Here is a 55,523-nt window from a genome sequence, read left to right as displayed (position 1 = left end):
TAGAAATTGAGGGAAAAGTGTTTAGAGAAATTTGGAGAATTTTGCAAGAGAATTGGACTTAGGTTTTTGGGAGAAATGAAGGTTATTTATAGGGGTGTGGCCGGTCCGTATTTGGAGAAAAGGGGCTTGGCCACTTATGGTGATTTTTGGCTCTTCAAAATAATATCTTGCAATTAGAGCCAAAAATTAGAAAATTAACCAATTAATTAGAAAATTAATCAATTAATTTTGGTAATTAATCCTAATTTGAAAAGAATAATTTGGGGTTACCTTGTGGGGAAGATTTGATGAGGATTGATGAAATATGTTTTGAATGAATACCTATTTTGTTCACCTTTGACCTTGATTGAGCCGTTATTGTCCACTGCTTGCACGTGGGAGTTTCGGTGCGTCTTGAAGGTAACCCAAAAATCCACGTGTCACCTTCATATTTTTGGCTCCACAAATGCCCCCACACCAGTTAGGCTGCTCGCAGGAAAGGGCAGTAGGTGTAGAGATCTTCTTACTTTAGGAAACATAGGATTGTTTCCTGTTTTGATGTAGATTCCCTCTTTAATTGGAAATTAGATCCTTCTAGGAAAGGGAAATAAATTACTTCTAAAGCCTATTTAAGTCTACCGTAAGTAGATTATTAAATCAACTTCAGAGAGCAATTTATTCTACCCTACTAGAGAGAGAAAGTTAGAGGATATTTGCTCCCCATCCCCTAACAATCTTCTACACTTGCCTATGCAAATGATCGTTTTTCGTTGCTTTCTTCATTTTCTTCGCGGCGCACCGAGGTAAGAAAAAAAAATTAATTTTCCTTATCTTCTTCTTGGATAGTGTTGCAACAGGGCAGCCGTCAGGGTGGTGCAATACGTTGACTAACAGGAGCCAGGAGTCAACTCGGCATAGACCGAGGAGGTGTTGTGGTATGAACCACTGTTTAGGCTGCTCGGTTTGGCTAAAGCCAATGGCAGCTGTGCGGCTGAGACCACGAATTGAGGCGTTGGGGCGCATTGCTAGGCGAGCCGTATAGCTCATGTCCTTTGGGCTTAACGCGGGCCAGGTTGGCGATTGAGAGAAATGAGGAGGTCACATGCCTCATAAGCTACTGGAATGCTGGGCATGCATGCCTTTCTTGCTTGCTAGTCCGAGAGAAAAAATAAGGAAAAAGTCAATATGGGTTGAGCTTCTCTGCTGAGTACCGTGAATGGCGTTGGCTACTCAGTCATCTTTGCCGGGAGAAAGATGGGCTGCTCCCGAGAGAGGAGATAAAGAGAATCAAGACGGATGCATTGGCTCGTCTGATTGTGTCATGGAGCCTACTATGAATGAAGGTGGAAAGAAGAGATATTCCTCCCCTACTCAAGAGATGCTGGTTGAGAAAAAACTAAAGACTTCATTCGCTACTCGTCAAAGTCTGCCTGCTGCTGAGAGGCCTATGATTGACTTGACTTCTTCCAATGAGAAGAAAAATGAGGCTGCTAAATCTGAGCCTATGACGCCTGCCATGTCGAAGATGGCTAATATGATTGCTGATAGGATTGCTCAGCGTAGAGGTTTTGTCATGCCCCTAGTGCCAAAGTCTGTACTAAGACGTCCGTTGAGAGCTAAGTCCAATTCATATTTGGAGAGGCTTGTTACTATAAAGAGCGATATGATGGACTTTGCTGCTAAAGTGGTGCCAAGACCCACTCATTTTGCTGCTGGGACTGATTCGCCAGCTGAGAAAGAGGAGACTGCTCGTATGGGCAATTGTGAGAAAACCTGTTTCTGGAGAGTCTGCTGAGATCTATGCCCTTTTAAAGCTAGATTTGCTAGCGCTAGATTTGCTTGAAGATATAGACAGATGTGCCAAATTTGTTGATGGCGTCAGAGACGTTGTTTGCCCAATGGGACACCATGATGTACAAAACAGCGATTTTAGACCAAGAGGACACCAAGGCTGCCAAAGGGGTGGCAACGACTATAACAACTAAGGCTTATTCTTCCACCAAAAGGATAAAAAATTGGAGTCTGAGCTTGTCGCTTTGAAGGGGCCTAATATCTCTGTCCCTAGTTCTCTGTAGCTTGAGACTGCTCGCCAAGAGATCGTTAACTTGAAGACTAGGCTTAACGTGATCCAAGTTAAGTATAAAAGTGCAGAGAAGGAGATTGGATGTTACATACCTCAGATTCAAGATCTTGAGTTTGCTGTTTCTGAGCTTCGTTCTGCTACTTATGCAAAGGATAAATAGTTGATTGCTACTTATAATCAAGTGATCCACTTCAAGGGGATCGTTAATGGGCTTGAACCCCAAGTGTTGGAATTCCAAGGTGCACTGAAGATCAATGAAAGTCTGAAGAAGGAAATGGACGATCTGCAACGCGTCCGTGTCAGTCTGCTCGAGGAGAACGAGCAGCTGAAGGGTAAGAAAACTAGGCTCAAGGCTTTGAGACCTTCTCTATTTCTCCGAAAGACTTGTTTGCCTTTACTTTTGAGGCTTCCATTGGTGAAGTAATCGAATAAGTTAGTGCCCAGGCTCGGGCAGCCGAGGGTGAAGCGCTAGATGATGTCGTTGCTAAGAGCGTCACGGCTATTGAAGGTGTGGCGACTGAGTAGTCGTTGGATGTCCAAGCTGTTGAAGTGTAGTCTTCTAGGTAGCCTTTAGGATTTTCTTTATTTTCCTTGTTGCTTTTTGCTTTACTTGAACACCTTTGGCCTTTGTTACTTATTTATCAATTTCGCTAGAAAATTTAATAAACTTACTTCCTTCGTTTTTCTTCATCTTCGCTTTTTTTGTTTACGTCCAACGTTTGACCTTTAGACCAACGGCAAGCGTGCTGCTTTTCTATAAGTAGACAGGCCCACATAGCCTATGCAACCGTATGTGTTGGTGTAGAACTTTTGCAAAGTTGTTAGCCATATGGTCGGCAGCTAGACGCCTTACTTACAGAAGCAGACGAGTCCGTGTGACCACTTGGCCGTTAACCTTGGCTTTCTTCAATTCTTTGAGCTGTGTGGTCTGCATCACAACATACTAAAGATTTTTGGGTCATGAAATTTGCAACATCTTTTGCTGCCAATCCATGTCATTGCCACATAGGATTTGGCATTTCGGTTGGAGAATATTAGTGTGGTCTTTTTTTACTATTATAGCTGATGTGTACATTTTGGCATCTCATTTGAAGATGCTCTTAGCCTTATCCCCACACATGCAAATTAATTTAAATTCTCACCAAACCTCTCTAAACTACCCTATTAGTTTTTCTTATCATTTATCTGTCCCCAAATTTTCATTGTTTTGGTAATTTTTCAACATCGGTAAGTTCATGAATTCACAAAATTTCCTGTGCAGATCATGGTGACCTTACACAACCCAAATTATATACTATAGTCAAATCTTCTCTTCTGCAGAAAAACCTTTTTTTTTCCATTATTTTTTATTAAATATTTTCTGGCTTCTTGATTTTCTTCATCAACCGAAAAAATTTTCACTTAAAATTTGATATTTATTAAAAAAAAAAAAAATAGGCCACAAAGATGAGTATAGAAAGAGACGAAAGTGCTGTCTTCCAGAGATAGAGTGTTGATGGCCAATATGTTTACTGGTAAGGAAGAGAGGCAGATCCTCGAAAGTGCTGCCTTTGCATGTGGTAAGTTGCAATTGCTGGGATTTTTGTTTTTTTAATTCGAGCGGTATTTTAATTTAAGCTGAAATAAATCACTGAGAGGAAATTCGAACTTTGGGTTAGGGGTGGGCATAAAAACCGCCAAACCGCAAAACCGCATCGAACCGTAAGAAAAAAAACCGAAAAAAACCGTGTTGACCGGAAAAGTCAACTTTGAGTGAAAAACCGAACCGAACCGTTCAAACCGGTTCCGGTTCCGGTTTCGAATGACCAAGAACCGGCCGAACCGAACCGAACCGTTTTATTAATAATAAATAAATAAATTATATACACACACACATGTCATGGTATAATAGGTTGAAAAATTGTGTACAGCAGCTGCTGCTTCTTGCTTGCTCTCTGAAGTCTGAAAACTTGCAATTTGTTTCATCATTTTTTTGTTTGTTAACTGATTGACCAGTGCATATGTATTTTAGTTGTCTCTTTTTGTTGACTTGGTGCCACTACCAAAGACATTTGCATTAAAAAAGATGTGTTGTATGCAACTTTATGTAATCAGTTTTAGAAGATGTATTTGAATGCATAATGATTTGGTGTTCAAATAATTTATTATTAGGAACCGTAAACCGGCAAGAACCGAATCGGAACCGGTGTAGACCGAACCGTAATGTTCTAGTCATAAATTTAAGTGGAACCGCACCGAATCGAACCGTTAATATATTTCGGTTCCGGTTCCAATTTAGGGGTGGAACCGCACCGAACCGCACCGTGCCCACCCCTACTTTGGGTTCTTAATTACCATACAATGAAGTTGAAGATGGGGATCTAGATAAAGTGCTTAATAATTTAGGGATTGTTTGGTATTTTTCTAAGAATAATGGTAGTGAGATAAATTTTTAAACAAAATTTACAAATAAAATGATATGTCACTAATATGTAATAAGCACGTTAAATAATTAACACTTAAGTAATAATTCAATCATCAACATTACCCACATCATTTGTTTACGAAATTTGGTCTCCCTAACATACCCTTTTTCTAATCCTTTTTTTTTTTTTTTTTGAAATTAATGAATATTAAGTAATTTAACTGTATTCATAATTTTTTTTTACACTAAAAATAAGATCCAAGTAGGATACTAAACATGTCCTTTGCGTCTAGCAAAAGTTTGATTTGCAAGAGGGTAAATGTTGTATGATATTGGAGTAATTTTGGGATGAATTTTCGTGTGCAGTTGTGGAGGTGTTGACAAACATGGTGTTCTTAGCCAATGCCAGTAACTTCGTTAGATACTTCTTGTTGTCAATGCATTACCCAGATGCTACAACAGCAAATATGGTGACCAATTGCATTGGAACCTCATTTTTCCTCTCCATACTGGGAGGATTTATCAGTGACTCTCTCTTTCACAAGATTCACAACCTTCATCCTCTTTTCTACCATGGAGTTGCTGGTATGATTTGTCCCCTTTTTCTTGGGAGTAGAAAATTTTATTTTTCCCATTGCCACCACGGACTTTTAATTTAGTTATGAGCCTCTAATTTTCTTAAACGTATTATTTTGGCTTTGCTGTCAAATCTATCAAAAAGAATTTTTAAATTGTGAGTAATTTTCGTCTATTTAATGTGGTAAGCTAATAGAAAATATAATGAACTTAAAGATTCGAGAAAAGTTGACACGTTTTAAAAGATTAGAAGACGCTCGTATCGAAATTGAAAGTGAGACATATATATTGTATGCGACGTTAAATGGAACAAAGAAACTTGTACCATGTAGGGATAAATTTTGCTGAGGATCCAAGCTCAGTACCCACAATTTCGACCAGCATCGTGTGCTAGGCCTTCTCGGTATCAAGCAGCCATTCTATACACTGGCCTTTATGTCATTGCTGCCGGTGTAGGTGGAATCAATGCCTCCTTACATGCACACGGAGTCTTCCTACTTCAACTGGTTTTTCTTTTCCCTATGTTTTGGAGGCCTCCTAAGCTGTACTATGATTTGGGTGGAAGAAAACAGAGGCTGGAATTGGAACTTCACTATAACAATTATAGCCTTGAGTTAGGCACTTTCAATTTTCATCTGTGGGAGTCTATTGCGGAAGCACATTGACAAGAATCTTTAAGGTCAATGTAAATTTAGAAAAATATCCATTATTTATCACCACTTCAAAATAATCATTATGCACCATTTCCTAAGATTGCAGAGTAGCTCTTCACAGCGTGCACTAATAACAACTCTCAAAAAATACTATTGAATAGACGGTTGTATTCGGAATTAATTCAATTTTTTTCTTTGTGGTGTCAAAGGTTCTTGCTTCTGCAGTTTAGAACTGGAAGGCCTCACCAGAAGAGAGAGTTCTAGAGAACCAGTATGCAGTATCTGCAATCAATTCGGACGGAGTTGATGTACGATCCCATAACAAGTATAAGTAAGTTGTTTCCCCTCTTCTCAATTTTTTCTAAATTAGGTGATGGTAACATGGACATAAATACTATCATTCTTTAAACTTAGAGCGGGATTAAATTATAGTGTCACACTTTAGCACAAATATGTGACCCCTCAAATTTTGAGTGGGAAGAAATGGAGCCAGTATTTAAACTCTGCATACAATTTTTTTTCAGGTACTTTTGGTCGAAGATACTCTAATTTCTCAGGTTTTTAGACAAAGCATTAACTGATAGCACAATTAGCGCCGCTCAAGTTAAGGAAACAAGAACTTTTATAGGCCTTCTACCCATCTTTGCGAGCACAATCCTGATGAATTGTTGCATAGCCCTAATTCAGACACACTCAGTGGTACAGGGGACCGCAATGAACCGAAAAATAAACAATTTCAAAATCCCAGTTCAGTCATTGGGCATACTCCCCCTCTCCGTTATGCTTGCTTCTATTCCTTTATACGACCTATTCCAAAGGAGTAGGATTCTCTCTCCTCCTATTCCCATCCTCTTCCCTCCCTTCTTCTCACAAATTGTTTTTTATCTTATTGTCTTTATAAAAAAATCAATATAAGATGTTGATGTGGTTTAACCGTGACCGTTCAAATAAGAGAGGAGGGAAGGGGAGAAAGGAGGGGAGAGAATCCTCACCCTCCAAAGAATCTTAGGAGCCCAAAGCTCAGCAAAAAGTCACATCTTCCAACCACTTTGGAGGATTGGGCTAGGGCTGGCGCTAGCATCTGGCCGTAGCTGCCATGGTGGAAGTTAAGAGACGCGAGGCAGCTCATAAAAATGCCACATTGTCTTTCTTCTGGCTTGGCTGGCAATACCTCTTCCTTGGAGTCTCAGATATGCTCACCCTTGGAGGAATGCTTGAGTTTTTTCACTCGGAAGCGCCCGATAGCATGAGAAGCATATCCACTTCATTGTCATGGTGCTCAACATCAATGGGGTACTTTTTAAGCTCAGTTCTGGTGTCCATAGCAAATTCAGTGAGTGGAAGATTTGGTAAAGAGTGGCTTGGAGGAGCTGATGCGAACCATTCACGTTTGGATCTGTTTTATACACTTCTCTGCATTCTCAACACTCTCAATGTTCTCAATTACATAGACTGGGCTAGGAAGTACTAGAGGAATGCCGTTCTTCCTTACCTGCAGCTGGAAATTATATTCTAGCACAAATGTATAAGTAACTTACTGTAAGCACTTAAAAGAGAGAACTTTTTTGCATGTGTCAAACTATGACGCTATGCAATGAGGAATGAGTACGTGCATATAAAGAGACAAGTATTTCTCGCACTGTAGTATTTTGTTGTAACAAATTATAATTAACCGATAATACTGTAATGTACCATACATGATAAACTTTACTAATTTTATGAAACCACAGTTCAATGGGCCTCCACCATTTTTCTTCATGATGAAATTCTCAATTCTGGCTCACGATGTTTCAATTGGATAGCATGCTTGTGTCGATATTCGAAATGTGTTTAGGGTGAGTGTGTCAACATCATTAGTTCTAATCAAAGTGTTAAACACCGTAATCCCGGAAAATGTCTCCTGGAATATATGCATGAATTAAGTTTGTTAGCTGGACTTTCATATGTTGTCTTCTTGGGAAAGGGATGATCTTCGGATCCCTTTCCACCAAGTCTGATATTTGAGTTATTCAAATTTGATCTAACTGTTACAATTATTATAACTTTCAAAGAGACTTCCTGTTTATAGCGGTTAGATCAAATTTGAACGGTCCAGATCTCAAACTTTATGAATTTGGTGGAAATGAATCCGGCTTCGTACTCTTCTGTTTCTTCATAAATTTTGGTCATGTTTCAGTGTCGTCACTTTAGCTAGGATCCTAGCATTAATGTATTGTTTCACGAGTAAAATAATTTCAAATAATGCATTTAATTATAAGAAAACTAATGAAAAGAGTTTGAAAACTTTAAATTTTAATGATAAGGAAAAAATAAAATATAAAGTGAATAGTACCAGGATTGACTTTTAGTGTAAAAATGTGATTTTTCGTTAAAATGAATAGTACTGTGGGCTTTTCTTTAAAACTCCATTTAATTATTAGGTCTAGTAGCACTCTAATAAAGAAGTATTTTAAGTTTAAGCCTCATTAAATACATAATATTTACATTTTTTTTAACAAATTATTAAAATACATACTTGAATACGAATATGACTTAAATTTGTATGTGTAAAATAACAAGTTAGATTATCTCGCACTGTTAGTGGAGCATTTAACGGCTAAACATATGATCGTAATATAATCGGCTTTGACTCAGCCTTTCCTTAAAAACGGGTAAGGTCATACCAATAATTAAAAGAGAAGCTGCTTAGCCTGCCATGCAGGTGAGGGTTAATAACTTAATATTGTTGTTTTGACTATAACATACTAAATTACTCGAATTTGTAAAAATAAATTGAAGAAATTAATGAAGACTGGTTTTTTTTTTTTTTTTTTTTTGGGAAACAAAAGATGGTTTTTTTGGACAAAAAGAAAAGTTTTATTTGAACTAATCAAAAAGAAAAGTCGGAACAAAAACAATTGAAAATGGAGTTCGACTTTATCGACGTCAATACAAGCGACGGTGGGAGTTGGTGAAAATAAAATACACGACTTGAGAAACACGTGGGGTAAGACTAGTCTTGGAATACGTGTACCCAACCATCAGAAATTAAAATAATTGTGAGATCCGCATAAAATCAGGAATTCAATTCCTGAAATGATCGGAGTCCAATTCTTGAGTGGGAGGAGGTAGTTGAATTCTTGGAAATGGTGTCCATCAAGTATCCAAATTTTATACTAGTATACCCTCAAACTCCAAAGATGAGAACGGTGTCAATGTTTGCAGCCCTTGTGATTGTGATAGCTAGCCATGGGTTCTGCCTTCAAGCCTTTGCTTGACAAGGCTCGCGTTCCCGATGAAGACCAAAGAAAAGGGAAGATGGTGATCTCACGATTAGGGGTGGGTGAGAGATGCCTGAGGAATTTTAGAAATGGGTGGGTCAGTAGAGAAAGATGGGAAAGATAGGGAAAGAGAGAGGTGCCTGGGAAATTTAGAAATGGATGGGTTGCACGACAACAGAAAGATGGGGGAGATAGAGGACATGAAGTGATAATTTTTTTTTTCTTTGGGTTTATTTTATGTTGGTAACTGGTAAGGACCAATGAAAGAATAAAAGTTACTAGAAAATAAAAAAAATAGTTATTCACTCTACTAAAAAAATGAAAGAATATCAGTTTTACTAAAAATAATTAGATATAAAATAAATTAGTTACAATAGGAATATTTTAGTAATCACATTAATTTTCATTCCGATTCATGTGAATTAATCAATAGTTTATATAAATTAATATCATTCATACTCCGATTCCAGCCAATTTTAGTAAACGTCTTTAACAGGAATTTGTTCTGATTCCACCTCATTCTATTTCCTCTTCAATTCAATTCCTCTCGATCTGATTACGGATTAATAAACGAGCCCTTAGAGTAATGCAATGGAGGTTAAATTTATAGATAAAATTTACAAACTAAACAAGGTATCACCAACTTGGATAAGTAATTGGAATACATGGACTCAATTTTCATGTTATTTAGTTTGCAAAATATTATCTATAAATTTAGTCTCCTTAGCATTACCTATTTAGTATTGAGTGCATTTTGCTCACCAGCCTCAAGTGGTGGTAATGCTCACTACCCTATTTATCACCGTTATATGAGCTTTAATTTTGAGATTTCTGCATATCCACTACATCAATCTCGAAATTCAAACTCATCTAATTGTGGTAAATAGGATGATGAGTAACACCATGATCTATGTTGGTGAGCAAAAATACTCTCATTTGGTATTAGTCAATTCAACACCAATAGATTGGAATATATGTAACGTAAAAAAGACTGAACCTGCTTTTGAAAAAAAAAATTGTAGGTTTTAAAAGCACATGAAGTGTTTTTTACAAGAAACACCAGTTATGTGCTGACTCCATGATACACTTTAAGTATTTTTTTCAGGATTTATTTACAATTTTACTAAGAATTAGTTTCAAATATATTTTCACATACCCTTTTAAAACACTTCCACACGAGCTTTAAAACTATTCGCTTGGATAAATGATTATTGTCATTTCCAAAAAAATTGAAAAGATAAAACATGATATGTACACATTGTTTTGAGATTGGTGATGTTTTATTATAATACTTTTAGATTTAGTTTGCAATGACTCTTTTAAAGTCAAATTATTCATGATAATACTTTTAATTAATGAACCGAATATCACACTTTTCTTTTCTTTTCTTTTTTAAATGAAAGCTCAGCACATAAATGACATTCATCGGAATAATCCGGACAACATTTTCAACAAATTAAAGAATAAAAAGGCAAGAGCATATATCACATAAGTAAGAAGCGCTTGAGAAAAGCTTGCTTTCTATAATAAATTTTAAACTTAGGATATATCATAATTATTTGCCCCACAACATTTGTTCATTCCATTCCATTCTTTCGGAGTTGGGACTGTGATATAAGGGTGGTCACTTGGAAATGAAAATCAAAACTAAAACACAGATTAAATTGACCGCATCGAATGATTTTGTTTTTTGCAATTTTGAAACAGTTTTAGTTTGAAAATGAACCGTAAGCTAAAAAGCGGTTTTATTTTGGTTTTGAACATCTTGAATTGAACCGAAATTAAATCGCACTGCATAAAATAAAAATATATTTAATTTAATACTCAAACTGCAAACGGTGAATCCTTCCCTTTCACACTGCGAATTCAATTCAACCATAACATCTATTATTATTAATCCACAACCGCAACAATAAACTCTAAAGCAATCTCAAACTTCTAGTTCATAAGGTCGAATGGCTTTTCATTCATCGGTTCAATTTCATAAGGTCCAAGGTCTTCCCAAGTATCGTCTTCTTAAGCCCATTCACAAGCTCGAAAGTCTCCTAAACCTTCGAAGAGAAAGTGTCCAAAAGGATGAAGAAATAGAAAGAATTGAACGATACAAAGTAGTGACTTGAAAGTTAAAATACCAAAACTTTTTTTGTTGAATCATATGAAGAATTTATTTTTTCGGGTTGTACTAATACAATAAAGCATTTTGACGCTGAACTTTAGTTTTAGTATGATAAACTTAACTTTTTCATTTAGGTTGTACTAATACAATAAAGCATTTTGACGCTAAACTTTAGTTTTAGTATGATAAACTTAACTTTTTCATTTAGGTTGTACCAAAGTAATATCATAAAGTATTTTGATGTTGAATTTTAGTATGGTGATCACGAATTTTTTTCAATTGGGTTATATTAATAGTATAAAGCATTTAATTTGCAAATGATTAGGTTATAAACTTTTGAGTGTTTTTTTAACGTTGAATACTCATATTAGTGCCACTTTTTTAACGGACCTGTAGGTGAGGCATAACTGGAACCAAAATGTTTAAAATCGAACTAAACTAAAATCAAATTGTTTAGTTCCGTTTTGGTTCAAGCTTCAAAACAGCACTGGTTCATTCAATTTCACCCCAAAACTATACCGAATCCAACCGTGCCACCACTTTTCTCTGAAAGCCTCCATTGATATGTGGCCGGTGAAAATTTCACAAAAGTAAGGAATTAAATTTTCCAAGTCTAATTTTTTATTTTCATGGATGTGAAGTCGTCTCCAACACGAAGTGGAAACAAAGCGAGAAGACTAAGAAAAGTCGTTCGTTTGACAAATTCTCCAATCCCCATTCACCAACCCAAAAGAAAAAGAGGAGCATATGTGCGGTTCACATTCACTCACAGCTCCGAAGTTAGTGGCCATCTAACGGCAGCCTTTGCATGGTCCAAGTTGCTCACGTGCTACTCACATTTTTTCATTTCATTTTTCAAATTTTAATATATTTATTTATTATATAAAATTCTTTTGTCGAAATTATTATATAAAATTCGATTACACAAGATTTTATTATCTCAAGGTCAATAATAATGGAATCAAAGTCAATATATATAAGCGAATTACCCAACCGAAGTACGCCACACCCCACCTCACTCCCCTAGTATCTTCCCCTCAAATACAAACATAAATAATCTTCTGTGCGCATTTTCAGCATGTCACGTCATGTATCGGTCTAACAATCTTTTTTCAATATAAATCCCCACAAGCTTTGTATTCGGCGTAGAACACTCTCTCTCTCTCTGTCCCCCTTTTTCTTTCTTTCCACAGAGTTCTTATCTCGCCGCACTCCTCCAATGGCTTCCTCTCTCCCTCTCTCTCTCCTCCTCCAAATCTCATGCATTTCCCTCCTATTGGCTCTGCTAATCTCACCCGCCGCACAAGCAGCCACCTGCACCTCACAGACATTCAAAAACAACAAGGTCTACTCCAACTGCAGCGACCTCCCCGCCCTCAACTCCTACCTCCACTGGACGTACAACCCCTCCAACTCCTCCCTCTCCATTGCCTTCGTCGCCGACCCCGCCAAGACCGGCGGCTGGGTCGCTTGGGCCATCAACCCCACAGCCGAAAAAATGGCCGGGTCTCAGGCCCTACTGGCCCACCTAACGACCGACGGCACCCCGGTTGTCAAAACCTACAACATCAGCTCCTACAGCTCCATCATTCCAGGAAATCTCTCGTTCGACGTCTGGGACATCAGCGCCGAGTTCTCCAACAGCACCTACATGATCTTCGCCACCGTCAAGGTCCCAGAAAACAAGGAGTCCGTCAACCAGGTCTGGCAGGTGGGCCCCGGAGTCAACACCGCCACTGGTTTCCCCGAAAAGCATGGCGTTGCCCCCGCCAATCTCGGGTCCTATGGCCCCTTGAACTTGGTAGCTAATGCCACCACTAACTCCACTACCAATACCACCAGTGGGGCTTTGAGGCCTAGGAGTGGAGGAAACATGGGTTTGTTTTCCGTTTTGCTTTTGGTTCTTGGAGCTCTCATTGCTTTCTAAATTTGGTAAACCTAGGTTTTTTTTTTTTTCCCCTTTTTTCGTGCTTAATATTAACGTGATTGAAATCATTGAGGTTGATTGTATCGATCGAAGAAGAGACGGAGGTTTCAGGCCTTTCGCACTTATTTAGGTGGAAGAATATTTGTTATTATATTCCATGATATTATGAATCCCACTTTGATTGAAATCTGCTTCTTATCTGTATTTTTTTCTGGATCAATGAGAGAACAGAACATTAATTAAAATCGGTAGTTTGTGAGTAGAGAGAGGCTGCTCGATTTAGTTTATACTGTTATATTAATACGTGGTGATCTTTAGGTTTAGATTTTTCCTATATTTTCAATTTTTGTGGCTCGTACTAGCTTTACTCTTTTGAAGAAATAAGATAACGACATTTAGCAAACGAAAAGGGTCAATTGAATCTGAAAGTGAACGGTAAATGTGTCACACATAAGTAATCAGAACGAGGCAATCGCTTGACGAGCGAGAAAGGAACAGGGCCAATTACCACACGTTCGACCCGAAAGTCTACATACCAGAGTCACAATGTGAGGATATGCTAAGGTATATGTTTTTTCAAACGAACTAATAATACTTATTTTCTTTAGTCAATCGGTTAAAGAAAATGATCGATAAATAAAGATAACTAGAAGTAGCTAGACATTCGCGTGAGAAGTGAAAAAAAGAACATAACCAATTATCACATGTTAGATGAAATGTTTACATATTACATGGTCGTAATGTGAGAATGCTAGGGTTTACATACATTTCTAATGACCTAATGGTCATAATGTGAGGTTGCTAGGGTTCAAACTCTTCCTCAGCTAGCTTTGTGTAAATTAGTACTAGCCTTCATGCGCGTGCAGGTGATATTTTTTGAATTACAGAGTGCTACGCACGACTTACACGTTTTAAATGTATTTATATACGTAAATTGACAAAAAGAAAGTCAAATATTTGAAGTAAATGAATAATCTTAGATCATGCTAGAAGAAGCTCCTTATAAACCAATTAAAGTAGCTGAATTAACATAATAATATCGATTTCTATAAAATTTACAATAAGAATAGAGAAAATAATATTTAATGAACAACTGATTTAAATCATATTAGTGCTAGTCCATTGTGAGAATAAGTTCACCCCTCCTCCTTAGTATAGATAATATCGTTTGTTAAAAAAAAAAAAATAATCATTTGACAACTAATTTAATCACATTATTATCAGCATGCAAAAGAGTTTTTTTTATAACCGGCATTACACGCCTCTTAAGATATTTTGAACGTGTTTAAAAATAAAAAAATTGAATCACATTATTACTAGCTTTATTTTGGAATGCCTTTAAAAATTTTTGTCTTGGGAATATTTTTATCCAAATCTCTTTATTAAAGTTTGATGACATCAAAAACACTATTCAGCTTTTATGTTGTTATATATAAGATAAAATAACCTCTGTACTAAAATTAGTAAAGTGTTTTGGGTCATTAATAAGGACTTGTCCGGGATCGTCCACTAGTGCCACTGCTTTTGCTTTTGTGTCCTTCACGTACCCCACGCTATTTACCATATCAAATAAACGAGGCGACCTCTGGTTGGAAGTCTGATAGCTAGTGGCCTAGTACCACTAGTTCTTGGCCCCCTTCGTATAAAACAACTGGAACGCACCAAAACAACATTTTATTTTCTCTCTGTTTGTTTTTTTTTTTTCAGAAAACAATGTCCACTTATAAAATGAATAATCCAGTCATTACATAAAATTAATTAATTACTAGAGCATGCAGCACCAGTAACAACACCGGCATCCCTGATGGATTCCCGCCACGCGTACTCTCTTACAGTGGTGGATTCATGAAAAAATAGCAAAAGGGTAAGTAAGAATAGCGTCTGCAGTGTGCCAACAAAAATAGTATTGTAGACATGTATATTTTGTTGCATACAAATAATGTATTACAAAGCTCCACGTAACATATAACTCATCACAAATTGACAAGTCATCCATGACATGTGGCACAAATCAAGCAAAGGAAGTATAAAACTTCTCCAAAATTCGGCAATAAGGGAGAATCCCCCTTAAATTCAGCTAGGGAATCCAAATTGATCCTAAAACTGGAAAGAAAGTTAAAGCATCTTCATAAAACAAATAAGAATTGAAGATTGCTCACAAAATAGGCAACAAGATCCTTAAATTCGGCCAAGGGAGTAAACTGGCTGAAATTAAGACACAAAACATGCCTAAAATCATCCCAAAGGCAAGCCTTGAGAAGTCTATGATGCGAAATATATAAGCACACAAATTAAAACCCTCTTTTGACAATTGTAGTATATTTATAAGTAGGGATCGTTCTAAACCGGGAATTAGGAGGGATTGCTAAATCACTTGAAAACTGACTCAAAAACTTAAAACAAAGGTTAAAACACTAAACTAGACTCAAAGAATGCAAGACTAAACACTAAAAACACTAAAACAAACCAAAAGACTCAAAACAGCACTAAAACACTCAAAACTGCCTTAAAAACACAATCTGGGCAGTTTTGAGCACTTACACTAGTTTGGACGAATTTGGGTGATAAATTGAATCAAAACACTTAGAAACACAAACTAAGACACTTTCTAACTAAATTGAACACTAAAGTAAAGGGGAATTTAGTTTTTGACGAAATTAAACAAATTGCACAGATTGTAATTAAAACAGAATGTAAAAACGAATTTGATGAAAATATGGATGGAATGCTAGCTAGAAGGTTCTTCTCCACACATGTCACACTTGCATACAAGATGATTTTCAGTTGGTCTTTCGATGAATCATGAAACTCAACACCCCGGGTTAATTAGGTTCGCTTAAATTAACCTTTAAGTTCTCTTTAAGTTAATGAATTGGATGGGACAACGCATACACAATTCAAAACATTCTCCAAAAGTCTTTTACGTGAAAAGCACAATAAAGATACAATCAAAGATCATTAAGCAACATGAAAACTATAAGTGTTGACGAGGCATTCGTTACTATGATGAGCATGAAACTAGTGCCAAGAATTCATTTAACGCGATTGTTTATAAGCAATCTCCACTACTTGTGAATATAAGTTTGTAACTATTAGGTGAAACTCACTTATATTCTAGCACCATATTCATGCATGAAAACTAAGCGTGCACTCTCAATAAACATACACAAATAAGTTATCAATCAAGCAGTTAAACGAATTGAATCCACTTATGAAATTTCAACCGAAGGTAATCAATTTATATTGCAAGCATAAACATGGTTTCGAATCACCCCCTAGCTAACTAGGGGGTTTAGCCTCTCATGTTCACAAAAAGAGAAACAAAATTGAAATTATACATAGAGAACAAAAGATTGATTACACCTAAAACGCCCAACGAATCCACTTTGAATTTCTGCACGTTTCAAGCTCCTCTTTCTCCTTTCTTCTTGCTGCGGCAGAGAAGGTTTTATGGATTTTTGGATGTTTTTCTGGTTTAGGGATGGGGTTATGGGGATATGGTGGTGCGGCAAAGAGGTCGAATGATGTATGGAGGTGTGGATCGATGGTTTGAAGTGGCTGCAATGGTGGGAAGGTGGCTGGAATGGATGGAGAAAGCTGCGGCAAAGGGGTTTTTGGGTGATGGTGGCTGCGGCAAAGGGAGAGAATGGGATGGTGGCTGCGGCTTAGAGGGCTTAGGGTGAATGATGAAAAGAATGAATCAATAGTAGTGCTCTAGGGTGAAAATAAAGGGTGCGGCTGAGATGTTTTTGGGGTGATTTGGATGGGAGTTGCGGCTGAGATGGGAGGTGAAGAATGAATGATTCAAAGAGGATGCTAGGGTGCGGCTAGGGTTGTAAATATATAGGGTTTCAGAAAAATAAAACCCTAGCTTATTTTGGTTAATTAAAATTAAATCAAAGGCTTCTAAAATTAGGGAATTAAATCAGAAATTAAAAGGAGAGTGGCTGCAAGGTGCGGCTAGGGTTTAGTTTAGGAGAGGAGCATGTGTTTAATTGCATAACCTAGGACAAAATTGCCCCCCCTTGCACGGCAAGGGAAGGGGAGAAGGGAAAAGCCACGGCAAAGGCTTTAAAGTGGGCTAGGGTCTTTATTTTGTGTCCTAAAGTGCATACAAGGCCTTCAAAGTGGCTAGAAAATACAGACGTTTCAAATTAGGAAAGGTTACCAAAACGGGAAACCTAGGGCTAACTTTCCTACTTCAAGTAGGAATCCTTGTTGAAGTAGGAATCCATCGTTGAAGTAAGAATCCATCGTTCTTCAAGTCTTCAACTCATTCCTTCCTCTTTTGCTCCAAAAGACTCCAATTTGCATCTTCTTGCATACTTTGGCCTTATAATCTGAAAATACACAAAAGTGACTTTAAACACTAAAATAACTAAGGAAACACAACATAAATGCACGAGAACAAGCTAATTAAGTCGCATGAATATGCTCCTATCAGTCTATAAATACAAGGTCCTCCCACAAGCATAAGGGTCGAAAAATCTCTACACAGAAGAACCTCTGCCAAACCTTCGAAGACTAATACACTGCCAAAGCTCTCTTCGAAGAACATTCAACCAAAGCCGAAGCAATTCCTTGAAGAATCAACAAGCGTTTGTGCCAATTCCTTCAAGACTTTGTTGCAAGCTTATAAACTTGTAGCAACGTTGGTTTCAATCAAATCACCAAGACCCTTGAAGCAACAAAATCCCACATCAAACACCACCTTTGCCGCACCCGTGAGGTGAAGACCATCCATACAACATTTCAAGCTCAAAATTTGAAGCAACCATTTAATCGTTTGTTCGAGATCAAGTCATCGCGATCATTGGATCAACAATCACGCATCCACATCAAATTTGAAGACTAAATCAGAAGAAAATTGTAAACAGAGATTATAACCTACAAATTCAAATCAATACAAATTTACTTTGTACATGTGCTCTCATTTCATTCGTTACAAGAATTTTCGTGTTTACACATGCATATTGTCATTTAATCGAGTCTTGGTAGGCCTAAAATCATTTGGAAAGGCGTACTGCACACCTGTTAATGCCTCATTTGCGTGGGTTACTAACATGTTGCAAGGCTGCTCCCATATGAATGCTTAACATAGAAACACACTTATCTTGAACACACTAACAATGTTTAATATCATTGCATCTAGGGCTAACCTTGAGAATTTGGGGGCCCTAGGCGAGCCTTCGAAGTGGGTCTCTAAAATTCTCTAATCTCCAGTTCTTTGTATATTGATTTGTATATATAAAAAAAAAAAAAAATCGTTAAATACATAAAAAGTTCTATTTTCACATCAAATGTCATTAAAAATTAATATCAAAAGAAGATAAATATACAAATATTATTTAAACATTACACGATTCACATTTTTAGACACAAATGTACTAAATGTTTGCGATCAATTGTTTAATATTGAGAGTGAAGAACAATAAAACTTGATGATCAAGAGAGTTTTAACAATAAAACTTGATTGACGAGTATAATAAATTCAAAGCCAATTGTTTCTCTTGTGTTTTTTTCTTCTTCTAAAATCAATATCACACTAACGAATTGAATATTAAAATAATCCATTTGAATAAAAAGTTATTGAAAAGAAAAATATATAATTCAAAGTTTTGATTACCTTAAAGTACAATCTTTAAGATCATATAATAGTTGGTTTAAACATTCAATAGAAATGAAGAAAATGAGAAGTTGGTTTAAACATTCGATAGAAATGAAGAGAATGAGAAGTTGAAAGAAAAAAGATTGCAAAGAGACTTGAGTTTTATAACTTTATATGCATTTGGATAGATGGATTGGGAGTTGGACAAATGAATTGGCAATAAATTTGAAAAACAACAAAAAAAATTAAGAAAAATCTAGTGACTGAAAGGCAGCTTCGTGTTTCGAACTCAACACCCCAAAGAAAAATAAAGTCAACATTTCCACTGCACTAACAAATGAATTATGATATTTCTTACTTTTTTTTATATATTTATATGTTAATTACAGGATATATTTTTTTTTTGGGGCCCTTCCGAAATGGGGGTAGCACTTCTCTAACGCATTTTAACAAGCAGTTGAAGGGCATATATGAAGGGTAACTCCAACCTTCAAGAGGGCAGCATCCAAATCATTCATGGAGATTCACTGGAGTTTGGAGGGTTAGCTGACCTCCCTTGCCCCTAAGTCGGTCCTCCCCTGCTCCCTCGCCCCATCCTTATCAACTATCTTGATGACAAAGTTTGGAGGAGCAACCACCAGCCGCGACCGGACCTTAACAATGCACTTGTCGATCGAGTCAATTGCTTCCTCCACAGACATGCCACTGTGGTAGTGCCTATCCATTAATGAGGGTGCAAAATATATATGACCCAACGCTCCCTTCTCAACCTTGTGACGTAAAGCAATGTAGTCGACGTAGTAAAGGGTTGCCCCCGCCTCCTTTTCGAAACCAGCCGTCAAAATGTTCACCATGCATGGGTTCTTTCGCTGGGCAATGGCGAGCTCGCCACGTGAAATTGGCAGCAGCACCGGTGGTCAATGGGATCCCATTAAGGAATTGATACAAAGCCACGTTATTCTGTATGTACTTGAACTGAACCCTGTCGCCAGGCACACCGTTGGCTTCAATGAGCTTGTGGGAGAGCACCATGATTCTGTATGCTATGCACGGGCAACGTGTCTGTTGCCATGACGGCAAAGCCATCGCCTACCAAACCGAAGATGAATTCCATACCCTTTTGATTAATCTCCTAGTTTTTTGAATTTCAATACAAAGGGCTTGGACCAAGAAATATTTGACCAAAAACCATTTCAAAATATTATTTAACCAAAAGGGTTCAAAGTTTAATAAAAAAATCATCCAAAACGAAAAGAAAGAAGTCAAGCGTCTGAACCAAAATCCTTCCAACGGCAGAAACTGAGAAGTTCAAGCGTGAATAACTTCCAACGGCAGAGCTTCTTCCATGGGTGATAAACTTTTTGCGTCGCAAAATCAAAATCCTAGAATCTTCATCGCCGCACATGCTTCCTCCCTCCATCTCTCTCTCTCTTTGAGTTTTTTTCCAGCCACAAAAGAAACCTTAATTTGACCACCAAGAACCTTTACGCAGAACAAACCATATAAAGGCATCTGTACTCAATCTATTCATTTGATTTGAATTGTATACCGAAACCCTAGAATTTTGTGGCCATATATAGCAAAGTCCTTTTAGAGAAGCTTGAAAGAGAATTCAAATTTTCCAATGACGGTGCGAAATCCGAATCATAATGTTTTAAGTTTATAAGTTAATCTACCATTAGATTAATTTGAAGGCCTTTATTTTGAGGACCTCACAGGTTCTCAAAATGTAGACTTTAAGTGAACAACAAATTTACATTATTTTATACATGTCAATTTAATTTAGAATTCAAGCCATTATACATTTGGGTCTTAGTGTCATCATTTTTCTTTCTATAAAATGTATCGAAAAAACCAAAACATAAAACTGTTTCTGGAAAACCTAAAACATAACATTGTTTCTGAAGAAAAAAAAATCAGATAGGGTGTTTGTTTTGTCTGTGCACAAACAAACACTGTATCTGGAAAAAAAAAAAAAAAAAAAAACCAGAAACAGTGATTTAAATTCCAGAAACAGTCTATGTTTTAACCTTTGACTGTTTCTTTTCTTTCATGCATCAGTTGATTATATTTAAGAAACATAGTGCTTATTTTCCTTTGAATCCAGATACAGTGAATTTCACTATTTCTTTTCTAGCTTACATTTAAGAAGCAGTGTGTCTATTTCATTTAAATCCAGAAACAGTGACTTAGATTCTAGAAACAGTTTATTTTTATAGTCCAGAAACAGTGACCCGTCATTATTATTGAATAGCATGCAGATCTCAAATTTATTTTCTGGAGAAACAAACGATGAACTCCACTGACAAAGAAAAATTGAAAAACAGTACATCGAATACACTATAAATAATAACGACGATCACATTTCAACGAAATAATACAAAATATAAATTAAATAGCATGATGATCTATATTTTTGTTTCAAAGAAAAAGAAGAAGGTCTGCAAAACAACGATGAACTCCATTAACGACGAAAATCTAGAACTCAGCCTAAAAAAGTTAGGGGTAAAATCGATAAATCATAATATATTATAGTTGGACCATTTTTAGTTGGACTGCTTTAATATGGGCCTTATACTAATCATTAAACAAAACTTATAACATGATTTTTTATTAAAACTAAAACTTTTCAAACATTTTTCATTAGTTTTCTTTTAAAAATAAAAATCGTGGAGTAAAATGAAGAATTCTTTACGTTCTCACAATTTATAATAACTTCAATTTAACTCAATCAATTTCAATGCTTTCTTCTTCTCGGTAGGCATTTATTGACAACAAAATGGCAACATAATGAAAAAAAGTAAACCTAATCTAATAAGTAAACTTAATCTTCCCTCTCTTAGTAGTGGGTCTTAGAAGCGAGAGGAAAATGTTTTGAATTTTGTTATTGCTCATTGGAATAATATATATCTATTTTAGTTCTGGATTCATGAGCCTAAAAATTACTGATGAATGAAAATTAGAAGAATATACAGAGAAGGGAGGGAAGATTGATGCCCAACATGTTTAAACAAAATTGTGGAAGTGACTAGTCTTTGAGTGATTTGGTTCATTCATATTACTTGGCTAAACTGAGAGTTCCATTTGGGATATCGAACTTCATGAGTCCAATAAATACTATAAGTAACAACAACTACAGGCCAAATCAAACAAGATTTTTTAAACAGAATAACGACGGGAGAAAGAAAGATGCACGGCACTCCGGAAGAGATTTTTCAATGTGATCGAAACACGAGATGATATATTACGTGTCATTCTATAAATTGTGGTATATATGTGTTAAAAAATTAAGAACTTAAAAAATAAAATTTCTCACCAATTACATAAAAACCCGTGATGTATCATCCGTGTTTCAATTACAATAAAAAATTTCTTCCATTTGGGACATCAAGACTGCAATTGTTAGAGGGTCGGTGATAATCATTGGAAGATCAAGTTACCAATTGGTACTCTCCATCTGGTTATATGTGAACCACTATAAATAAATTTCAGTGCGGGCCGTGCCCATCCTAGTCCTCAAGTGGCTCTCTTCTTTCCCTTTCCTAATGTGCTTTAATCGGTAGTTTTTAGTTTTTATTTAAGAAATTTTAACGAAAAGTATGCGGTACTGTTCATTTTAACGAAAAATCATATTTTTACACTACAAAGTCAAATATGGTATTATTTACTTTACCATTTATTTTATCTTTATCATTAAAAGTCAAATTTTTCAAACACTTTTCATTATTTTTTTATTTATTTAATTTTCGGGATTCCAACCTCTAATATATAATATCTTTGCATTTTGCACGAGGTTTAAAAACCCTACAAAGAATTAAAAATTATCTTTTAGATTATTATGAAGCCTAGATCATCGAATCACGGGAACAACCTTGCGGGCATCAAGGTTCTTCGTCTTTCTTCATTTCTTTGTCTACTGGTTTTTTTTGTAGCTATAGAGTTATCGTTTTTGTAGGTCGTTGGACTTGGACAATTTGGTGTCTAGTAAATTGAAACCGTTCAATTGCTTAATTTTTTGTTGTCAAGGGTTGGTGTGCACAGTAAGTAATCATAATTTTAAGGAGAGATTTTTCAGTATAACCGATACATAAGATAGTACACCACGTGTCATTATATAAATGATGAGATATTTGTGCTAAAAAGTTAATAACTTAAAAAATAAAATTTCCCACCACTCCTATTTAAACACGTGATGTACCACTTGTGTTCCCGTCACAACTAAAAATTTCTCATTTTTAAGAGGATGCAATATTTACTCCTAGATATCCTTTAGCATTCTCTCGGTTTAATGCGGATTTTATATCATAAAAAGACTCTCTCGACTAGCATTAATACACCTTTCTAGGGTTAACGCAATTATCGCATACTCTATTTTCTTGTGTACTGTTTGAGTCTCATAAATTACTTACTAACTTGACGGTTAGACAATCTTGGACAGATGCCCCAACAGTAAAGGTGGTCTCAGGATCGTTTATTCTTTTATAGTTATTTAAGTTTGTGCATCTCTTCCACACAATGGCGCCAAAGGCAATGAAATTGTGCTTGACCATTAGGGGTAAAGCTTTGCCAGAAATTGTGCAACTCTGAAAATCTATGCCCCCTGTGAGCTACGGCCCAAAATGTCTCTGAGAAGTCCACTTCGAAGCGAATTTTCTTACCTTCGAAAGAAAAAACATCTACGTTCCTGATGCCCTCGATCTACTAGCCAAATAATTTTAATTTGTTATTTACCACAACTCGTAGAACAATTTGTATGGGAAAAAGAAAAAGAAATATCACAATCTTATTTTCTTATATACAACTTGGATTTTCCTAAAAATATGTACGATATAGAGGAATATTGATATCACCATGACCTAAACCTTGCATCAGCTCACAGTCACATCTGGTAGGCTACAAATCGCTAAAGTAGTTGGCATATAATCCCAAAATTCCCAATTAAATCGACCAGATTATTTTCTAATAATAAAACAAAATGTTCAAAAATGCATTGAACGATGCAGTTGCTTGACGCTACAATCCATTCTCCTTTACTCCATAAAGTTGGTTATCTTCATTTTTGGGTTTATTCTAAAGAGGCTTTTTTAAAGTAGGATTTTATAAACTTTGCACTATCTTACCTTTTTGACATAATTTTCGTATCAACATTATAAAATATTGTGTCAAAAATATAAGGTGACAAAGAGTTCATAAAAGGTCTTACTTTTGAGAGAATATCATTAACATTTCTCTTACTGAATTTAAGCAACGTCTAAAACAGAATCCATTGATTTCAGCAATTTAAAACAAAAACAGACGGAAGAGAAGAAGAAAAGCAGGATTCTTGGATCTTTATTTAATTAATTAGGTTCATACAAGTTTACGTTAATTGTTATTTGGCTCTCTCATTCCCCTCTCCATTTTTTTAAGGACATTAGTTCTGTTTCAACTTTCAAGCATCGCACGCATGTTTCTTATTTATTTTTTGTTAAATTTCACTAATAATCCTGATAAATTTGTTTGAATTTCGATTTCGTCCATATAATTTCGTCATGTCTTTACTTGAGCTACTCTATTCTGCTAAGTTGATTTTCCTATTCATTACGCTCTCATTCGAAAAGCCAACGTGGCCAAAATTTTACCATATTAGACTGACGATGCTAAATGAAAATACATGAACTAAATCCAAGAAAAAAGGTGAAAATCCAAATAAATAATAAATAAATTTAGCTAAAACGATTCAAAATCAAATTATAAATTGTTGGACTAACCAAATTTAAATATCGACGGCATAGAGAATAAAGGGTGATGATATAATAATCATATATATACAACATATTGAAAAATTGATCATTTCAGCTAGGGTATTGAAATTTGAAATACCATTATTTTGGCCAATTTTCTAAATAACTATTTATTCAGTTTTGCCCACGTGTCGACTTTCAAGTGGTTGTTTTCATTTTTACGAAAGCCTCATAGAGGATTTCTCACTGTCTTAACTGTAACTATAAATTCCGCCAAAATTAGTAGTCAGCCTTTGTTCATCAACCACCATTAGCGGTTTACTCATCCATGGCTTCTTCTTCCTCCTCCTCTTCTCTCTCAATATTTCTACCGCTCACCCTCCTTTGTCTTATCTCACCCGCGCTTTCCCTCACCTGCACCTCCCAAACCTTCACCAACAACAAGCTCTACTCGAAATGCGCCGACCTCCCCGTCCTCGGCTCCTTCCTCCACTGGACCTACGACCCCGCCAACTCCACTCTCTCCATCGCCTTCATCTCGCCACCCTCCAAAACCGATGGCTGGATCGCCTGGGCCATCAACCCGACGTCCACCGGGATGGCTGGGTCCCAGACCCTCCTCGCCTACCAGAAGTCCGGCGGCTCCATGGCCGTTAAAACCTTCAACATCAGCTCGTACAAGGATATTGTCGAGTCGAAGCTGTCGTTCGAAGTGTGGGACACTGCGGCCGAGTCGTCCGGCGGCGTTTTTAGGCTGTTTGCGAAGTTGAAGGTGGAGAAGGAGACGGTGAACCAGGTTTGGCAGGTGGGGCCCTCTGTTTCCGATGGGTTTCCGGTTAAACACGACTTCCTGACGCCGAATCTTAACTCGAAAGGGACACTGAGCTTGACCGGCGGCACCACCACCACCACCGTTAGCGGGGGGTCCAAGATGAAGAAGAGAAATGTGAGTTGAGTCTCTCTAAATTTCCATTTTAATGTCTTGGGATTCTTTTGTTACTATTTTTATACAACCTATAATAAGAAGAGGATTTAGACTGGGGATTTTACTTGCAGGATAAACACTCTTAACCACTCCTATATATTCATAAACGTTGTTAATTGCTCACGCCTAGAGTAAACTCTTTTAACCATTTGAATCTCAAATGGTAAAAATAAGTAGTAAATTTTTAGAAGGAAAAGAAAGTTGCTTTATTTGGAGAGCATAAAGCTTGAAACTTTGAGTAAAGGGAAATTGTGCTCTAATGAAGATTTGGCTTTAATTTTGGCAAGTTGTAGAAATCTGAGCTAGATTTGAGATGGGTTTTGATCAAAGTTGATAAAGTTAAATCCTTTTTTGTGTTTTTGTGTGATTCAGATACATGGAATTTTGAATGCTGTGAGTTGGGGATTGATGTTCCCAATTGGAATCATCATAGCAAGATATTTGAGGGCTTTTCCGTCTGCGGATCCAGCTTGGTTTTATCTTCATATATTCTGCCAGGTATCTGGTTATGCCATTGGTGTCGCCGGCTGGGCTACCGGAATTAAGCTCGGAAGTGAGTCCAAAGGGGTGGTTTACACTAATCATCGCAACATTGGAATTGCCCTGTTTGCCTTAGCAACTCTGCAGGTAAACTCCATTCTTTGTTTTCTCCTGATACAAGCGATATGGTACTCTAAACTAATATAAACTGCGAGAAGGGGATCGGAACTCTGATATGTAGGGGAGTACATCCACTCTTGCCAATGAGGTTGCGCCTATGTCTGCAAATTCCATTCTAATTTTACCTACACGAACTTAATGTGGTTCATACAACTTAGTTTACAAATTTATAATGCCGTTTAAGTGCTAAGTGATAAGGGGTAACTGGCATTTTTCAATTTTATGCATTCCCCTACCTTCCATGAATCCATGTTATGTATGTAAACTACTATGAAGATTTGGATTTAGAACATCTCTGTTTTCTGATGCAATCTTAACTCAATTTCGCATAGATTAGTCCGTGTTCACAGCTGCTGAAGGCAGCATTTTGTTGAAACAAGGCTGATTAATTTGTTTGTGGTACTTAATTTTGGACTGTTTTCGTCTAATTGGAATTTCCTTCTCTGGACTTACAGATATTCGCATTGTTCTTGAGGCCGAAGAAGGAGCACAAGTTCAGGTTCTACTGGAACATCTACCACCACGCTCTTGGATACACGATTCTTGTCCTCGGCATTATAAATGTGTTTAAGGGCTTAGACATACTAAATCCTGCTAAGCATTGGAGATCTACTTACATAATTGTGATTATTGCGTTGGGTGCACTTGCATTGTTATTGGAAGCAATCACTTGGATTGTGGTCTTGAAGAGAAAGTCAAGTAAGTCCACCAAGCCGTATGATGGATTGAACAACGGACAAGGCTGATATGCCGCGCGCAGCGCCTTGACGTATAATCATACCAAAGTGCGGCAGGTTCTCCCATGCCAGATACTGATTTTGTAATATCAGAGCAGCCCTCACATCCTTTTCTTCTCTTCTTGCTTGTATAATGTATTGATTTATTTAGGTTTCTTGTATGGTTAGTATATACATACAGAGTGTTAAGAGTGTTGACCTCCCCAGTTTGTTGATTTATTGTCTCTATGTTAGTGCTCTTCAGACTCCTACTTTTCTCATTCATCTATAACCCCTAATTGCATTCACCTTCTACACATCTCGTCTAGAATCCTAACTGAGCTGGTAACGTTCAAAAATATGAACTTAACAAGTGCAGCTAATCATCTTGAAAAGTTTTTTTTGTATGACCGTCATTTTCACGTAGTGTTACTAATATAAAAAATTTTGATCGCCTAAGTTGCTCGACGTGTAAGCACAGTTTTGGACGCCTAATACCGTCCTTGATAAAGACTTCCATGATGTAATAGCTGATCATGCTTAGATGACTAATCACTCTAGTCTCTAGAGTGCATGCTAATAATTGTATTCTATCAGATCTGAGATGGGAAACAAACAACCGAAAGAACACTTACGTGATGTAAATTGACAATTTATTAGTAGGAAATTTCTCAATCTTGTCGGATAGCAATTAGATGTGGGACTAGCTGATTAGCTAGATTAATCTTTTTATTTAATAATTAATACTTGAGGATTAAAATCATCAAGTCAGTCTCAAAGCATTATTCACCAAAGCAAACGAAAGCTAATTTCAATTGGGAATCAATTATATACTTGACTTTATCTAGGCCGCCCCCCCCAATGCATTACAGCCACTAGTTCCTACTGATTCATCACCTCCATTATTAACCTTTGCTTTAATCTGTGGACTCTGTTATTCAAACACTTATTTATATTTTTCATACATTTATCTTAATTTTCAGTCGTTGAATCAAATATATTAAAAATGATTAAAAGACATAAATTAACAGAATGTATATGAAATGTAAAAATATGTGTGCAGATAGAACTAGGCTAATTTGTTCTCTAATGCATGTTTTTTACTTTGTGTATTTGATTAATTCCCATGTGATGCATGGGTTCTTTATCTCTCCCTCACTACTTGGAAGGAGATGAGATGCCAACCTTTTGCAGGGACGGTTGTCTCCTCACTAACTAGACATTATTATGAGAATTAAAAAGTGGATTAAAAATATGTTTTATTAAAGTGATTAGTGGAAAGGTATTTTTCGAGTTTCTACGGGTTTATACATATTTAAGCTGTGTCGGAGAAAGTTTTAAAATTAATCAATTGTATACTATCATAAGTTTAAGCAAGGTGAAAGATACGTGGAATTTATCTTAGGAAGGAGATGAGATAAATTCAAAAGAGTTGTAGGATTATTTGATTGAACTGTATTTAAGACTAAAGAAGGAGAGAGGACGGCGACAACAAGAGAGAGAAGAAGAGATTTAATTGTGATGTGTGTATTGTATCACTCTATTGTGCCTTTATTTATAGTAGTATGATATGTTAAATTCTTACTCTAATAGAATTACAACTATAATAGGATAATATCTACTAAGGAGAATATTCTAAGATATTCCTAGATACACTAGAATTTATACAATCACATTCCTATTCTAAATATGATCGCAACAAAAATGCATTATTAAGAGAATTGAAGAGGAGCTTAAAAAAGGGTTTATTAAAGGCTATTAGTGGAAGTTTCTTGGGGCTTTTGTTGTGTCTTTACAAATTAAGTTTTTTTTTTTCTTTTCTCTGAAAAGTTTTAGTAGTTGTGTACATTCATACGTTTATCTGGTTAATTTAATTACACAACACTTTTTTGGAATTTTTGAGTTTTCACAAAAATCTCTTAGTTTGCGAAAGTAACAAAAACATCCTTTGATGTTTCAAAATCATTTACCCCTCCCTCTCCCCTCCCCCTTCTAGGGTTTCGGTAATTTTATGTTGACATTAGAGATATATAATTTTAATGTGACAAAAGTAACCAGATAGCGATCCCTACTGGAAATAGGACATCCCACTTGTAACCAAAGACCCAGTCCACCCATCTTTTCTTTCAAATTCGATAGACTCCAGCATAGAAGATGGGTGAATTGAAAGGCATAGGGCTAACCAAAACTTGTAGCCAAACACTCTTTTTCCTACCATAAAGGTTTTTTTGGTATTTTCACCATTTCTTTCGCGCAGGTCTTTTTTTCTTTTTTATGGTCATAAGAGGGAGTTGCTGAATGATTTTGAAACGTCAAAAAGAATGTTTGTATTACTTTTAAAACATGAATAGACTTTCTGAAAACTCAAGAAACCTCAAAAAATGCATGTGTAGTGAACCCCATTTTCATTTTTATTGTCTCTTGAATATAAACGCCAAAGAACTACAAACTAAAAGGTTTAATATATTTTCACAATATTATATAATAAAAAGGACTATCATTGTGGTTTTAGACAGGCAGTTAACATTCAAGATTCACACGCAAGGTGAAAGGTAGGTACGAATAGGATTTATCTTTATGAAGCTAGGTGCGGCTTCTTGATAAAAAAAAAAAAAAAAATATGAGAGATCTTAAATTTAATTTTCAAAATTAATAAATTTGTTTGATCGTGACAATAAATAAAGTAAAATTTTTCATAAATTCTTCAAATCCAAAAAATATATATATTCATAACTTGCCAGTAATTATCTATCTAAAAATATATATATAAAAAAGAAAGAAGAAATGTAGCTACTACTTCCAGCACGCCGGGCCTCTGGCTAGTAGTAGATAAAGCAAAGTGCTTTTCCTGCTTTTGAGCTTTTTCTCAAAAGCAATCTTTGATGATGCCAGCGACCCACACATGACACGTCTCAAAGTCTTTACACAGAGTCAGTGAGCAGGTGTACAAGAAAAGGATATTGCGAAACCACCAGCCTTAGATAAACAATTATCAAATAGTACGTAACATTGAGTAATTCCAAATTTTTTTTTAATCACAAATGGTTTTTAAGATTGATCAAACTCATCATTTTGGTTCTTTATTTTCAAAATCAATCAATGTCATCCCTGACATTTACTACCGCACATCAATTTGGTCATTCTGTTAAGATTCCGTCAACTATTCTGTTAATTTGTATGTGGGACTCACAAATCCAATGAAATTATGACACGTACATTACACAAAATAAAAGTTTTTATCGCAAATGGTCCCTGACATTGATCCAACTCCTCATTTTGGTCCTTCGGTTTCAAAAATCGATAAATCTGGTCTTTGACTTTCAATACCGCACATCAATTTAATCATTATGTTAAAGTTTCGTCAATATTTTTTCTTCCACTAATCAAATCATATGTCATCACATGGATTAACTATAAGAAACTATTTTTTTTTTAAGATTTAAAACTAAAAGTAAAATAAGATACTAAAAACCAAAACTAAAGGAAAAAAAAGTCATCGTCGTCTTCATCAGGGTATGCTCAAAAGGAAAAGAAAAGCACCATGACACCACTAAAGTACTTGGCCTCCTGAACTCACTCCTCTTTCTTTCTAGTTGGTTATAATCCTAAATCCTAACAAATTTGAATTGAATTTGGATTTGATTTTATCGAATTTAGATTGAATTTTTTTCCAATTGGGGTTGTGGGATGCGAGAAAAATGTCAACGTGGAATACTCTTGTTTTGGTTCACTCTTGAAGAAATAGTTTCTTATAGTTAATCCATGTTGAGCTATATAATTGGATTAGTGGGACCATATTAACGGAGAGAATAAATTGATGCGCGGTAGTGAATGTCAGGAACCAAATTTATCGATTTTTGAAACTTAGGGACCAAAATGAGGAGTTGGATTAATGTCAGGGATCATTGGCGATAAAAACCCTTATCTTGTGTAATCCACGTGTCACAATTTGATTGGATTTGTGGATCCTACATACAAACTAACAAAATAGTTGACGGAATCTTAACAAAATGACCAAATTGATGTAAGGTAGTGAATGTCAGGTACGACATTGATTGATTTTGAAGGTGAGGGACTAAAATGATGAGTTTGGTCAATCTCATAGACCATTTGTGATAAAAATCCTTCAAAAAATTAGTATTTAAATCTTATTTATAACCAATTAATGAATTTTGGTAGGTAACTGTTAAATTTTGTATTAAAATTATACTATCGAGTGATATACATCGTTGTAGCAATAGTCATTCTAACATAACTTATTCTTATTCTAACAAAATTCTGACGAAGTTGACGAAAAGAACCATATCTACACATTTTGATGAGATGAGGAATCAATGGTAATAGATTTTTAGTTGAGGGACCATTGCTACAATATATTAACACCCAAACAAAAATGATCAAACATTCATTTTATAAGGAAATGGATCCTCACCGAATCCCTTCCACCAAATCCTCCTCATCAACTAATCCGGACATTTGAAATTTAATCCAACAGCTATAAACATGAGCTCACTTTAAAAGTTATAATAACTTTAGCTGTTTTGTCAAATTTGAAGAACCTAAATTGCTTGAGAGGGAAGATTTGGTGAAAGGGATTCGGCCCTCTCCATTTTATAAGAACACGAGAATTTTATTAGGCACATAAAGAAATGCATGCAACTTGTTTTGAAACGCCAATAACATTTTGTTATGGAGATGTGATATCTATACACCTCATTTTACTTCTTATACATCTTTTTTATTTTCGATCGTCTGATTGGATGAATTGAAAAATATCAACGGATAGAAATTATCAAGAGATGTGTGAAAAATAAAATGAAATGTATGGATATCACATCCCTTGTTATATACATACATATATATATATATATATATAAAACTTTAAAAAAAAGACAAACAGTATTATTTATATTAAAAAAGAAAAAATAAAATTAATTTCATAATAAATTAATAATAATGTGATTGACATGTTTCGCTTTTCACTGAGATTTTATCATATAATTCCAAATGCTCATTTAAACCAAGAAAATTCGAAACTATCTGGCGATTTAAATATCAGTCACCTTCGTCATCTGGACTGCCGACCACTTAATATTCAAATCTAGCAATTATGAAAAGTGGTCAATTCTGCTTGGCCATGTCATAGTGACGCATTGCTGATTATAAATAGAAAAAAATTAAAAATTAAAATAAAGACAAAAACTAAACAACTATTGAAACGAGTTAAATGATATTACTTGAGCGGACGAGAAAATTTTGTGCCTTCGAGTATATGATTGTTGTGTGTAATTAGCGGAGTGAGTTATGTTTTTGTTAAGATAAAGTGTTATTATTATGTTTATTATTTAGAATTGTATTTATCACAGGCCGTAAATGATTGAAAAAAAATATCTTTCGTCCCATAATAAATTCTCTAACTGTAAGGTAGATTCTCTTCAAACTGAGCAATCGTGAAAATGTCTTTAAGATGAGGTTTGCGAAAATCTCTTTTGGTTACAATGGTCCCTTCACAAATTGTTTGGTGGGGCTTTCTAAGAATAGGACTTGTAGGTGTGCTAGTGCCACTAAATGGTATAGAGTGCATACATATCTTTCAACCCATGCCACAAGCTAGCGCATGCATTTTGGCACATCTTTCCTATGTACAAACAACCTTGGCCCTTAACTTCACGGCTGGCAAAGAGAACCCATACAAAGACATACAAAGCGTTTATGTGGATGAGGATACGAACTTGAGTGTAAGAGAGCAGATACATTGTCCTAATTAACTGACATAATTCAAATTTGTGATATGCAATCACTTTCAATTAGAGAAACTATTGGGTTTATTTTAAACGGACGCAGTCGCTAAAATTGGGATAGACGGAGCCATCTTGTTTAGGAGCAGAGTGAGATAGAGCTTTGGCTATTTGATAAAAAAGAATTCTAATTTGGAGTGGGCTGGAGAACACTCGCACCTGACATTTTGAGCAATGCGTAACAGGTGTAAATTACTATTATTACAAACTTGGTTGATTAAATCCACCTAATATCATGTCTATGTATTAGCTGGTCCAATATACTTCACAAGTTGAATAACACTTTAACAAGTTTACAATGATATATTTACAGTGAAGGAATTGTGCTAAGTCACATAATGGATATGCTATAAGAATTTGGTATCGAATTCGTTATCAATAAGAGTCGAACTTAAGATTTCCTTAAAAGTGGAGAAGAAAACCAATAAAGCGTCATTCTTGTTGAAAGTATTTGTTAATACATCAATATTGATATTTTAGTGTTTTATTTTTATTTGTTTATTACAAACAATAGCGTCAGTGAGTTAAATTGTTAGTTGTTTGAGAAGAGGGTGATTGGAGGGTGATCGGTGGGGATCAAACCTTCACCAGAGTGCATAAGCATGCTTGCTTTTTGTTATTGCCGTAAAGCATCTGCGATATTGATACTATCGTTAAATGTTTTGATCGTGTACTTTCGAGGTCCAAAATGAGATCCAAAGGAAAATGAGATGGTGAATTTTAGGCCCAAAAGGAGAATGAGATGGTGAATTGTAGGCCCAAAAGACAGACCTGTTTATCCGTGCCCAGTTTAATATGGAATAAACCTGCAGGCCCATTTTAAACTAATAAAGTAGAAGTTCTTTTGTTGGAAAGAATGAAACAATGAACAAGTGCGTCAAACTTAGGTATGTAAAGTCATTTTTCTTCCAAAAGAACACACTTCTATGTTTAAATAATAAAACAAACTCTTTTATGAAAGTTATATGTCAATGGTTAAATTTTTGGTAAACGTGAACAGTTTTAGTTGGGAATTGTTGTCGGCATTTCAAAAATCTCATTGTGCACTTCAAATTTTTTATAATTATAAAGAAAAATATATTTGTGAGGTGTGTAGATTGAGATTATTAGAGTGTTAATAACAATTCCCTTTAGTTACTCAGTTTCACTTTTTAATCTCCAAACGAGCATTGTAATTTAACAATTTCTGAATACTCTGTTATTAACAATCCAAATTCAACCCACTCATTTTCTGAAACAACATTCTCTTTCTTTTCTCCTTGTTCAAGGGTTCACTGTTATTTTCTAAAACAACATTCTCTTTCCTTTCTCCTTGTTCAAGGATCCACTGTTATTTTTTTTAATATTCAACAGACGAACAGTTGATATGTAAATTAAAAAGTGACTATTCATTTGACTATAATAGTCTTCTACAAAATCTGTCGAATATGTGTTTTTCTAGATTTAACTATTTAAAATAAAATTTTGGTGGTTTGATGACTCAAAATTGAGTATGTAAAAGCTTGTTCGTGATTAATTGGTACGACAATATTCAGCCTTTCATTTAGTTGAAAAATGTTTTTAGTTGGATTCACATTAATAAGAATGAGGAGATATTTATAATAGGGTTGGGCAAACGGGTCCTGGGCCCGCGGGTAGGGGCGGGTATAGGCGGGTCGGGGCGGGTACGGGGCGGGTCCGGTTTTTAAATAGGGGAAACGGGGCGGGGCGGGCCTAGGTAATGCCATTCTAGGGTCGGGCCGGTTCCAGATTTATAGAAAAACGGGGCCCCGAACCGGCCCGTTTGTAATTGAAATGGACGGCCCAGATTGAAAATAAACATACCTTCCAATCATGACCGTTGGTTTTACCCTAATTGATTCAGTGAGATGTGAGAGTCTTTGCAGTCTCTCGATCGACCTCGACCTCTCCGTCTCTGACCTCGACCTCTCCGTCTCTGAACTCTGAACTCTGAAGTCCGTCTCTGATGTGAGAGTCACCAAGGTCGAGCCCAATCCCCATAGTCTCTGCAGCTAATTTCAGAGGTGGGTTTTGCGAGGAGAGGGCTGGAGCTGTGGTGGATGAATTGTCTAAGAGCTATACGTGTGTGATTTCGCATTTCGGAAACAATTTGACATCGAAGCGGGTTTATTTCGATGATAAGCTGAGTTGGGTTGTGGATGATCCTAATGCTGGTATGGTGGTGGCCCCTGGGGTGTTCTCTACTTCTCCATGGAGTATTGGTGAAGTGGGAAGAGAGTTTTGGGCTTCCGATTTTCTCAGTTGTTGTTATCTTTGCAAGAAGCAGCTTCATGGACTGGACATTTTCATGTACAGGTAAAAACAAAAGTTATATATACATACATTATATACACACACACACACAGACATATGTATATATGTTCTCTTGATGTATAGTTACGAGTTAATCACTTTTGATGATTGATTTTGGTGAAGCGTGATTTAGGAAATCGTGGATTTTGAACCACGTTGTTGATTTTGAATATGGGATTAGTTTTTGCTTATTGATTATGTTGTGCAAACTGGTCAATCTGTAACATAATTTTTGGTCTCTGGTAAGTTGTCGGTCTAGGCAGGAGGATGTGATTCATGGATCTGCATCAGCAGCTATAGTATTTCTCCTCGTATTTGTAATTTTTTGTTTCAAGTAGAGGGTTACCTTTCAAGTAAATGTGGATGGGAAACCAGAATATTATTTTCATCTTTGAAGTGTTTGTTTCTCATTTATACTGTCATGACTCATGTCATTTTCTTCTGGTGCAGTTCCGCGCAGCTATTCAGTTGCAGTTTGATTTCCATCGAGCAATTTACAATCTTGGAACCGTATTGGTTAGTTTGTTACTTATCTTAATAATTTTAGGATAATGTGATACTCCATTCATAATTTAAATGGACTCTCAGTTTCCTCTATAGTGGATAACAAGAAACCACTGGTTCTCTTATCTAATAATCCCCCGTAACTTGAATTACCAAACCTTGGTCTTTTTCTTACTTGCAGTACGGATTGGCTGAGGACTAGGCCTGGCAAACGGGTCGTGTCTGTCGTGTTCGTGTCGTTTTCGTGTAACACCTGTTATCTTAACGGGTCGTGTCGTGTCACACCCGTTATCTTAACGGGTCCTTAACAGGTCATGTCACTTTACCCAACGGGTAAAGTGACCCGACCCGTTATGACCCGTTAAGAAAAATATATATTTTTTTACAATTTGCACATACCACACATTGCGACATAAATATTACTTGAAAACATTAAAACATTTCTCGTTCAAGTACTATATCTACACTCGAAAATGAAAGCCTAATAAAAAAAATAATACATACACTACTAATCTATTACAAATATTAAATGTATATAATTATTAATATTATAGTTGATTCATACTTTTATTAAGTATATAAATTCCACTAGTGTAAATATTTTAAATTGAAGATCAAATTCATTCTTTGTATTCATATAGGGTCAAGGAGTGTAGCTGTTAAAATTCATCAAAATCAGAGTTAAAATAACCGTTAAATCTTGATTTTTCGTTTATAACCGTCGAAAAGCTTTGTCCCGTTACTTGATCTCTGAATGTTTTTTTTTTGTGATTTTTTGCTGATGTGATCTCCAAGCATATACAAACAATTTTGACGGTTTGGATCGTTGAAATTAGTTTTGGAGAATTCGTAAAACGATAGATTGACTAACACTTAGAGTTTATTTATACTTTCATTAAGTATAACATAAGATTTTGTGGTATCCACTTGTGTAAATATTTTAAATTGAAGATCGAATTCATTCATTGTATTCATATAGGGTCAAGGAGTGTAGTTATAAAAAATCATCAAAATCGGAGTTAAAATAACCGTTAAATCGTGATTTTTCGATTATAACCGTTGAAAACCTTTGTCCCGTTACTTGATCTCTGAATGTTTTTTTTTTTTGTGATTTTTTGCTGATGTGATCTCCAAGCATATACAAACAATTTTGACGGTTTGGATCGTTGAAATTAATTTTGGAGAATTCGTAAAACGATAGATTGACTAACACTTAGAGTTTATTTATACTTTCATTAAGTATAACATAAGATTTTGTGGTATCCACTTGTGTAAATATTTTAAATTGAAGATCGAATTCATTCATTGTATTCATATAGGGTCAAGGAGTGTAGTTATAAAAAATCATCAAAATCGGAGTTAAAATAACCGTTAAATCGTGATTTTTCGTTTATAACCGTTGAAAACCTTTGTCCCGTTACTTGATCTCTGAATGTTTTTTTTTTGTGATTTTTTGCTGATGTGATCTCCAAGCATATACAAACAATTTTGACGGTTTGGATCTTTGAAATTAGTTTTGGAGAATTCGTAAAACGATAGATTGACTAACACTTAGAGTTTATTTATACTTTCATTAAGTATAACATAAGATTTTGTGGTATCCACTTGTGTAAATATTTTAAATTGAAGATCGAATTCATTCATTGTATTCATATAGGGTCAAGGAGTGTAGTTATAAAAAATCATCAAAATCGGAGTTAAAATAACCGTTAAATCGTGATTTTTCGTTTATAACCGTTGAAAAGCTTTGTCCCGTTATTTGATCTTTGAATGTTTTTTTTTTGTGATTTTTTGCTGATGTGATCTCCAAGCATATACAAACAATTTTGACAGTTTGGATCGTTGAAATTAGTTTTGGAGAATTCGTAAAACGATAGATTGACTAACACTTAGAGTTTATTTATACTTTTATTAAGTATAACATAAGATTTTGTGGTATCTACTTGTGTAAATATTTTAAATTGAAGATCGAATTTATTCATTATATTCATATAGGGTCAAGGAGTGTAGTTATAAAAAATCATCAAAATCGGAGTTAAAATAACCGTTAAATCGTGATTTTTCGTTTATAACCGTTGAAAAGCTTTGTCCCGTTACTTGATCTCTGAATGTTTTTTTTTTTGTGATTTTTTGTTGATGTGATCTCCAAGCATATACAAACAATTTTGACGGTTTGGATCGTTGAAATTAGTTTTGGAGAATTCGTAAAACGATAGATTGACTAACACTTAGAGTTTATTTATACTTTCATTAAGTATAACAAAAGATTTTGTGGTATCCACTTGTGTAAATATTTTAAATTGAAGATCGAATTCATTCATTGTATTCATATAGGGTCAATGAGTGTAGTTATAAAAAATCATCAAAATCAGAGTTAAAATAACCGTTAAATCGTGATTTTTCGTTTATAACCGTTGAAAAGCTTTGTCCCGTTACTTGATCTCTGAATGTTTATTTTTTATGATTTTTTGTTGATGTGATCTCAAAGCATATACAAACAAGTTTGACGGTTGGGATCGTTGAAATTAGTTTTGGAGAATTCGTATGCCATCAATCAAGTTCCGTGTGTGTGTGTGTATATATATATATTTATTAAGTAGATTTAAATCTATTTATTTTGTACGTATAAATTATAATTGACTGGTACACGGAATAGTACATACATCACGTATCATTATAAAAATAGTGAGATATGTCATGACAGTCATGTGTGTGATAAAAAGTTAATAACTTAAAAAAAAAAAAATTCTCACCACTTCTATTAATTTTCATTTTTCCCTCTTTTTTTTGTTTCCTTTTCAACTTTTTCTTATCATTTTCACTTTTCCCTCCAACATCTTTCCCTAATTCCCTCATTTTTTTGTTTTATTTTCAACTTTTCTTAACATTTTCATTTTCCCTCCATTTTTTTTTTCAAAAAGGCGGCAAGTTGGCAAATGCATGATCATGATTCATGCATATTAAATTATTAATTAATATGCATTAGAGTTTTTATAAAATTTAATATATATATATATATATATATATAATTAGTATAGATAGACTTAATATTTTGGGGGTATAATTATTATAGTATATATAATAATTATAATTATTATAAATTTTATAGTTAATTTAATATATATATATATATATATTTATTTATTATAATTTTTAGGGGTATAAAATTGTAAAATTAATGTATATAATTATTACAGTATTTTTTTAGGGTTATAAAATTATAAAAATAATATTCTGCTTATCGTGTATCGTGTTTACCCACGTGTATACCCGACCCAACCCGTTATCTTAACAGGTGCTTATCGGGTTACCCGATAAGACCCGATTCGTTATCGTGTCGACCCAAACACCTGTTAATTTCGTGTCGTGTCGTGTCGGGTTATCGGGTCGTGTCAGAAATTGCCAGGCCTACTGAGGACACACTAAGAACTGGGGGATCTGGACACCCCAAAGAAGTTTCACCTAATGAGTTGTATAGTCAATCGGCTATCTACATTGCAGCTGCTCATGCTTTGAAACCAAATTACAATGTAAGGTTCCCATAGTTTTCTTTCTCAACCAATTTGATTTGATATTTATATGGAGAAAAGGATATCCCTTCAGTGAGAGAGACTTAATTTTCCTAATTCTTTCAGTGGTCATACCTTGATGTCTGCTTAATCTCGTTGGTTGAGAGATTATATTTTTGGTTTGCTGACATGATAATTTCTAATCTTCACAGCTTCCTTTACCATATCTTAAAGTTGGATATCTTACTGATCGTGATCGTGATCTGACTTTACCACCTGACTTTACCACCTGGTGTTGGTGAATCTGTAGTTCTGTACAATTTTTTTTTTCTTTCAAACAGCAAAAAAAAAGAAAAAAAAAAAGAAAAAAGGGACCCGTGGACCCGGCCCGAACCGGCCCGTTTCAACCGGGCCGGGTAAGGTCCGGTTCTTATATTAAAAAATGTAATCCCCGGTCCGGTCCGCCCCGTTCCCTTTGAACTTAGGTCCGGTCCGGTCCCTTCAAAATTGGGCCCGGCCCGTGCCCAGCCCTATATAAAGCCCCACAAGCTTTGTATTCGGCATAGAACACTCTCTCTCTCTCTCTCTCTCTCTGGCCCCCTTTTTCTTTCTTTCCACAGAGTTCTTATCTCGCCGCACTCCTTCAATGGCTTCCTCTCTCCCTCTCTCTCTCCTCCTCCAAATCTCATGCATTTCCCTCCTATTGGCTCTGCTAATCTCACCCGCCGCACAAGCAGCCACCTGCACCTCACCGACATTCAAAAACAACAAGGTCTACTCCAACTGCAACGACCTCCCCGCCCTCAACTCCTACCTCCACTGGACGTACAACCGCTCCAACTCCTCCCTCTCCATTGCCTTCGTCGCCGCCCCCGCCAAGACCGGCGGCTGGGTCGCTTGGGCCATCAACCCCACAGCCGAAAAAATGGCCGGGTCTCAGGCCCTACTGGCCCACCTAACGACCGACGGCACCCCGGTCGTCAAAACCTACAACATCAGCTCCTACAGCTCCATCATTCCAGGAAATCTCTCGTTCGACGTCTGGGACATCAGCGCCGAGTTCTCCAACAGCACCTACATGATCTTCGCCACCGTCAAGGTCCCAGAAAACAAGGAGTCCGTCAACCAGGTCTGGCAGGTGGGCCCCGGAGTCAACACCACCACTGGTTTCCCTGAAAAGCATGACTTTGCCCCCGCCAATCTCAGGTCCTATGGCCTCTTGAACTTGGTAGCTAATGCCACCACTAACTCCACTACCAATACCACCTGTGGGGCTTTGAGGCCTAGGTGTGGAGGAAACATGGGCTTGTTTTCCGTTTTGTTTTCGGTTGGTAGAGCTCTCGCAACGGTTGGTGGAGCTCTCGCTGAATTTCTAAATTTGGTAAGCTTAGTTTTATTTTTTTACTCTTTTTACTCTTCTCGTGCTTAATATTAACGTGATTGAAATCATTGAGGTTGATTGTATCGATCGAAGAAGAGACGGAGGTTTCAGGCCTTTCGCACTTATTTAGGTGGAAGAATATTTGTTATTATATTCCATGATATTATGAATCCCACTTTGATTGAAATCTGCTTCTTATCTGTATTTTTTTCTGGATAAATATGAGAACAGAACATTAATTAAAATCGGTAGTTTGTGAGTAGAGAGATGCTGCTCGATTTAGTTTATACTGTTATATTAATACGTGGTGATCTTTAGGTTTAGATTTTTCCTATATTTTCAATTTTTGTGGCTCGTACTAGCTTTACTCTTTTGAAGAAATAAGATAACGACATTTAGCAAACGAAAAGGGTCAATTGAATCTGAAAGTGAACGGTAAATGTGTCACACATAAATAATCAGAACGAGGCAATCGCTTGACGAGCGAGAAAGGAACAGGGCCAATTACCACACGTTCGACCCGAAAGTCTACATACCAGAGTCACAATGTGAGGATATGCTAAGGTATATGTTTTTTCAAACGAACTAATAATACTTATTTTCTTTAGTCAATCGGTTAAAGAAAATGATCGATAAATAAAGATAACTAGAAGTAGCTAGACATTCGCGTGAGAAGTGAAAAAAAGAACATAACCAATTATCACATGTTGGATGAAATGTTTACACATTACATGGTCGTAATGTGAGAATGCTAGGGTTTACATACATTTCTAATGACCTAATGGTCATAATGTGAGGTTGCTAGGGTTCAAACTCTTCCTCAGCTAGCTTTGTGTAAATTAGTACTAGCCTTCATGCACGCGCGTGCAGGATATATTTTTTGAATTACGGAGTGTTACGCACGACTTACACGTTTTAAATATATTTATATACGTAAATTGACAAAAAAATATTTGAAGTAAATGAATAATCTTAGATCTACGGAGTGTTACGCACGACTTACACGTTTTAAATGTATTTATATACGTAAATTGACAAAAAATATTTGAAGTAAATGAATAAACTTAGATCATGCTAGAAGAAGCCCCTCATAAACCAATTAAAGCAGCTGAATTAACATAATAATATTGGTTTCTATAGAATTTACAATAAGAATAGAGAAAATAATATTTAATGAACAATTGATTTAAATCACATTATTGCTAGCCCATTGTGAGACTAAGTTCACCCTCCTCCTTAGTGTAGATAATATCGTTTGTTAAAAAAAAAATCATTTGACAACTAATTTAATTATATTATTATCAGCATGCAAAAGATTATATAAAATTCTTTTGCCGAAATTATTATATAAAATTCGATTACACAAGATTTTATTATCTAAAGGTCAATAATCATGGAATCCAAGTCAATATATATAAGCGAATTACCCAACCGAAGTACGCCACATCCCACCTCACTCCCCTAATTTTATATTTCAATAAATAAATAAAACTAAATGCTAATGGCTGAGGGAACACCAGCACTTGGAAAAATTTCTCCTGGACTGCCGACCACCTAATATTCAAATCTAGCAATTATGGAAAAGGGGTCAATTCTGCTTGGCCATGTCATAGTGACGCATTGCTGATTATAAATAGAAAAATTAAAAATTAAAATAAAGACAAAAACTAAACAACTATTGAAACGAGTTAAATGATATTACTTGAGCGGACGAGAAAATTTTATGTGTCATCGAGTATATGATTGTTGTGTGTAATTAGCGGAGTGAGTTATGTTTTTGTTAAGATAAAGTGTTATTATTATGTTTATTATTTAGAATTGTATTTATCACAGGCCGTAAATCATTGAAAAAAATATCTTTCGTCGCATAATATATTCTCTAACTGTAAGGTAGATTCTCTTCAAACTGAGCAATCGTGAAAATCTCTTTAAGATGAGGTTTGTGAAAATCTCTTTTGGTTACAATGGTCCCTTCACAAATTGTTTAGTGGGGCTTTCTGAGAATAGGACTTGTAGGTGTGCTAGTGCCACTAAATGGTATAGAGTGCATACATATCTTTCAACCTATGCCACAAGCTAGCGCATGCATTTTGGCACATCTTTCCTATGTACAAACAACCTTGGCCCTTAACTTCACGGCTGGCAAAGAGAACCCATACAAAGACATACAAAGCGTTTATGTGGATGAGGATACGAACTTGAGTGTAAGAGAGCAGATACATTGTCCTAGTTAACTGGCATAATTCAAATATGTGATATGCAATCACTTTCAATTAGAGAAACTATTGGGTTTATTTTAAACGGATGCAATCGCTAAAATTGGAGTGGGCTGGAGAACACTCGCACCTGACATTTCGAGCAATGCGTAAGAGGTGTAAATTACTATTATTACAAACTTGGTTGATTAAATCCACCTAATATCATGTCTATGTATTAGCTGGTCCAATATACTTCACAAGTTGAATAACACTTTAATAAGTTTACAACGATATATTTACAGCGAAGGAATTGTGCTAAGTCACAGAATGGATATGCTATAAGAATTTGGTATCGAATTCGTTATCAACAAGAGTCGAACTTAAGATTTCCTTAAAAGTGGAGAAAAAAACCAATAAAGCGTCATTCTCACTGAAAGTATTTGTTAATACATCAATATTGATATTTTAGTGTTTTATTTTTATTTGTTTATTACAAACAATAGCGTCAGTGAGTTAAATTGTTAGTTGTTTGAGAAAAGAGTGATTGGAGGGTGATCGGTGGTGATCAAACATTCACCCGAGTGCATAAGCATGCTTGCTTTTTGTTATTGCCGTAAAGCATCTGCGATATTGATACTATCGTTAAATGTTTTGATCGTGTACTTTCGAGGTCCAAAATGAGATCCAAAGGAAAATGAGATGGTGAATTTTAGGCCCAAAAGGAGAATGAGATGGTGAATTGTAGGCCCAAAAGACAGACCTGTTTATCCGTGCCCAGTTTAATATGGAATAAACCTGCAGGCCCATTTTAAACTATTAAAGTAGAAGTTCTTTTGTTGGAAAGAATGAAACAATGAACAAGTGCGTCAAACTTAGGTATGTAAAGTCATTTTTCTTCCAAAAGAACACACTTCTATGTTTAAATAATAAAACAAACTCTTTTATGAAAGTTATATGTCAATGGTTAAATTTTTGGTAAACGTGAATAGTTTTAGTTGGGAATTGTTGTCGGCATTTCAAAAATCTCATTGTGCACTTCAAATTTTTTATAATTAGAAAGAAAAATATATTTGTGAGGTGTGTAGATTGAGATTATTAAATTGTTAATAACAGTTCCCTTTAGTTACTCAGTTTCACTTTTTAATCTCCAAACGGACATTGTAATTTAACAAGTTCTGAATACTCTATTATTAACAATCCAAATTCAATCCACTCATTTTCTGAAACAACATTCTCTTTCTTTTCTCCTTGTTCAAGGATCCACTGTTATTTTTTTTTAATATTCAACAGACGAATAGTTGATCTGTAAATTAAAGAGTGACTATTCATTTGACTACTACAAAATCTGTCGAATATGTGTTTTTCTAGATTTAACTATTTAAAATAAAATTTTGGTGGTTTGATGACTCAAAATTGAGTATGTAAAAGCTTGTTCGTGATTAATTGGTACGACAATATTCAGCCTTTCATTTAGTTGAAAAATGTTTTTAGTTGGATTCGCATTAATAAGAATGAGGAGATATTTATAACGAGCAAAGCAATGATGCCAAGTTACCAATTCGATGTATCCGATTCCCTGGCATATGCCTTCACAACCCGCACACGATTCTCTCTCTTTTTTCTCAATCTCTAATTTTGGTAATTAAAATTAAATTAAAAAAATTAAAAAATAAAACTCAGACAGGCGAACAGGAACAATCCCTGTCGCCGCGCTTCGTGATCTTCGTCGGCGTTTATCCCGAACGAACAAATTAGCAAATCGCCAATGGAGTCGATACAAAGCAAAGTGGAGGCATGGATCAAGGAGCAGCGAGCCAAGCTCCTCAAGGTCTCCTGGGGCCCTCTGCAGTGGAGGATGAAGTGGCCCTGGCTCGGCAAGGAGGGCGACCGCGAGCGCCGCCGCAGGATCCACCAGGAGTACGAGCGCCGCCGCAAGCAGCTCCACGATCTCTGTGCCGCCGTCAAGGCCGACTCCGTCTCCGACCTCCAGGACATCCTCAGCTGCATGGTTCTCTCCGAGTGCGTTTACAAGGTCAGTAAAAAATGTGAAAATCTTTCAATCTCTCTCTCTCTCTCTCTCTCGCATTTGATCATAGATTCAAACACCTTGTGTGCAATCTTAATGTTGTGATGAAATGCTTCGGATAGAGACCTGCTTCGGACTTGGTTTGGGCTGTGAATAAGTTTAAGTCCGACTTCGGAGGACAAATTGTTTCTCTCGAGCGTGTTCAACCTTCTTCGGATCACGTTCCTCACAGGTGTTTGATTTTTTTCGTTGCGAGGATTGTTTGATTTGAAAGTTTGCTTCTTGGGGTCGATTGTTTTAGCTGTTTTGCGTTTGGGTGTATGCAGTTATTTGTTGGCGGAATCCGGTGATACATTGTTTGCTTCTTTCATTGGAACCAAGCAGTACAAGTAAGAACCATTTGAATTCGATTAATTCATCCAGAATTCTATTCGTTGCGTCGATATTTATTGTTTATTTGTTTGTTTGTTATTTTGCGAAGGGATGTGATGGCGGATGCAAACATATTTCAAGGTGCTATATTTCATGAGGATGTAGTGGAGGATACTAATGGGACTGAAACTACTAAATGTAATCCACCTGAAAAAGGAAAGGGAAATGGAGAAAATTTGTGGAATCCTCTTGAATCAAAAGCAAATAAAGCTAAACCTGCCGCACATCGGGTATGATTGTAGTCCCACGCACGAAATCACGTGCTCTTTTGTAATGCGCCAATATGATTTTCTAACATGCTATCTTTTCAAAATGTTACCTTTAGGGGTTCTTGGCTCGTGCTAAAGGGATACCTGCGTTGGAGTTGTACAGGCTTGCTCAAAATAAAAAACGGAACCTTGTGTTATGTGGTCACTCACTTGGTGGAGCAGTATGTCCATTAGCTGTTTTGCTAGACAGTTTACTTGTTAGTGATCACTTTGCTTGTTATTGGTTTGAGCTCATACTATCTTCGCTCTTTGGATGATGTAGGTAGCAGTATTAGCTACCCTTGCTATTTTGAGGGTGGTCGCTTCTTCTTCTTCTTCATTAAAGGATAATGGAAATGTTAAAGTCAAATGCATCACATTTTCCCAGCCCCCTGTTGGGAATGCAGCTTTAAGAGAGTAGGTTTCTTGCCCTTTTTCAACTGTCTTTTTCTGGTATTTCATAGTTAGCAAAGATTATTCATGTCTCTATTCTCTTATTCCAGCGTAACTAAATCTCTGTTTTTTATCATCTATTTTCTTGTAGTTATGTTAGTAGAGAGGGATGGCAGCATTACTTCAAGAGTTACTGCATTCCCGAAGATCTGGTGCCTCGCATCCTGTCTCCTGCTTATTTTCATCATTATAACGCACAATCTCCTTCAGTGCCTGCTGAAACCGGAACTACCAGGATATCCATGTTAAAAAGTGAGGAAGTAGTAGGACAACGCAAAGAGAATGGTGGCGAACAGTTGGTTCTGGGTTTGGGACCTGTGCAGACTTCTATGTGGAGACTTTCGAAGCTTGTTCCCTTAGAAGGCATAAGAAGACAATTTAACAAATACAGAGGAAAGAACGTTGGTTCTGTGGAGACATCTTCTCAATCAGATTCTGTTGCAACAACTGTAGTAGATGATGACATGGTAGAACCACAGTCTCTTGAAATACAAGAAGGTTCTGATGGTATATCTCTTAAGCCTATCTCAGAAACTGATAAAGAGCCACTGGGTGTAGCACCAAGTGGGAAGTCAGCTAAAAAAAGCTCCACAAAAAATGGGGATAGCCGCACATGGCGCAGAGTCCCTTATTTACCTTCATATGTACCATTTGGGGAGGTATTATATTACAAACTGGAAGCCCTTGTATAATCTTCTTCAAGCTTAGGTGCATGCATGTGGGCTTGTAAAGTAGTCCAAATTATTGAATGTGTGATGGTTTGTTGCTATCAGTATCTTTGTTGTTCTGTCTTCTACCCCCTGAGATCTCTATAATCTTAGATTGGCGTTGCAATTGTTATGTTGCTTATGGTATTTTGTACATTTTGCGTTTGTCTGCAATGAGCTGTAAGCTAAAGTACTTAATTGCCAGTCCTCAGTAGCTACGCATTCTTGATTTAGTCAACAAGATGTTGTCTTCTATGCCGTTACCCAACCTATATGCTTGGATAAAACATTTTTAGCAAATACCGTCTCGGTTTACCTGTTAGGAAACATATTTGATGCCTTCTTGCTTTGTACTTCAAAGTGATTTTTGTTGTGCTTTGTTTAAATTTTTTTTTTTGACGGCATGAAGGCATTATTTGCTCTCTTTGCTGATGACATTGTGATTTTATCTTGGTGCTTTTGTATGCCTCAAAATGCTAATTGTTAACTTGGTTTACAGTTGTCAACTGAACTCGTCTGAAATTCTTTTATGTTGTGCCAGCTTTATCTCTTGGACAATTCGTCAGTGAAGTCACTATCAGATGCAGAGTACTCAAAGTTGACATCGGTAGGCACTTCCTTTGCTTGACCATCAGTTATTTCTTTATTTTTTTTCTTTTGGATTATATTAGTTCTGCTGGTTAAGGGTTTTTGTTGACATTTTTTCTTGTTTACACGTAGTTATTAGTTGTCATTGTGTCTGGAATATCTCATTTCATTTGCTTTCTTCTGGCAAAGACATTTTCAGGTCAGGTCTGTGATTGCGGAGCTGAGGGAACGATTTCAATCACATTCAATGAAGTCATATAGGTTTCGCTTCCAGAGGTAATAACGATTCTACCTTACAAAAATATATCTCTTGTTAATCCGATTATTTGTTGACCTGCTGCAATATCCTTTCTTCCCAAATTGGTGGTGGGACACTGGTTTGAAGGACTATGTTTGCCTTTTGGTTGATCTTATTTGTTGCTTTCTTTTCATCCTGTTTTCCTTACAAATAATCTTTACAAATATCAAATCACATTTGGACCTATGTCAGTGACCAAGCATTTAACATATGAATACAACAGATGATCTAAATCTATATTCAGGAATGAGACAAGGTCCAGTGTAATCTAGTTAGGGCATCTAATTTGAATTTCTTGCACCTTGTACCTGGAATTCGGTATGTAGTTGGAAAATGCAATCTCATGTCTTCATTTGGACCTTCTTGTAACTTTTCTTCCATTTCTTACTTGACGGGACCTTGTTGCCTCTGCAGAATCTATGACCTGTGCATGAAAGATGATACGTCACCTTTTTCAGCCATAGAACAACTACAGCAGTTTCCACATCTACAGCAGTGGCTTGGTCTTGCAGTTGCAGGAACTGTGGAGCTTGGGCATATTGTTGAGTCTCCAGTTATTCGGACAGCTACTTCAGTTGCTCCTCTTGGATGGAATGGCATACTTGGTGAGAAGAACGGAGATCCCTTAAAAGTTGATATCACTGGTTATGGATTGCATCTTTGTACACTTGTGCATGCCCAAGTGAATGGTAACTGGTACTGTTCTGTGCAACTGTATCTTCAATGATTCTACTCTATCTGCAGTCAATTATTTTATTTACGTAACACTGTATCTTCAATTAGGTGTTCAACAACAGTAGAATCGTTTCCTTCAACCCCAGCTTATTCCTCAAATTGTGGAGAAAATCTGGAACTACAAAAAATGCGAGTCTTAATTGGAGCCCCATTGAAACAGCCGCCAAAGCATCAGATGGAAGCAGATTCAGTGATGCATGTGTTTTCTGCTATTGATTCCAACACGGCTAATCTTAGTAGGGAGCACACTTCAGGACCATTTCATGAGGAAAAGTCCATGCGTCCTGAAGGGTTAAGTGAATTTTTCATATTTTGTACCAGTGACTTCACCACAGTTTCTAAAGAGGTGCATGTGAGAACTCGTAGGGTGCGGTTACTTGGTCTTGAGGTATTGATGCTTGAATTCTTGGTAATAAAAACTTGTCTTATATATTTTAGTTCGTGTAGTTACTCACATGATTTATTGCCCATGTAGGGAGCCGGAAAGACTTCCCTTTTTAAGGCAATACTATCCCAAGGCAGAATTACCCATATTACAAATATTGAGAATCTGCTTCCAGAAACTGACGCCCAAGAAGGTGTTTCTCTTGGTTTATGCTTCTGTGATTCAGCAGGGGTAAATTTGCAGGTATTTCCTCCTTCCATGGTAAAGAATGTCCCTATTGGCATGGATTATTTTATACTTTCTCATGATTTATTGTCATATTTCTCGAATTTGTGTTGCAGGAGCTGAATTTGGAGGCTACTCGTTTCAGAGATGAACTATGGACAGGAATTCGTGATCTTAATCGGAAGACCGACTTGATTGTTCTTGTTCATAACCTGTCTCATAGAATACCACACTTAAATCACTCAAATGGATCGCAACAAAAGCCAGCCCTTACACTTCTGCTGGATGAGGCAAAATCTTTGGGAATTCCTTGGGTCCTTGCCGTAACAAACAAATTTTCTGTCAGTGCTCATCAGCAGAAGGCAGCAATTGATGCTGTTGTCCAGTCATACCAAGCATCTCCAAGGACCACTGGCGTTATCAATTCCTGTCCATATGTCACGCCAAGTGCTGCAAGCACTAATTTGTCATGGGGTGCAACCACCGGAGATGCTGATGGAAGGATGGGTGCTCAAAGCTTATTTTTTGCTCCCATCAATTTTGTGAAGCGGCCTTTCCAGAAGAAAGAAATTATTCTCCCAGTTGAGGGTGTCAACTCTCTTCGTCAAGTAGTCCATCATGTACTGCGGAGCCACGAGGAAGCTGCATTGCAGGTGAACAAATGTTTCATAGATCTTATGTTGCAATAGGGTTTTTCTGCTCTCGAGATTTGTTGCTTACTGTTTCACTGTCATATATGCTTGTGGACGGGGGTGCTAGTGGTATAAATACCATTTTATCTACCAAAATTATTCACGTCTACTAAATGATTTTCGATTTGAAGGAACTTGCAAGAGATAGGCTGTTGGTGGAAGTGGAAAGAGAGCGTACAATCGCCATGGGACGTGATTCTCAAGCCAAGTCAAATTCTCTTACTTCTGCAGCTGTGGGTGCTTCCCTCGGAGCCGGTCTTGGCATTGTCTTGGCTGTTGTCATGGGTGCAGCATCCGCCTTGAGGAAGCCTTAGAGAACTCACATCTCCGTAATTTATGCGGCGCAATCAGCAGTTGTTTCATGTTAGTAGTTGTAGTTGCAGGCCATTTTTTCATTTTTGTGGCTCTTAAAAGTGATTTGAGTTAACAAAATAGGTCTTCTTGGAATGGGAAATGTTCTCCCGAATAATTTTTAATTTACTGTACAGATAAATTTATTTTGATAGATATATAGTTAATGTATCCTTGTGTACCTTTTTTTCTTATACCAAAAAATCATTGATCAATTGCAAGGGTTTGTTTGTCCAAAAAAAATTTGTAAGGGTTTGTAATTTAGCTGCTTAAGAACATTTACCTATGCACCAGATATCTCGAGTTTGAATTCTCTCTCCCCCGATAATGATTTTTCTATTTTTCACTCTTGTTTGCAACTAAAAAAGTTTAATTTCCAAATAATTAATAATAAAACCCAACCAAAGCGGAAAATAAAACCTCCAAAGAATTCAAACTGTTCCCAGGATTCCCAACACAATACTGTAATAAGAACTTGAAATTTTAGAAAACTATGAAAATAGTTTTGTTGATATATCTAATCCCCAATTAAAGGTTTATGAATGACTGCTGGGGGTGAAGGAACACTCTGAATGTAAACGTAAAACCCAAGGAATAGGGATCATCCACCGCAACAAGAGAGATTCATCCGGCTTTTCGAGTCTGCCCCGTTTTTCACCAGGCTTACTCGGTTCACAGACAACTCGGCCTTGTAGGAATCAGAATTTAGGACTTTGCGGCTGACATTGTTGTAAATCTCCCGGATAACTATCTCAAAAGCCGTTTGAACGTTGGTGGAATTCAGTGCAGAAGTCTCCATGAAGAATAGCCCTTGTTCCTCAGCAAGGTTTTTGCCTTCTTCCAAGCTCACAGCCCTAAGATCCTCCAAGTCACACTTGTTTCCTACCAGCATCCTTGCTACTGTTGTTTCACAATGAGCTGCGTAATCATTCCATTAAGCGTTAACTGTCTGACCCTCGATAAATTAGAAATATGAATATGAATGTCAAAATGATCAGAAAGTTAAAACAAAACCTGCAAACTAATTAAGGGGTAAAACCAACAAGTTCTATAAGCATCTTAATGAATCCAAAGTATTAGCCACTGAATTACTCTAAGTTGCATCTATTTGCAAACACACAAAAATACTACGGTTCGTATTTGTTAGACGGGATATTTCTGTAAGAAACTTAGGCTGCTGAACAGAATATAATAAGCATTCACAATCAATTTCTTACGCTTTCACTAAATCATGTCAAGTACATTGCACAATTTGAGGAATTTAGAAACATAAGCAAAACTATATCAGAACCAACCTGGCTTCAACAAGCCGAAAACATTAGCCTGCAACCGGTGCAATCCAAGCCACACTTGTGGCTCAAGTTGGGACCAGGTTCTAAGGCAGGTATAAAGTTCTAACATTAATGAAAAAATGTTGAATAACTTGGGAAGTAGTTGCCTTTCAATATGAATAAGCAAACTCCCACGTTAAGCAATCCACAAATCATAACTCCTTGAATTACAACTTAAATGCTTGACCTAACCTCGAAAATGTTCAGCAGCAATTATATCCAAGTTCTGCTCCCTAAGAAGACCACATTTATATACAACACCTTCCCTATTCACACTGGCACTGGCACTGCATATCAGCCACAAAAGCAGTAGCATTTCATTTGGGGTTTCTCATTTCTGCACAAAGTTGTTTCAAGTTGCAACCAAACTTTCATTACGACACCATTTTCAGGGAAGAACGTGTTCCCAAGCAATTAGAAGCTTTTTATTCCCAACTATACAAAAAGAAATAGTAAAATTGCCAGTTCTTTACTCGCACAATGTATAATCAGAACCAGACCAATTGAGCAAAAAATTGAGTGGAAATATAATAAACCAAATAAAGCATCCAATATTTCATTTAAGGCTGGAAAAAATTCTCAAAAATCCTGAACCAAACCCAAAAAATCCCGATTCCAAACCAAAATTCCTGAAATTTGGGATGAAATACCGAACCGATCCCAAAATTTCGATACGGGAATTCGGTATTATCTACACAATTTTTCAGTAATCTCTTACCGAACCGAAAAAGTATTATATATTTATATATATAATTATATATACATGCCTTTTATGCAAAGAGATCCACATTTTTTTTCAAAAAATAGAGATTAGGTGAGGGGCTCAATCCACATCGAATTTCAACGATTCAAACAATTTATTTTGTAAGTCTCAATTCATAGATCATCATTGCAAAAATTCAATTCAATCCGAAACCATTTGCCTATTTAATTATCAAGATAAAATTTCATTATTTATTATATAACAAAGTATTTGTTAATTTCTTTGAACCCAATCAAATATCTTAAACATTTCCGATTTAGCTAATATTTTGTAAGAATGATCTTTGAGGTACAACTTAAAAAATAGATGGTTCACATCGTTAATGTTCGATGTAGTTTGAACCCTATAACTAATTCCCATTTTTATAAAAAAAATGGATATCCCTTCCCTTGAAGATTTCCATTATATATATAAAATACATTCAAACGATTGCTAACTACTAGTAGCACTACAATTGGTGTGGTCTACAAGTAGGGACCATAAACATTTATCGTCACTTTTGCCTATATATATATATATATATATATATAATACATTCGAATGGTTGCTAACTACTATTAGCAATATAATTGTTCTGGTCTATAAGCAGTAACCATAACCATTTATCGCCACATTTGCCGGTCCATACCTCCCACAAATATGTCCTTTTCTTCAATACGAAATCAAAAAATTGTATGGTAAGTTTTCGAACATATTAGGTTTGTAATTTATTTTTTTTGCTTTTGGATTTTGTTACTTATTTTATTTGGATTGCATGTTAAATTAACTTGGTATGAATGATTGCTATTTCAATTTATATGAAATTTAGGAATACCAAACCATACTGGAATACCAAAAATATTTCGGGAATCCCGAAAATTAGGAATACCGAAATTTTGATTTGGAATTGATCTTCAAATTCCCGTTCCGAAAATTTTTGGTTTGGGATTTAAGATTCTATTTTTGGTTTGAAATCTCATACCGAACCACCCCTAATTTCATTAACCAAATAATCTCTTCATTGTTCCTACATTTTCTCACAAACCAAACAGAAAAATCAATCTCAACAAAAGGGGTAGGCAAAAACTTACTGGTAAAGACAAATACAGCTAAAACAATTACCCTCTGCTAACCAAAACTTGATATCATCCAAAACCCACAAAAAATCTTCATTTTCCCGCATATTCTCACCAACCAAACAGAAAAAACCAATCTTTAACAAAAGTGTCATGCAAAAACTTACTGGTAAGCTCATCGAGCCATCGCTTGACGCTCTCGAAGGTGTTCTTCCTACTGATATCGTAGACAATCAGGGCGCCAACAGCGCCTCTGTAGTAAGCAGAGGTGACGGCCCTGAAGCGCTCTTGGCCGGCGGTGTCCCAGATCTGTGCTTTGATCATTTTTCCGTCGATTTCCAATTCTTGGGTCAGAAACTCGACCCCGATTGTGGCCTTGTTGTTGGGGTCGAACTCGTTGCGGGCGAACCGCGAGAGGAGGTTGGACTTGCCCACCGCCGAGTCGCCTATTAGCACCACCTTGAACAAGTACTCCTCTCCTTCGAGCCCTTCCTCCATTGGGTCGCTCTCGCTCTCGGTTTCTCCCTGTGAGTTTTCTTCGAGACACTGACTTGCTTGGACTTTTTATGGAAAGGAAAGGCGTTTTGTGCGCGTGTGTGTGCATGCGAGGAAGTTCGGGTTAGTTTTGTAGCGCTTGAAATTAGGTTAGGACAATGCTGCGTAATTGGCGGGTTAATCAAATTTTGGTGATTTTCTTAATATTTCTTTTTGTTGTTATATATACGTTTTTATACGTTGAGTTTTTGGGCTAGGCCTTTGATTTGCGAGTAGGATATTACGGTGACGACACTTAAATCTAATAACATGTTTTTGTCCATCACAATTACTTATGATAATATTTCAAGCCAATTACATAGTGGCATGTATCTTAATTTATTCATAAAACGCGTTAATAAATTTACGTGTCGTTATCGTAGTATCTCACTCACGTGAATGTTTCATAAGACAATAATTGTGTTCACCATTAAGCGCACATTTTGTCCATTCAATTATAATTAATGTATTTTCACTATTAAAATAAAAATCATAATCGTAATTGTTCATTTGCTTAACCATTTAATCATTTACTGAACTAATAAACAATTTTAATAACTAAAATCCTCATGAAAAGCCATCCATGTATTCTTTACATATTAATTGCTACAAATCTCTAATTTTGTTAAAGTATTTTAAAAAAATTATTAAGAAAATAGAATATTCCAATTATAATATTTTTTTAAAGAAAAATAACGAAATTCATTAACACAAAGTATATCCTACCCCTTATGGGCGAGTGGTGACCATGAATGGCTTTTATTTGCATGCAGATACAAATTAAGCTATAATTAATCGATAAGGTTGTCGGTTAAGTGGGTACTCATATTGAAAGCAAGCCGGACAGCGATTTGTGACAATATTTATTGGAAAAAAAAAAAAATTATTTGAACATTATGACAGCATGTGGTTTCATTTGATGATAACAAAAACATCAATCACCATTTCAATCATGACATAAATGTTACAATTAAAGTCATTCGTAAATAGTAATTGACGAGTTTATAAACACATCACATGACGGTGTGCGTTCCCGTAAAGTATGCTCTACCATGCTTATGCTAGTTTGGTTGTTTCGTATTTTGTTATGGTACACAAGTGAGTACCTCAGTATTATTTTTTTATAATAAAAAAATAGTTAAACCACCTTCTAGTAATAATAAGGACAAAATTAAGAGGAACCAGGCGTGGATAAAAGGCCCAGAGGGCACCAATTATTTTAATTCCAACATGTGCCCCTGACAAAAATATTTCTCCGTCAGCCCATTCCCTTAACTTCCGTAAGCCCAAGTCCAAATTTCAGTCCTCTCAACAGACCTTAGTCCACAAATAAATAAAAAACCAGACGAAAAAATAAAAAAAAATAGAATCAATTCTCTAAAGGAATCATTTCCTACAAAATCTCCATCTTCTCTACAATCTCTTTCCATTAGTATAGATAATAATAATAATATTATTATTTTTTGAAATAATAATATTGTTTGTTAAAAAAGAAAAAAAAGGTCAAGTAAAGATGCACAAACATTGAATCCAACGGTCATATGATTTCAAATTTAAGTAATTTTTAGTTTATATGATATTTGAGAGAATAAGTATAAAATAAACTGTTTGAATCGTTAAAATATATTAAAAAATAGACGGCGTAGAAATGTGCGTTAAAAACTATGTAAAAAAGTAGTGCTGCAAATTCAGTTCAAAGATAGAAAATTTAACTAATCGGGTTACATCTCTTCCCAGAGTGTCCTCTTTTCTTAACTGGGCGTTCACTAGTAGACGCAAGGAGAAGACTTCTTTTTTTTGGGCGAACCGCAAGGAGAAGACTTTTATAAAGCAACTTGGAAGTGAGAAGTCGAATTGTAAGAAATGTGCAAGCCCAAAAAGTTGACCATGATCAGATACTTCCTCATGCAGAGACCCGGTGCTTTTTTGACCAAAAGTGCTTTATTGATCAGATAAGAAGAGCCCGTGCTTAAGTTTAAATTGAACCATGGAGAGAAACTTTGTTATGATTGATTCCCCGAAAAGCAATTAGTATTGATTGAGGGTTTTTTTGGGAAGAGATCTCATCTGGATCTCTCCCACCAAGTTTTAGTGATCATAAAATCTGGGCTTTTGAAATTTGATTAAACGACTATAATTATTATAATTTTAAAAAGATCTCTTGTTTGTAGCCGTTCGATCAAATTTTAAAGTTCGGATCTCCGGATCCTTAAGATTTGGTAGGAGAGATTCGGATAGGATCTCTTCCTGGTTTTTTTTTTATTATGAAGAAAATATAAAATTCCTTGCTGATTCCAAAACAATTGA

General features: G+C 36.0%; 5 protein-coding genes and 2 pseudogenes across 5 annotated transcripts; 5 read left to right on the top strand and 2 right to left on the bottom strand.

Annotated features, from left to right (window-relative positions):
• The first annotated feature begins 3,508 nt into the window (after positions 1 to 3,508).
• Positions 3,509 to 7,186, top strand: LOC125480837 (annotated as a pseudogene).
• A 5,104-nt stretch (positions 7,187 to 12,290) lies between these two features.
• LOC125480836 (auxin-induced in root cultures protein 12-like) lies at positions 12,291 to 13,185 on the top strand. Its single transcript, XM_048592041.1, has one exon. It carries the CDS (start codon positions 12,291 to 12,293, stop codon positions 12,996 to 12,998), a length of 708 nt encoding a protein of 235 aa, XP_048447998.1. The 3' UTR covers positions 12,999 to 13,185.
• Positions 13,186 to 19,042: 5,857 nt separating this feature from the next.
• Positions 19,043 to 19,720, bottom strand: LOC125480834 (annotated as a pseudogene).
• Positions 19,721 to 24,615: 4,895 nt separating this feature from the next.
• Positions 24,616 to 26,958, top strand: LOC103949604 (cytochrome b561 and DOMON domain-containing protein At3g25290). The gene is made up of 3 exons (XM_009360716.3): positions 24,616 to 25,275; positions 25,687 to 25,941; positions 26,430 to 26,958. Exons 1-3 carry the CDS (start codon positions 24,658 to 24,660, stop codon positions 26,718 to 26,720), a joined length of 1,164 nt encoding a protein of 387 aa, XP_009358991.2. The 5' UTR covers positions 24,616 to 24,657; the 3' UTR covers positions 26,721 to 26,958.
• A 12,422-nt stretch (positions 26,959 to 39,380) lies between these two features.
• On the top strand, positions 39,381 to 40,382 carry LOC125480832 (auxin-induced in root cultures protein 12-like). The gene has a single exon (XM_048592030.1). It carries the CDS (start codon positions 39,461 to 39,463, stop codon positions 40,241 to 40,243), a length of 783 nt encoding a protein of 260 aa, XP_048447987.1. The 5' UTR covers positions 39,381 to 39,460; the 3' UTR covers positions 40,244 to 40,382.
• Positions 40,383 to 43,922: 3,540 nt separating this feature from the next.
• On the top strand, positions 43,923 to 49,748 carry LOC103949602. The gene is made up of 14 exons (XM_009360715.3): positions 43,923 to 44,425; positions 44,542 to 44,651; positions 44,746 to 44,808; positions 44,901 to 45,081; positions 45,177 to 45,281; positions 45,383 to 45,516; positions 45,644 to 46,211; positions 46,801 to 46,866; positions 47,047 to 47,123; positions 47,560 to 47,841; positions 47,929 to 48,268; positions 48,356 to 48,508; positions 48,607 to 49,143; positions 49,314 to 49,748. The coding sequence occupies exons 1-14, from the start codon at positions 44,159 to 44,161 to the stop codon at positions 49,494 to 49,496; spliced, it is 3,066 nt and encodes a 1,021-aa protein (XP_009358990.2). The 5' UTR covers positions 43,923 to 44,158; the 3' UTR covers positions 49,497 to 49,748.
• A 248-nt stretch (positions 49,749 to 49,996) lies between these two features.
• On the bottom strand, positions 49,997 to 53,291 carry LOC103949601 (ras-related protein RABA5b). The gene is made up of 2 exons (XM_009360714.3): positions 52,850 to 53,291; positions 49,997 to 50,451 (listed from the first exon to the last, which is right to left on the bottom strand). Exons 1-2 carry the CDS (start codon positions 53,178 to 53,180, stop codon positions 50,135 to 50,137), a joined length of 648 nt encoding a protein of 215 aa, XP_009358989.2. The 5' UTR covers positions 53,181 to 53,291; the 3' UTR covers positions 49,997 to 50,134.
• Between the last annotated feature and the right edge of the window lie 2,232 nt (positions 53,292 to 55,523).

This window comes from the organism of the source record quoted next, unplaced genomic scaffold, assembly GCF_019419815.1.
Source record: "Pyrus x bretschneideri cultivar Hongxiangsu unplaced genomic scaffold, Pyrus_bretschneideri_v1 Contig10, whole genome shotgun sequence".
Classification (NCBI taxonomy): Eukaryota; Viridiplantae; Streptophyta; class Magnoliopsida; order Rosales; family Rosaceae; genus Pyrus; species Pyrus x bretschneideri.
The sequence above is the reverse complement of the archived record's forward strand: the minus strand, read 5'-3'. Positions and strand labels throughout refer to the sequence as shown.

Coding starts and splice junctions, on each gene's coding strand:
- LOC125480836 (XM_048592041.1), top strand. CDS start 12,291: ATGGCTTCCTCTCTCCCTCTCTCTCTCCTCCTCCAAATCTCATGCATT.
- LOC103949604 (XM_009360716.3), top strand. CDS start 24,658: ATGGCTTCTTCTTCCTCCTCCTCTTCTCTCTCAATATTTCTACCGCTC. Junction 25,276..25,686: donor CCAAGATGAAGAAGAGAAAT/GTGAGTTGAGTC, acceptor TGTGTGATTCAG/ATACATGGAATTTTGAATGC. Junction 25,942..26,429: donor TTGCCTTAGCAACTCTGCAG/GTAAACTCCATT, acceptor CTGGACTTACAG/ATATTCGCATTGTTCTTGAG.
- LOC125480832 (XM_048592030.1), top strand. CDS start 39,461: ATGGCTTCCTCTCTCCCTCTCTCTCTCCTCCTCCAAATCTCATGCATT.
- LOC103949602 (XM_009360715.3), top strand. CDS start 44,159: ATGGAGTCGATACAAAGCAAAGTGGAGGCATGGATCAAGGAGCAGCGA. Junction 47,842..47,928: donor GCCCAAGTGAATGGTAACTG/GTACTGTTCTGT, acceptor ATCTTCAATTAG/GTGTTCAACAACAGTAGAAT. Junction 49,144..49,313: donor ACGAGGAAGCTGCATTGCAG/GTGAACAAATGT, acceptor TTCGATTTGAAG/GAACTTGCAAGAGATAGGCT.
- LOC103949601 (XM_009360714.3), bottom strand. CDS start 53,180: ATGGAGGAAGGGCTCGAAGGAGAGGAGTACTTGTTCAAGGTGGTGCTA. Junction 50,452..52,849: donor ATGGCTCGATGAGCTTACCA/GTAAGTTTTTGC, acceptor ATGATTACGCAG/CTCATTGTGAAACAACAGTA.